The sequence below is a fragment of the Eutrigla gurnardus genome, assembly GCF_963514095.1.
Source record: "Eutrigla gurnardus genome assembly, chromosome: 5".
Lineage (NCBI taxonomy): Eukaryota > Metazoa > Chordata > Actinopteri > Perciformes > Triglidae > Eutrigla > Eutrigla gurnardus.
In genome coordinates, this window is record NC_139919.1 from 7,041,837 (window position 1) to 7,113,925 (window position 72,089).

Genomic DNA, 72,089 nt, shown 5'->3' on the forward strand with positions numbered 1-72,089 from the left:
ATTTCAGATGAAAAGTTTCTTTATTGTATGCTCCTCTGTAGTGATCTGACAGCCACACTGTCAGTGTTGGCAGATCTCTGTTTGGTGTCTTGCCTTTGATGTTTTCACCACTGTCGGATGCCTGGTAACACGTAATGTGTTATAATTCTGTGTTGGCTCCAAGGAAACATTTTACATTTACATTTAGGGCAATTACAATTCATTAAGTACTTTTGTCAAAAGAAAGAAACCACAACATATCATTGCTGATAAAGTAGAAACAAGTGTTCCTCATCTGAGTAAAGTAGTAAAGTAGTAGCTGGAAAGGCTGCAGTGGTTAAGTCGCCGAGGGCGGGAGTCCAGCCAGGAGAGAGTTGCAGTAGTCAAGGCAGGAGATGACCAGTGCTTGGACCAGGAGTTGCGTTGCATCCTTTGTGAGGAAAGACCGGCTCTGCGGATGTTGTAGAGGGACAGTGATGTTGGGGGTGCAGGATAGTTGGTCATTGAGGATTACACCCAGGTTCCTCGCAGTTGACGACGGCAATACTGTGATGCCCTCGACAGTGACCGACAGGTCCATGAGAGGGCAGTCTTTCCCTGGGATGAAGAGGAGTTTGATTCAGGTTAAGCTTGAGGTGATGTGCAGTTGTCCAGACAGAGATGTCAGCCAGACAGTCCGAGATGCGAGTTGCAATGTGAGTGTCGGAGGTGGGGGGAAAAGAGAGGAATAGCTGGGTGTCATCTGTGTAACAATGGTAGGAGAATCCATGTGATGTGATTACAGAGACTAGTGATCCGGTGTTAAATGATCCTAGTACTGATCCTTTAGGGACACCCATGTCCAGAGAACAGGGTTTGGACATAGAGCCAGTCCATGTGACCTGAAAGGTGCGATTAGTCAGGTAATATGTGAACCAGGTTAGAGGAGTCAGTGATGCCAAGTTCAGCCAGGGTGGAGAATAGGATTTGGTGGTTGACTGTGTTGAACGCAGCAGATAGGTCGAGGAGAATGAGAACGGAGGAGTGGGATGAGGCTCTGGCACCAGGTTTTTTCAGGAATGGCTTCCCTGTAGCTGCCTTGAATGCCGCTGGAATGAGACCTGAGGTGAGGGAGGAGTTGATCAGGGTGGTGAGGAATGGCAAGATATCTGTGAGATATCTTGGAGAAGAGAGGAGGGAATCGGGTCAAGGGTGCAGGTGTTGATACGGTTAGACGTAACAAGTGTGTGAACATCTTCAGAGGAGAGTGGCCTTGTAGCACCCTATAATGCAGGCATATTCAATTAAAAGTCACTGAGGTCCAGTTACTTAAATATCCTCCAAGTGAAGGTCCAACTTGTGTCTTATAGCCTTCCCCACATTTCATATGGTTTCAACAATATTTATTGTCCATTTTCAACACTTGTATGGTAATCAATTAGTCCGAAGCAAATTAACTTAAGGCCTTTATTTCAAGTTGAAGAAAACAGAACACAACTTGTCTCTTTGTTACCCCTCAAATAATGTCTCAGCAATGGCGTTCAAGTACTCCTTCACAATTGTCCCATCACTAAATGTTTTTTTTATGTTGCCCCAAAATCCACGATACCTTTAGCGAACTTTCGTTTGCACGTTGCTGGGCTGTAAATGAATGCGTGATGAGTCGGATCTGTCATACTGGCCTTGCAGTTCGGTTATTTTGCGTGCCCTTAGCTCGGACTTCAGTGGATAACTTTACTCAAAATATCTGTGCTTTGTTCTGTAGTGGCGCTTCACATTGCCGCTTTTGATTAATGCCACGTTTTCGGACCATATGAGGCACACAGGTTTGGAACTGCCTGCCGGAAGAATGAACATATATTTCTCTGTCCATTCATCTTGAAACAACAGTTTTCCACATCAAACTTTCTCCATCTTTTGCTCTCTCTGCTGTGCTGAGGGTTAACAAACGCTCAGTAGCTGCGACCACTGTCTATAGCCACGACCGTCAAGAAAAAAAGATAATGATCTATGAAAACGATCTATTCTCATGAATTCATCAGATTGGTCATGGGTCTGGACAGAACCATCAATCGGTCCGCACCCTGACCGAGGTCCGCCATTTGGAGATGCCTGCTATAATGTAATAATTCCTGAAAATGTAATATAATTTTTTATCACATTTTTGATCGAGTAAAGTGCAAATTTGATTACATTTTCAGGCATTATTACATTTCCAGGAAATTATTACAGTATAGCTACAGGGCTGAAGCTGGTAAGGCCAGAGGTGAGAGTTGGGGGAGATGGTTTCTGGGAGGTGTATAGGCGTGAATGAGGAGCTGATGTCATTTACCTTCTTGGTAAAGTAAGTTGCAAAGTCATCAGCAGTGAGGGAGGAAGGAGTGGGAGGGGTATGAGGGGTGAGGGGGACATGGAGAAGAGTTTCCTGGGGTTTGAGGCGGAAGAGTTGATCTTTGACAGCTGCCGATACAGTTAAGGTGAAGTCAGAGAGGAGGTGGTGGTAGTGAGCATCCTGGCCTGATTTCTTCCATTTTCACTCTGCCGCTGGCAACACCGATCTGTTGGTTCTCAGAGGCTCGGACAGTCAGGGAGGGGAGGGAGATGATCGCGCAGGTCATGAGATGGGGGGACAGACAGCGTCCAAAGAGGAGGAGAGTGAGGACATCAGGATGGAGGAGGCGTCCTCAGTAGCCACTAAGGAGAATTGTGGATGGTAGGGAGGAAAGAACAGTTGAGGAGAGAGCGGAGTAGTATTCTCAATATGTAATACATCACCAGCTCTGGACATTGTATAGTCACCATGGAAAATAATCCACATGAACTTTCCATTAACATTGCTCATCATTGCAGTTTTATAATAACACATAATTGATGTAAATAGTTATACCATGACATGTTAGGTTTCTAACATTCAAGACTACAAGACAACAAGAATTTTTGTTTTTTTGGGCCATTTTTTACTTTTATTGAGAGAGTGAGTGAAAGGGGGGGGATGGGGATGACATTGCAGTAAGGGCTAAGCCTCGGTACGTGGGGTGCCAACTCTACCACTGAGCTGTCCTGGTGCCAGTTGTGGGGGGGTTTGCAACCCTACCCCTCTGTGGGTTCACCTTCTATAGATAAGGCCTTACCTCGCCCCTTTTGCTGCTGCATGTTAGCTTCAGGTAAGTTACACTGGTTGGGTTTAAGCTACTTTTAAACAACGTTTTCATGCCAGCTTAAACTTGGTGTGCAGTTTGCTAACATCTTCCTGTGTCATTTCATTTATGAAGGAGCTCAAATTACACTTATTATTTTTCCGGTTTTTATCAGAATAAACAGAGATTTTCTCTTCATCAAAATACAACGCACAATGTTAGACATCACATATTATCTATGATGATGGGGATCTAGTGTGTGAAAGTGAATCTTCACTTAATGTTTCATAAATATGAGAGAAATATGATGGCTCGATGACATGATGACCTTAATTCACATTGTTTCAGGACTTTTAGCCGATGTACAGAGTACATTGGTTCTTTTGTTGGAAGCCCAAGGATAAACCAGAGAACTCTTCAGTTCACAGATATAGTATTTATTCAGGTCACAGGTATGGCAGGCCTGGGCTCAGAATGGCAGAACTCCCACAGGATCTCAGTCAGAACGAGCCCCGTTTCTGGGTGCTGGTCACATTTGATCTTCTTGGGCTGAGACTTTCACGCAACCAAGTCTTACTGGTCAGTTATCTCTGACGTGAACTTACAGAAATGTAATATGAAACATGTATGGGTGTTGTCCTTGAGGCGTGTATCTAGTCTAGCAAACCTAACTGTCAGAACAAAGAGGGCCTTGAAGATTCAACGGGTTCCTGCTTATCAGGTTAACTTGTCACACTGTACTAATGAGCACAACCAGTGATTTATATGAGTTCAGTGAAAAAGTACAAGTCTAAAGTGAACAAAGTAAAAGCTAATTGTAACAAGAGTAACTTCTATATACATATCACCTCCACCATGTTGGTTGTGTATCAGTTTGGTTACCGGTAGTTGGTGTATTTTCAGCAAGAGTGTGGAAAAACTACTGGCCCAAGTTTCATGAAACTTGGTGGAAGGATGCAGTGTGGGCCAAGGAGGAACCACTTCTATTTAGGAGCCGATTGGCCTTGGTGGAGGGCCGTGCTCTCCAAGTGCCCTTCTAGTTATTACTATCTATAATTCACCCACAGTCTCACATCTCTTTATTCTGTCGCTCTACTGCACTCAATGACCTCTGACCCTGTAAAGCGTGTCATAATACAGTCGAGTATTATGGTTGACCATTATGAATACAGGTCTCCCTCCCTCCGTTTGGCCCGTGTTGTTGTTGTTCGTTTATTTCGTCCTCCTGCAGGTGAGAGGGGTCTTCAGCTCGGTCATAAAGCTCTCAGCAGCTGCTCACACAAAGACACTCAGCTTTGATGGACGTCACCTCTGATGAAGGTAAAGCTGCTCTGATGTCTTTAAAGGACATTTCCATCATGATTACATTTACATTTAAAGGGTCAGTTCACCCAAATCACACAGCCTCTATTTTACCACTTACCCGTAGCAGCGTCTTTTCATGCAGGCGGCTGCAGTTTTATGTGCTGAGGCTTTAAATGTCAGCCAGTTCCAATGCTGCCATAATACAATAGAGGAGGGAGAAATATGTCATTAGTACTAATCACAACTGCAGTGTGTCTTCGTTATTCTGGAAAAAATCACGTTTCCAAATTCAATCTTTTGCGATTGACCCGAACGTATCCGGGAGCGTATCACCCGAACCTCAATGTCATTTTGGACATATACCATTGAATGTGTCTTTATTTTTACGTTTTAATAATGAATGGTTGATTGGCTGATTTAAAATACATCTTTATTCAGGCTGCACCAAAATCACAATTTTCCCTTTGAGTCAACGATTTGGGTCATGGATTAGTTGTGGAAAGGAAACACATGACATCACACTTTTGGTTTCTATTTTCTTTTCTGTCTAAAACGTCTTGTTTGTTAAAATGCTCAACATTTGAGTCAGTTACATAGTTTGTAAATCTATGTTTGTAGCCTGTTAACCTGATGCATCTCTCAGTGTCCAACCAAACCCCTCCCCTCAGTGTTCCACGATTCGACGAGGCGGGATGACGAGGAGCAGGGTAGACGAGGGGATTGGATGGAGGATACGAGCCATTGGGAGGCTTGCGGAGCAATGGCTCCTATTGGTCAATTTCTATGCAGGCCTACGGCTGATAGACTGAATGGATTTTTTTTGTTCCAAATCGTAGACCATAACTTTTAAATTAACGGAGCAACTTTGTGTATAAAAAAAACTCTAAATTGGACAGAGGCAGAATGCAACATATCATAATCTGGCAATCAATATACAACCAAGGATTGAAATGCTAATCAAATTGCCTGTAGCTAGTTAGAAATATTAGTTTAGCCCCCTATCTAAGCTGCAGGGATGACATATTCTTGTAGGCCAAACTAGTTATTGTTGCATATTCCCTTAGATTTTTGATTATTACAGAAAATAATCTTGTGGCAAACAAATGTTTATGATCCTTTCACATTTTGTTCAGCAAGATAATCGTCACTAATGAACACCACTTTTATGATTGGTGAAGCGTGGCTGCAATGGGCTGAGATAAAAGCTAAGGCTAGGCTATAAAGGTGGTGTTCCAGCTCACTCAATTAGCCGATTCTTAGCAACCACCTTTTTCAGACAAAATTAAATTATAGTTGTTACCAGTTTTACAAAAGGGCAGGCTGCACTTAAAAAATAAGTGGTAGGTGACTAGATGAATCATCTGTCAATCAAAGCTTCTTACCAAAGCTACACTGTATTGGAAGAAGTATTTGCTCACCTGCCTTGACTCACATATGAACATAAGTGACATCCCATTCTTAATCATAGGGTTTAATATGACGTCGGTCGACACTTTGCAGCTATAACAGCTTCAACTCTTCTGGAAGGTTTTCCACAAGGTTTAGGAGTGTGTTTATGGGACTTTTTGACCATTCTTCCAGAAGAGCATTTGCAAGGCTTAATTTTTTGCAGCCAGAGGCTGTGGCCTGGTCGTCTCTCTCTCACACACACACACACACACACACACACACACACACACACACTGTGAAGGCACGGCCCTAGCTGCCTGTAGTTCCTTACAGGATGATGAGTGGTCCATGCTTTGGCTTATAGTATATTAACTGGAACCGTCAGACAAGGTTCTCATTGCTTCAACTTTGGAACAACGAAGCCTCCTATGAAACAAACCAGAAGAAACGTCATTATCATGTTAATGGCCTCAGATGTGCAGGTTTGGATGAGTGTTGCTGTAAAACGCTCTCTGTATAAGTGGCCTTACAGTGATGGAGAGCAGGACAATAACATCGAACACGAGCAGACACTCTGTTGTGACCTTGTAAATCTCAGTCGGCTCAGCTGGCGTTTCACTGTACGTTTCGACACATCTGCTGTATGTTTGCATGTATCTATGATTCTAGGAGACTTTTGAAGGCCTTCCTGGAGTCCTCTGTTATCTGAATGCAGCATTAATCCCCATGTTTTCTTCGGTAGATCTGCAGGCCGACTCTCTGCCCTCCCTCCCTCCCTCCTTGCCTCCCCCCCAGGGGACCCCTCCTCTGCTGCGTCCAGACTTGTCAGAGCAGATTCTCGTCAAATTACCGATGTCCTGCATTGGGGTAATTGCTTGCCAAACCCACTCCACTGATGCAAATTTAAGGGGTCGCCCGTGATGGAGATAATGCCAAATTGGTTTTGAGATTTTGAGATGTCTACTCAGCATGTCTACTCAGCTTGGATAGATAGATATGTGGGAACTTAAATGGAAAAGAAATGAAATAAGGTTCTGTGTAGAGAATGCTGATTTTGCATTACTCGTCATCTGAGAACAGGGGGAGACTTCTCCCCCCTGCAGCAGAACAAATAATTATAAAGTATATGTGGAGGGCTCATCGTTCCACTGCAGTCAACACCTTCTCTCTTGTCCCGTAATGTCCAATTGCCTCAGTTAAGTAGCCATTAATTGTGGCCGGGCTAATGGCTGGAGGCCTGCTCGGCTGTGGCGTGACCCGACTGTTAATGAGTCAGAAAAAGCGCCTCAAACCAGTGTCTCGGACTCGGTGGCGAGCAGAGCCACTACGGGCCTCTCTGATGCTGATGTCACCTGATGGGAGAGGCTGGCCGGTGCCGTACGAAGCTCTCGGTCGGCTCACCCAGGGGGAGATATCAGAGCTAGCAGCTCATTTCATGAGGATTAAACTCTGGAGGCTTTAAGGAGTTTAGTTCTCAGGGGGAGAATCCTACGTCTCTGGTCATGGAGGGCTTTTAATTTCAGAATTGTGGATGGGGTGTATGGTGGGGTGGGTGGTCATGGGTAAATTGGTAATGACAATTAAAGAGTTGTAATTAAGGGGGTTAGGAGGAGACCACCCTCCAGAGAGGAATAAGAGCAGCAGGCGGCAAGTGAAATAATAATGACCTGCGAGTGTACTGGTCCCATTATTTACCATAATTTCTGTGGTTAAGTTCATTAAGTTAAATCAACACATTAGTTATATGTTTGCACATGGAAACATGTTTTCAGAAGCCTGGATAAGCCTTTTACCAAAAACATAACGGTCCCCAAAATACTGAAAAATCACTGAGCACCAACACTTCAGTTCCACAGATTAGAAGTATGGATAAATATGCAGCCGCTCATTATTGTTCGATGGTCCTTTGCGTTGGGGTCTTGAATCATCCTGAAAGGGTTCATTTTGCAATAATGAACCACTCACTGTATATTATCCTGTTGATTACACAATAATTTGACTGAAAATGATTTTGTTGCTTCTGCTAAATAAAGAAGGAAAAAAAAGAGTCCTGCGTCCATAGCAACGGCCTGTTATGAAGAAAGGCAGTAAAGTGCCATTATTGACAAATGAGAATTGAATATTCAACAAACTCCACCAAAACCAGGGCTCTGTCTGAAATAATTTACTCATTTCTACAGACTATCCAGGGTGGTCGATATATTGTTTTAGTCATGTGATTGTGATGACGTGTTAAGAGGGCGTGATTTCCAAATGGCTGTCCGGTAGTAAAAATGGAGGAAACCGTTCCAGAGAACCGTTCCAGAGAGTCCGTATTGTAGGGATTTAGAGCCAGTTTCTAGAATATGATACAAGCAATTAGTAAGTAAATATGTTGGGCGTGACCCGTACCTCATGAAGATGAGTGGGTTTTCTGGAGAATATAAGGATTTGCCGACTGTGATGGGAATTTTTCATTTAGTAGTTCATTATAGTATAATTAGTAGTTTGAGTAGTTTTAACTCATACTATTCCATGTGTGTCATGAGGTAACCTGTATTCTGCACTTATGTCATGTCATGTGTTACATGAGTTGTGAAATGCATCTTGTGACACCAGCACAGCTGGCAAGTCAATATGGATCTATGGACACTGATGAGTGGTTCAAAGACCACATTCTGGACAAAGTTCTTTGTCTGTTTACAGTCTGTCTGTAGCGACTGCTAGCCTGTTTTGGACTCTTTATAGAATAAATTACTAAAAGAGCTGTTAGGAGTTGTATTCTTATTTCTCATCAGGTGATCATAAACTGATTTCCACCACAAACTTGGCGACGAGGATGGGATTGGACGTGTAATCTGGACTCCGTCGGATGGACAGGAGGCCGTATTCCTCCCCAAGGGGTGAGAAGCTACCCTCCAGCGGAGCCCCGATTGCCGATCCATCCATTTGAAAGGACAACAGAAAACGCGGTGAGAAATTTTAAATTATCTAAAACAGCCTACAGAGTCAGAGCGAAAGATTGTTGAATACGTATTTCTCACAACCAAGGAGAGTTGTTGACAGACGTGTCATAGTTAAACCTGTATTTATTCGTTAGTATACGCCGGTGAATCCTGGTAATTCATTGACGTGCACAGCAGGTAATAATGAGACAGATAACTAGGGATGGGCAACCGTTGTTGTAAGGGGAGACAAGTGCGAAGAATGAAACGGGGAGCCGTGGTTGCAGCGTTGTCTTGGCCTTATAGAGTTCAGACCGGTTGCTGCAAGGGATCCCAGGGGGGAATATAGCGCTAGCGGTAAAGTGTTGAAAACCGCAGGAATGAGAACAGTACTGTAAAGAACAGCAGAGCTCTTGGAGGTACATGAACAGCACGGATTTGTATTCACTGATACCAGTGGATAGAAAACCCTGCGCTGTCCCAGGTTCCTCCTTCACTATGGGCCACTCATAAATATGATGTGGGACTCATGAAAGGCGCCGCACTATTGATAGTGCACCCCAAATTTTATTATAGGCCGTGCCCTAAACAATACCCACTCAAACAAGAAGCCATCGATGGTATAAAAATTATATTGGAATCTTTATTAAAATTAGGCATTATTGTTCCATGTGTGTGCACACCTATTTTCCTAGTTAAAAGATTTGTGACAAAAAACAAATTGACACAGTAGCACTACTTAAAATTTTAGACACAAGGCTAGCCTGAAAAAAACTCCAAATTGTAAAAGAAGTAATCTATTTGGGCCATGTGATCACAAGAGGGGCAAATTCCTCTCTCTCAATTGTATTGCAGCAATTCAATCCATGTTGAAACCAATTGATGACGTCATACTGTAGGTAGTGGATCCCAAAATGACTTAGAAAGAGGTAAAACTCTTAGCGCGCATGACAAACTGACTTGGACTCTCGAAGCTTAAAACGTTTTTGACGGCTTAAACTTTGACTTCTTTATCTCAGGCCGCGACTTTTGGCCTGTCTAGACTAGACTTATCGTTCACTCAGTTGATAGACCAGAAGGACTGTTACATTACATCAATTTTGTGCCAACTGCACAGAAAGGAGAGTGAAAATATGCTGTGATCGTACCATTTATAAATAACTTTGCTTTGCGGTGTAAGTAATAATCAATTAAGATAGTTGAAGGTTCAACTGAGGAGAATGGAGATAACTTGTGCAGCTCAATACACAACTCTGTCCAAGAGAAAGCAGAGAAAGATTGTGCCATTCAGAGCAGACTGGGGGGCATTTGGGATGTGGAAATGTGAGTCAGAGAAGAGAAAAGAGACAGAAAGAGAAAGCATGTGATACATAGTGGATGCAGGAGCAGTCATTACACTGCACCTTGCACGTAAACGTAGGGATAGACAGAGATTTTGAGAAAGTATGGTATGAAGTACAGAAAGAACCAGAAAAGTTATGTTTGAAGCATTTCTATTGGACAGATGAATGTTCTGCGGTGTCAGTGACTCCTCCCCTCTTGTAAAAAGAGAAAGACGGACACGGCACCGCAGTCCGTGTGATGTATTCAATGAGCGTCAGAACTACGATTATTGAATACATGTTGCTGTGTACAACGACGGCCTTGTACGAGCAACTACCGGCTTTTTATCTGCTTCGGGTCGACGTTCTCAGCTAAACTCTGTCTAGTAACGCATCTTCAAAAAGTTGACGTAAATAAACACAAGGTACGGCGCACGCATCTCCCCCTCCCACCTCAACTGAAATGTGATGTGTGTCGGGCCTCGGCTCACTCAGCAGCGGGGCGCACTGGCCAACTCGGACACTCCCAGATCCGTTTATAAATACTCACAATATTAATTTAATCACTTGTCATTATTGTTGCTTATTACTAATGCAAAACAAGTTGCATTTAGTGCCGTGATGCCGTCGGCATAGGTTTCTGATGATTTGAATTTTGCAGAACGTGTTGTTAGGACAAATGCGGTTCAACCGTTTGCATAAATTAAATGGGTTTAGCCACATACACCAAAACCCTACTCAGACGTAACACTTGCTGTTTCCCATATTTTGCATGCTCAGCTTCCTCCCACAGTCCAAAGGCATGCAGGATGGGGATAGGTTAATTGATGACTCTAAATGTCCCGTAGGTGTGAATGTGAGTGTGAATGGTTGTTCGTCTCTACATGTCAGCCCTGTGATAGACTGGCGTCCTGTCCAGGTGTACCCTGCCTTCGCCCAATGACAGCCTGGATCGGCTCCAGCCCGGCGTGATCCTGAATACAGGATAAGCGGTAGACGATGGATGGATGGAGAAAACATCTCGTCAATCTGCTCAAAGATGGCTTGGATATCATACAACGTTGTTGGAAATGGCCTTCATGCACAGGTGAAAGCTGCACTTCGATCACCACCTAGTGCATTCCAGCATCACCTGAAGACTGGGTGATCATCAAAAATCACAGGAGAAAACCCTGGAAGCAAAGACACCACACAGATCCCTTCCAAGTTCTCATGACCACAAAGAGAGCAGTGCATTCAATGCAAACACATTCCAAGTCCGAAGGGAGAAGATCCTGTCACTGGTTCGACTTAGAGGCAAGGATGAAATAACACCTTCCTCCACCAGTAGCATGCCAAGCTCCAACAAGTGACAGCTGTGTCACCACCGACAGTGAGTAATCAATCGCATCACCACAACCTAACACCCCGGTGCGAGGGGAGGAGTGCAGATTGGGTTCTGCCCGCACTCCGAGCTTCAATACACGCCAAGAAGGTGTGACAGTTGTGGTGACGTAGGAGACGTTCTCTGTCCAACAATGAAGCCATGGCACCCTTTCAGGTTGCATGGTTTGGAGTTTGAGAGAAGAAGCATGTGTGTTACTATCACTAACTAGTAATGGCACTTTTCCTCATCTGTGACTTACAGCCTTTGGAAAAGTCCTCCACAACAACAAAATCATCCACGAAGATGGTGACGATGATGTGTTCCCAGAGCTGCCTCAGAGTGGAGAATATCTTGTCAATGGCAGACAAAGGAACACAGGCAAATACAAACAGAGGAGGAGAGATACTGTGAATACAGAAATCAATCGCACGACCAGGAGGTATGGTTATGACATGGAGGAGGAGACCAGCAGTAAGAAGGAGTCTCCGCAGGTCAAGTCTTCATGGTCGGAGTCAATGAACCAGCTGATAGGGAAACTATACCACCTTACACTGCATGAAAAGTCGGATTTTCGTCCCTGTAAACGCCCGAAAATCTCCCTAATTTTCGGGAGTTAACGACAATTTACAGGCTGCGAACGCCGCGTTCGTCTGTGCCGAAAATTGTCGGAAACGAACCACAGCGAAGGCTCTAATTAGCATATGAATAGCGGCGAAACCCCGCCTGGCCAGAGATGGCTTGAATATCCTCACTCAGGATTGGATGAAACCACTATTTTTAAACAAGTATAATCGCTCGTGATTGGTTGGCAGATCTGGTCATTATAAATGTAAAGCCAACCCACGTTGGTAGATCTGTCACTATTGGTCAACCTGATGAGTCATTATAAATGTAAACCCCACCCCCGTTGGCAGATGTGTTACTATTGGTCACACTGGGTCTTTTAAACAAGAATAATCACTAGTGATTGGTTAGCAGATCTATCACTATATATATATATATATACATATATACATACATATATATATATATACACACACACACATATATATATTTATACATATATATACACATTTATTTTTATTTATTTATATATTTATAAATATAAATATGAATGAATTTATTGAGGAAAGGAAAAATTGCCAGGAGGAAGTATTCAAAGAAAGAGCTTTATTGACAACACAACACACAAATGAACTGGCGACATTCTGTCCGAATTTGGTCAATTTTACAGCCGCCTGCGGTGCGTGGCCCTGTACTTGGGAGTCTTCTCTAATCGCGACTGTAGAGTCGCACAGAGCTCGGTGAGCTCCTGGCTACGAGAGGATGGAGGTCGCACAATCCATCCAGACACCTCGCCAACGACGCCGTCCTCCTCATCAGACATCATGTCTGTGGTGGCGCACTTCCAGCGGTCCGCCTCATCGCCAGCAAGCACACTCCGTCTCGCTTCCAGCAGCTGTAAAACAATCAATAAAGACAATCAGTACTGCGCGATGCACTGCGCATGGACACAACACATCTATTAATGCACCTGAAAATAGGTTTAGATAGGTTTGGTCACATTGACCAAAGACGGATCTAATAAATCTAATAAGTCTTACCCTCTTTCTCCTGGAACGACTCCGAGCTGACATCTTCACAGCTTCCGCCTGCGATGCGAGATCAGGCTGTGTGTGTCTGAAGCTCCTGCGTACCGTTTCATAGTATGTCTTACAGGCAGCTGGAAAACAATTAAATGAGTGGTATGAATAAGAAAACTTAAGTCACAGTAAAATTAAAACAAGGAAGAAGAAAACAGTAAAAGTTACTTACACACAATGGCGTCACTATCGGCGTCAGAAATCCGGACTTGCGGACAAAGCTCCGAGCAAGTAAGAGGTCACAGCTTCGTTATGAGGCGAGGTTCGTCTGTGAAAACAAAATGAACAGTTAAGATCGGTATCTACTGTTAACGCATCTATTTCCTTATACAGCAGAATGAAAGCATATTCTTTAAATCGTACCCTTGCTCCGGTTCGTAGCGCCTACAATTCGTCTCCGAGTTTTGAAGACGGCGTACTGCTTCCTGTAAAAGACCAACAACGTACACTTAACAAAGCAACTTAACGTTACGCTGGTTCCTCTCTCTTGTTCTTTTACAAGGCTACTATGCTACTTTTAGCTTGGACTATTAGCTTTTAAGCTACTTTTAGCTTGGGCTTGCTTTGCTAATTTTAGCTTAGCTAGCAGTCACCGAACATATTCTTACCGCAATCATCCTGAGAGTCTCCAGCAGTCCTGGGACATCCTGAGAGTCTCCAGCAGTCCTGGATATAAGAATTATAACATTTAAACCACATTTTCTTAAGTGAAGCCTCTCAGAGCAGCATTCCTGCTGCCGGTGAACGTGAACGTCTCCGCCTCGTTCCCCCCACTGAATGAGGCGCCCGGTGTCTGCATCAGTCCCTTTAACGGACAACGGTGCACGGCGTTATTAATCACCGTTAGTAAATATATAACCACGGTTTAACATAAGCACTATATTATTAGTTAACGTCGGTAAAAACGGCACATTTTCCGCTTCGCTTGCGCTCGCTAACCCCTAAATGGTAAATTAGCGTCAGTAGGCTAGCCGGCTGGAAGGACCTTCGATTCGTAGCGTTAACGTACAATGCCAACAACAATAAAGTAACGTTCATTATCAATACGATTTAAAAGTCAGCTGGAAACATAAAAGTCATGTTACAGTATACTTACATGTGTACGCGGTTTGTGTCGGGCTCCTCGCCAGAATCACCGCAGTCGTCCGCCATTATCCAAAACTTGTGAAGTCAGACGAGCCGCAATGCATTTTGGGAAGTTGAGTAGATTTAGCAAGGTCCGCTGTACTCAGAAATTCTTGCCAATGCAGTATACATCCGGGCATTTCTCGCGTGCACAAATTCACATACTATTGTATGTGAACGCACTACGTACTCAAATTTACGTCACAATTAAGTACGAGTAGGACGTTAGTATGGCATTTCGAACACAGCCGAGATCTATGATCTATGAACCCATCCTTGACCCTCTAGCAGAACTACGACCAGCCATTATAAAGCAGTTTATAGTTGTTAATGTTGTGTCAAAAGGTACTGCATTTAAACATGTTACTGCGCAAGTTTCCTGGCTTCATCCCCATCCGGACAGACATTTTTATGGAAAGCCAATAGAAGTTTGGAGCTTGCAGGGAACAGACACGTCATACCCAGCATCATTTCTGCCTGTTGAGCGCATTGCTGGGAGATGTGTGGTTAACACATCCACTGTGCATTTAAGCACAGAAAGGGTCACTGTAGTCATGCCACTATGCACAGTGGTTGAGCTCTAGGAGACTGTGATGTTGTTTGCATGAATGTACATTTTACCTTTGTGGCAAAGCCTGATTAAAAGTAATTGTTGAAGCAAATTGTTTTGTGTATCTTTGAATGAAGATGAAATTAAGTTATATCTTTGAATGAAGATGAAATGAAGTTAACACCTTTCAGAAAAATGTCACCTGGGGGAAAACTCCCCCTGCTACCCTGATTTGCATTTGTATAGCTCACAGCATTTTCATTTACATGTTAAAGCCTCCCCTAGGATTACGGGGAGGGGGGTCATGGGGGGACAACTGCCAAGCAAGGCCCACGTCAATTCCCGGCAATTTACGTCAGTTTTCGGTTTTTCCTGCAAATTGCCGTTTGCAGTCGTAAACCTGAACTTCCACGTCAATTTACAGGGCCGCTAACTGACGAAAATCCCACTTTTCATGCAGTGTTAATCTAGACATAGAGGGGGCTCTGAGTGCAAACTCCTCCCCCTCCGACACACCCTGCACCCTAGGATGCTTTTTCAAAGTCCACATTACAACAAGCCCTGAATGAGCGAGTTCTCCAAAGACCAGACAGAGGGAATCATTGTCTCCCTGAAGCTCACTGTGGGAACTGGATGAAGACATTCACAAGCTGGAAGCTGTGTGCTTGCAGGAGCCTGGACACTCATTCTCAGCAGAGCACCTGTGGACCCAAGTCCACAGGTTCATGAAGCGGAGGGTCTGTGCCCTATTCTTAATCTGGACTCCAGTCCTCAACTCACTATCCTCGCAACTGTTCCTGATTCTGGGCCGAAAGTCCTGGATCTCCTACGCATGGTGAAGCACAAACCAAGCTCCATCACCTTCTCACACTATAACCGTCCCTCCGCATCTGGTGGACATTCATTTATCAATGAGAGTTCAGATGATGGAGAGTCTTCACTGAAGGAGCCCACAGAAAAGGAGAAGATCAATGTAGAGGATGAGAAGACGGCTGCAAACAAAGCTAAGGATGACAAAGATAGTGATGAGGATTGTTTGTAAGGAATGAAATCATGTGTCTTCTATGAGTTAGAAGGACAGCAAAAGCTCTCTGAGGCTCAGAAGGCGTGCCGCTATCACACGGGCTCGCGTGAATGAACTGGCGTTTATTCCGCGAGACCGGTCTTTTAACTGATAGTAGAGGCTTTCTGAGCTCGCGAATATGGCGGAGGTTAGTCGCAAACACTGTTACAGAAATCAACCCAGCGGCGTGGGTGCACGATCAGCATTCAAATACAGCAGCACATAAACAAACGGACTCGGCGGTCCGCGATCAGAACTTAAAACATGTTAACAAGAATTACAAGCATATCCTGCACTATCACTTATGTCTCTGCCCAGACTGATAGCCTCTTACTGGTGTCGTTGCGTAGGTTGCGAGTCCGTCCTGGCGGTGACGGCGTTCGCGGCTGTAGTTCGTGGGCCCCGGCGTCAGCGGGGGACGTGATGAGTCGGCTTCGTCCAGACGAGAGCGGAGCGGGTTTCCTCTCGTTGATCAAACTCAAATAAAGAAAACAGTTGGTGTTTCCTCCTTCCACGAGCGGCGATATAATCGCGGCTTGGCGATTTAGTCAGCTTACTTCAGACAGCGTCTGGTAGCTGGAAGGCAGGAACGGCTTGGTTCCTCTTGTTGCAGCGGTGCGCTGCAGGAGGGGTCGCCTCCCGTTGCAACGTGAGAGACGCCAGAGTAAGAGTAAGAGAGCGTTCTCCAGGCGGCTTCGGTTTATAAAGCTCATGGCTGCTGCCGGGGACCCCCTGGGGTACCTGCAGTTGTCAGCCAATAGGGCAACAGTTGTGTGACGTTGCACTTTGCACCTGGGTGAGAAGTCAAACTAAAATGGCGGTGTAGTTTTTAATCCCCTTTGTCCTGTTGTCCTGGCCGCATGTGTAGGCTTTTGTAGGCTGCATTGTGTAGTCCTTACAGTGAGGTCCCAACAAAGTGTTGCCATGTATGTCTAGGGCCTTGATTGTGAAAGGTAAAAATGTAAAAATAACAAGTCATGCGTTGCCGTTTGTGTTGTGATGGTGTGCTCACATTGAATGTATTATTGGCATGGATCTGTGTCAATCTGCACTCTCTATGACTTACAGTATATGATGTATTGTGGAATATAATGCTCAGTTAGTGAAATTGATATTGATGACTTTTCACAATGCATCGTGGGTACAACCCAGTATCTCTACAAAAGAACAACTTAACACATATACACCTTGACTCTTAAATGTTCTACGTTGCTGTGATTGTCCAGGACGTTCAGTACTGAGATTTATCCAATGATGTTGGCTTACGGAGCGTCGTCGTGACATTACATTACATTGGAAAACCAATGATATTATGAGTCTCAAGGTTTGTGTTCAGTCATATCACAAGTAACATATTACTTTATGAATGCTGTAAAAAGTTAGCCAGCTTAATTTCCAATGTATGGTTATTAAATGCAAAATGTATTTTCCATTGTACGTGAAAAACAGGAGAAAGCAAAGTAGAAATGAGTTGCAGAGGAGAATTTTTAACGGCTTTCAACCATAAACGTTGGCTTTTAGCTTCAAAGGGTGTCTTCAATGACTATTCTATAAATAGAATTCCTATTCTGACATCCCGCAGGACCGTTTCTACTGTTTGTCTCTCACCACTACTACAGTGATGTAAACACGATGTCCACTCCAAAGAGGTCTGTTTGCATTGAGCCTATAGGTGCAGGATTAACCTTCATTTTTCTAATTCACCCACACTGTATTTCATACAGGGAGCATCACAGTCACACAAAGCCTGTAGATATTCTTTTTTCCCATTTTTATGGGAAAACCTGAAATTCATGAATATCATTTGAAAACAAAAACCCATTTGTGTAGCAGCGACAATAACAATCTGATGTTCTTATTGCAGAACATTTCAATGAGTGCTGGTAGTGTTTTTGCAGAAATGAACCAACGGTTGCTGAGAAGAAAAAAATGGGAGACTCAAAAGCTTTAGCTCAGCAGTAAGTTAGTGAGATCTTTAGTTAAACAAAACAGCTGCGTGATCCTTCATTAACAGCTGGGATTTTCTAATTATCTGAAGATTTGTCCTGCAGATGAGAGCGGAGACAAGGTCCGCGGCCTCGGTCAAACCTCACACCGTGGACAAGCGGTGAGCTCCGGGTGTTTCGAGTGAGCCAACATTTCAGAGGCTAATGAAATATTTTGTCATCCTGCGTCATCCCCCTGGTCTTCCCTTCATACCTTTTGTCACTACACTTCCTTTTCCTTCACAGCGAATGCTCAACGCTGCCGCTGCGGGACTTAACAAGCCTGGAAAATAATTAAAATTCAACCAAATGATGAAACACTTGCAGCAAAACGTCCTTGAAGGGTCGACAGGGCCCGCTCTGAAAGCGGCGAGGAGAGAAGGGGAAAAAAAGAGAGCAGCGCTTTTTTTTTTTCCCTCTTTCTCTTCACAGAGAATAATGTTAAGCTGCTGCTCCCAGCTTAAGGGCCTCTTAAATTGGAAAGGCACTGGCCTATAGAGACATGTACCTGTCAAACAAATACCACACGCCTCTGATTCTCTCTCCTCTCTTTCTCTTCGGCCTCGTTTTAAACTCTCAGATGGTATTCGAGTCAGACGCGGGGTGCCATGGAGATTGTTGGGTTTGAGAACAGAGACGGGGATTCGCCTCTTAGAGGTATCACAGCGACGCCGCTGTCGGAGGAATTAAGAGGCGAGCTCAGCAGCCCTCCAGTGATCCGCTCAGAAGATGTTTCTCACGGCTCGAGGAGGGGGGGGTGGGTGGCTAGCGTGTGGATATGAACATGTTAAGAGATGGAATGGTGAGGAGAACATTAAAGTATTGGAGTTTTGGAGTTCATTCTTAAAAGTCACATTGGACATAAGAGGAAGGAAAACAGATTCAGACAGTTCTTCACAGTATAAATCATCAATAAAGTGATTTAATTCACAGGAGGATTGAGGAGGGCCGGCCCTGACCAATTTGGTGCACTAGGCAGGACTTAAGCTGCGTGTATGTCTCGAAAAATCGAGTGACATAGAGTAAATTACTAATAAAATAGAAATATGGTATTGCACAAAATAAGATATTAAAGAAACTAGTGAAGGCATTAACCTGTTAAGCATAATCGGCCAGTCGAACAATACAGCCATGTTAATCTGCTAAAAAAACAAAATGGGACAATGTTGTTTCTTTTCAACTGTTGCTCAAAGTTTAGACCCTAATAGAATAAGACAGAACGTGTATTTTAATGGAAATATTAATGATTAGAAAAGGGTTTTACGTTTTTTGGGGCTCATTCAAAGTGTGGGACAAGAAGAAATAAATGATTTATCATCGTAAATCCATGAAAGTGGAGAAGTTATTCTGTCGAATGATACCAAACATCTTATGGAACACAAAACCCAGCTGACTGAAAACCCATGCGTAGGCATCGTCATCATGTTGCAGGAAGCTTTTACTCAGAGCGCAGGGGAGCCGAACAGGCAGCGCCGCATTGGACGACAAAGAAGTTTTACAAAGTTGTATTTGACACCGTGTCTTTTACCACCAGCTTGTGTATTAAGAAACCCACCTTATGCTCTAAAGTGACGCCTCAACCCTAATTTAATATCTTATGGTAAAAGAGACATCTCAAATAATTATAACTGTCTACGGTACTCTCATCAATAACTGTTCAGAGGCTATAGGGAATACACTCCGACCTGTAAACTATGATGTCATGCAGAACGCAATACTTCAAAGAAAAAAAACACAATGCAATAATACAAACACAGGATATACATTTTAGAAAATGTATTCAATAAGTATGCAGGAGAAACACATTCACCATTAAGAAAACAAAAAAAATAGAAACCCCGGGTAGTGATAGTTTTACCCTCAGACTATCTAATTTTGAGTGCACTCTTAGTTTAGTTTCGTTGGCGCGCTTTAGTTGGAGCTCATGATGGAAACCTTTTATAACGGTACCTCCGTGTGTCGGTGAAATCAGCGGGACCCGGCCGCAGCTGATGAATGGCACCTTCGGCAGCAGCGAAGCAGCCTTCGTCAGCGATACTCTCCTCTACTACCGGGCGAAGCTCCTTCCGTCCGCGCAGACGATGTCTCCTTTCGACAATGACCGTGCCGTTAGCCTAGCTCCTGCTAGCTAACTTAGCCGAACTTGCTTCGTGTCCTCCAAACACAAACGCTGCAGGGAAAAGTCCAACTCAAACACACGACACTGACGACACACCGTCCAACACCAAAACAGTCCAATACTAACTACTCGACACCATTTCACGTTGCTCCCTCTTCTTCTTCCCTCCTTGTCTTTCCGTCTACCCTGGAGGATTGAAAAAAACTCTGAGGTCATGAACTCACACCCGTAACAAACATAATAATAATAATTACTTTTTAACTTCTTTTTAAAGCATTCAAACCCATGAAATGATATTTTTAATATCACCCATTTTAAACATAAATCATTTATACCTTTTAATATGTTATTTATAACAAATCATGATTTATGTAACTTTTAACTTCACCATTACGACTGCTGTTTTATCTGTAACTTATTCCCATAGAAAAAATGAAATAAATACATCTGATATTTATCAGAGTATAACATGTTTTTACACCATGGCAAGGAACATTTATAACGCCAAAAAGGACATGGCAGAGATTTCTGCGGAGATACAGAGGTGGTCATTATTATTTTTTTATTGCACATTGTTTTTTTTTTTTATTACTTACGCAACGGTAGAAGTTAATGAAGCAAGGTACATTTCATATCCAAAAGCTCAAATTGATGACAATAGACTCATGTAATGGACATAGCTGTATTTTCCATTTGGAAGTGTAAAGTAACCCATTTGGCACAATTTTGTGCAAAAGTGTGCCAAATTGAGTTTCTGCCTGGTGGTATCCTTTCTAAAACCTTTGTGGAGGCTTTCTGTCTAATTTGGTACATTTGTAATCAAGGAGTTGCTGAAGTTGATCAATTGCATCTTTGTGTCTGGAATCATTGTTAGGATGGTGTTATCCTCTGTCAAATAGGGGAAAACAATAGTGCAGCAGTGCCTGCATCACTGGGCTGAGAGGGAGAAGGGGTCTGTAGGTGAAGGAGTTGCAAGAGTGGGGTTCAAATATTTAAAGGGTGCATCTGAAGAAATGAACAGATGCATGGTGTTGGCTATACTATTATGATTTATGGTCATAACAATGACATGCTGTCTCTAACCAGAGTGCAAAGAAGCAGTAAAGTGAAGGATATGAGGAAGGGTATGGAGTATTAACAGTTATAATGTGCACTTTATCACTGATGTAAACTTGAACAAACACACCTGTATTAACTGTAACACAATAAACCAAAGGCTTACATCCATTACTCATAGAGCAGAGGGCAAATAAATCACATTTTAATTTATTATTAAAAGCAGGGTAAACGTTGTCCAAGCAGTGTAAACAGGTAGACAGACAGCCAACAGGTGAAAAAAACACATGAAGAGGCCAATGTAAGCTTTCCTAATGTCCCGGATGTATTTAACTTTAGCTTTCCTAATGTCCTGGATGTATTTAACCCTCTTTGGTATAGTGTTGCCTCCAGGCAACATAGGATATTTTTAGTGATGTCCAAATGAAGCTTCGTGAAGCATTTTCTTTATTTTCTGAGCCCAATAGATGGCGCTCTCTGTTCAACAAAGGGTTGAAAGCAATGGAAATATATCGGCCTTCAACCCTTTGTTGAACAGAGAGCGCCATCTATTGGGATCAGAAAATAAAAAAATGCTTCACGAAGCTTCATTTGGACATCACTAGATATTTTAGCTTTCGTAAAAAAAAAAATGACACACCCATTTAACTGGTCAATGCTATATCATGGGATGGACTCAAATACTAACCAATGAAAATGAAAGAAAGTGGTCCCATTTTGCGTCCTCTTTCCGCACATATGCATGGGTCACATTTCCTCTCATAAAAAGTGCATTTTCACTCATTTTCGTCCAGATAATCACCAACAGAAAACAACTTGACCTTCACTGGTAAGTAAAGAAGACTTTTCAATAACTTTATATGACATATCAACAAATGTTTCAGAGCAAATTACAAAAAACTGCCCTGAGGCAACATTGTACTGTATGGAACCACATAAGGCATTACCAGCCTATAGGTTGGAATACAAGTACATTTTAAGGGAAAGAGTTAGTATTCTAAATGTATTTGCCATGAATAACATTTTGGAGTGCATCTACAGAATATGTAATTCATGATATTCAAGATGTATGTGCACATATGATTTAATGCAGGAGATCCTGCTGAATACTACAGAAGCCTTCTCACAAGCAGCTATATCGATAGTATACTGGAGCAATCCAACCTCTATGCTGTGCCAAATGTACTGGCAGTCGTCAACTAGGGTTGACAGCGTTGCAAACACCATGGCCTTGCATCGCTGGGAGGCTGTCAAGCACAACCTACACTTTGCTGACAACTTTAAGCAAGCTCCTTTTGATCCAGGTTATGACAAGCTGTACAAGGTGTGCCCACTGCTGACATCCCTCTTGGAGAAGTTTCAAGCGATCCCAATGGATGAAATTATTGCCGTGGATGAACAAATTGTCCCATTCAACAGGAAAAACTCCAAGAAACAGTACAATCCCAGGAAACCAAAATGGTGGGGATACAAAATCTTTGTTCTCGCATATAGCAGAGGCATGGTCTACAACCTTGAAGTGTACACTGGGTGTATCTCCCCCTGACATAGGAGCAATTGGCAACATAGTGCTTACACTTTCAAACATCATACCAAATAACACCTCCCACAAGTTGTTCTGGTTCACCAGCGTTGACCTGCAGATGCTGTTGGAAAAGAGGAAGATCCACTGCCTTGGCAAAAGTCATTTATAACGGGGTTCCTCTCAGAGCTGTGAAGGGGCATGATAATCGCGTAGTCACTCTCCTCTTCACCTTCGCCTCAGCAAATCCAACAACCACTGTGATGAGATGGGACACAAAAAAAGAAGACAGACAGAGGTGTCATTAACGTTACTGCATCTCTGTCTTCTGTCTGTTGTTCTTTCTCTTCCATCTTTCTTTTCCTTCTCTGGGTGCCAGAGAGCTGTATCCGTTTTGACATGAGAACGCTATTATCGGCATCTTTTCCCAGGTCATGTCACGTCAGATTCAGATACCTCGCCCAGAAAAAAGGCCTCTTCATTATTTAATAGGGTTTGCAATGCACTTATGTTGTGGGCTTATGTAATATTTGGATAAAATAGTAGTAATAGAATTCCCCACTTGTGGTGCCCCCTATGGATGATGCCGCTCCCATGTAGCCTACTCCAAAGGGATTGTGGAACACTACACTAAGGCCCTATTAATAAGTTTAGTTAATTAATTGTAATTGAGAATTGGATCTTATGCAGCCTTGTAAAAAGATATGCCTGCAGTGAGACATGCAAACAATTTGTATGCACAAAAAGCACCACATCCCACACACATAAAGTGGTGTTTATATTAAACAGACTTCATGCATATTTTAGATCCGTATACACCCAGTTTCCTCTAGAGAGGCGGATGTGATAAAGGGATGCAAAAATAAAACATAAGTGAGGGCCAGGATGTAATAATAATGAGGATCTATTTGTGTTCACACTGTTGGTTCATTTGAAGGAGGCATCGGTTGTGTCTCTGGTCCACTTCAGTTCTCTTTCCTGTTCACACTATAGTTCCTTCCTTCATGGTTGCGTTTCTTCCACACAGAAAGAACACTGACCTTTTTTCCTTTCACTCCCTCTAAAATACTTAATTTTATATTCATGTGAAAACATCGCCTTCAAACAACTGGATTTAAGTTAATTAAAGTTTCTCTCCAGAAAAAAAAATCACTTTACAAGATTACATTTTCAACACATCATGATAACGTTATAATTGTCTCCCAATACTATTTGTTACTGAATAGATGAGTTCAGCCTCGCGTTGCTGTTCGCAGCAGATTGGAGACTAGAAATGCACGTTTTTATCTGCCGATAATGATCAGCAGATCAGGCGGGGCATCACTGAGGGAGGCCCAGGGGAGCGTGTTGTTTTCACAATACGAAAATGCAACGTGAACTTGAAGTGATACTACCTTCTGAGGAGGTCTGAGGACGGATGTCAGAAGGTCTGAGGTCTTTTGGAGTGTTCACATATGCGAAGCAAAATGCTGACTTCTGGATCCAACTTTGAAAACAACCTCACACTAACTCCAAATTAATAACTTAAACTCTTTTACAGTGCTAATGTACATACAGCTCCATACATGACATGTGACCTCTGCATTCAGCCCGTCCTCAACATTGCTGCAGTAGTGCCGGGAGACTTTTGGAATATTTTCATTTTTTTGTGTTCATATGATCTTTTCATTTTAAAGCACTATATAACCAGCATAATCATGTCATATTATTTACCTTCCCGGTGTTGGAATAATTACGTGTGAGACATTCCTGCCGATGATGATTTTCAGGTAATGTGCCAATACAGACGCCTTAAACAGCCTCAGCCGTGCATGATTGTGATGTGTAATGACGTCTTCTCCACCCGTTCAAATCAATGTCGTATGTCCCGTTGCCATGACGGCTACGTACGGAGAGTGGTGGAGATATAGTAATGACTGGAACGTTGCGTGGAGTAAACGAGTCAAATGAAACAACTTAATGCTTCATCCACACGCTCTTGTCGCAGCGTAGGTAAGATCATTGCTATCAACCAGATGGCAACTTTGTTCAGCTCATGTTCTGCGACCGGTGGAGCATTAAAGCATGGTGGGATTAGCAGTGTAGCTAGCAACTGGAGGACAGCTGGCTTGTTAGCTAGCTTGCCAATCCCACCATGATTTAATGCTCCACACAAATGAGCTGAGCAGCAGGCCGGTGCAGCAACAGTGCTGAGTCTACATGTCTCACCATCTCACTCCCCTACCGCTCCAAAGGACAAGCTAACTAGCCAGACACCCGTCTCTCTCTTCCTGGTGAGCTGTGACATCACTTTACAGCCCAACTAACATGTTGTCACCATGACAACTAATAACAATCATCATTTTCCAACCGGTTCACATTCACACGGCGTCAAATACAACCACGCCCCTCAGCATTTCACATAAGTACAATGGAAACACATTAGCGTCTTTATTGGACACAGAGAAAATGCTCCAGGAGTGTGATTACGTGGCATAAAGACCGAAAACCCCAACAAACTAAATTCTTATCTTTTTTATTTCCTATCTCTTATATGCCATGTCCTGTGATGGCTGTGCCATGATTGGAGGGGTTGGTGAGTTTGTAGAAGCCATTTACCACCACATTTTTTTATTTACTTATTTTCTGTTTTGTTCTGTGTTTTGTGTCCCTGAAATCTGAAAATGTCAATAAAAATATGAGTTACAAAAAAACGCCTAACAAACACTTTCAAGCAGGAGACAGGTGTTGTTGTACAAACATGTTGTTGAGTTATTTTTGGTGTTTTCCATACTTAATTTGACATTGTTTACATTTGACTTAGTTTAGGTACTTAATTAAAGCCAAACCATGAAGTGTTCCCTCAAACTCACGCTATCCCCCCACTGACTGACCGTAGTGGGAAGTGGCCTTGACAGTGTGTCAGTATGTGACCAGTTGTGGTGGGAATGTTTAACATTTTCTTTTGTACTAATCATATGACAGTTCAGTGTCTGTTCTAGTCCTATCCTATTTCTATGGTATTAATCCACAGCCGAAAGTAGGAAATAAAATCACACTACTGTGTGAGCTGATTTACATCTTCAGTAGGACTGGGAGCTGAGAGCCACATGCAGGAAGTCAGACCATATTGAGAGATGGAGTAACAAATTGTTGCTTTGGCTTCTTTTTATGGGATTTTCTGACAAATATCACACATAACACCAGAGTTCTCCTTTAAATTACCCAGGTGGGTCTGTCAAAAATGGGAAAATGTGTGAAGATAATAACAAAGCAAAATAAATGAGGTGCGGCAGACGGCAGCTTTGTATCAGCTACAACCAGTTATCAGTTCAGACACGGAAATTACCTCCACCCTTTCATTGTTTCTCCTTTCTATTTCCATTTCTCTTTCTTTTATACATTATGCAGCTTTTGTTTTGTGAGCAGAATTTCTATAATCGATGTGTATCTGAACTCATCCTGTAGTGGAGCCGCGTGTCTCCATCCCTCTGCCGGCTGTCAGTCTATCACGGCGTCACACTCGGTGCTGGCTCCCCTCGCTCCGCCGGGGGAATTGATCTGTGCGGTCCCCTGACACTCCCTGTTAGCATTGATTAACTGGCGAGTCACGCTACCTCTGTAAAGACAACGTTTGAAGCTTTCATTTTTCCCTTAATTATTTAGAGTCACAGCGAGGTGCACACTCATCCCTGCCTCATACATCATGCAAAATACTCCGACTGACAGCCACACCGCTTTTTCTTTTTTTTTTCTCAGTAAAGCTGGAGTGTTTGTTTTAGTCGCGAGCTGTGGGGCAGGAGGTGCAGTTAGTGTGTGCTGTGATGGGAAGCTGAGAGCTGAATTACCGCTAATGGCTACGGCTGAGAGGAGTGAGGGATGATTTTATGGATGAAGTCATGTATTTTCCCTCAGATTTAAAGGTCTCTCCGAGAGGCCCGTTAGCGCTCACCGCTGCATTCACTGGGTCGTTGTGTTCGCCTCGTTCTACTCCGGCTCAGTCTATTTGCGTGGTGATAAAAACAGTAGAGTGATTAAAATGGTGCAATAAAAGCAGCGAGAACAAGAATGCTGCAGCAGCGGATGTTTATACGACTATAGAGAGTGTCAGAGTAGATGAGAGTTATTAATGGCTCCGGCTAAACTTTTATTCTCAAACGTTCCACAGATGTCAGAGCCGTATTAATCAACCATGTTTGACGTGAACGTTGAATCAAATTCCTCTTTTGGAGACTTTTCACCATGTGAACAAAGTTTGGACTCTAACTACAAAGACGCACACAAAAACAAAGGTTTAGGTTGGAGGAAGGAGAGATGAGATGCTGTTTTATAGCACTGGAGGGGCAATTTGTCCTGAAAGTGGCACCACAGGAAAGCTCAAGCACTCTGCACGGTGGCCTTGTTATGCACCATTGTACTGAGAGGATTGGAAGACGGAAATACCGGCATGCAAAGGATTCCACCATCAGGTCATCTCAGTCAGGCTGAACACTGACGTGGTTGGCATGGCGACATTGTCTCGCAAAAGAGGAGAAGAAAATGAAAGCTTTCCCAAAATGAGGAAACTGTAACAACAAATAAAAGATTTCCGAGAGGATTTAAAAGAAAGCATACTTTTGGATGTAAAGAATGGAACTTTTTCTTGGTGAATTAAATATGTAAAAGCAGAAGACAAACCAAAAGTGACAGTAATCTCCTATGAGCTAATTTATGACATCTAAAAAGCTTGTCAGGCTTAACTCAGCTTTCATTAGACTCTTGCCCTAAGTGGAAAAAAAAGGTTAAAAAAAAATTCATTGCGTCAAGGTAATGAGGCAACGCAGCAGTGGTTCCTCTGCAGAGAGCTCCAGCTAGTCCCGCCCAACTTTTACTCTGCAGCGAATCAAATAAATGCAAGAACGCATTCCATCATGACCAAAGTTCAAATAGTCACTGTGGACTTTCTCAGACATTACATGACAGCTGTGTATTAAATACGGTTTTTACATGGCAGCATGCTGATTTAAATGTATTTCCTTTTACTTAATAGACATATTTTGAGGATTTAACAAATCCTAAAGAATACATTTTATTGTAAAAAGAAAAATAGAAGTTTAATGTCAACTGTGATCATTATTCATGTCGTTGTGAGTTTCATATCTCTGCATGTGGACTTATCATATCCGGCAAGTTCCTGGCAGGAAGGAAATCAATCCAAAGAGTTGGAGTTGAGTTTGGGGACACAGTCAGGGGTACATTAAGGTCAAACACATTAGAGGAACCTTCCATCGACTTGTTAGTTACAGAGCAGGAACCACACACAGATGACAACCGACAGATGAAAGCTGGCTACGTCTTGTGGAAGTGAAGGTGTGAAATATAATCCATCGTTATGAAGCTTGGTGAAGTCACACGGTTCGTCTCAGACATATTGTTTGTATGCACCAATTAGGCTTGGGAACCCTTCTGACTGAGAAACTGTCCTGAGTTGCGAGAGGCCCCTCGACGCCTCTTGTCTTGGAGCCTCGCTCCCCTTCCAGCCGAGCCGAGCTTTCATGTGAAGCCTTGGGGACGGAGCCGGAGCACGAGACACTCCGTCTTTTAATTGGCACCTCTACGTGCTCGTTAGTTCACAACACTATAATTTGGCGGTGGCGTTAAGGGCCCCCTTCTGTACAAGACGGGAACTTAATAATGCTTGTCAGTAACTAATTAGAGGTGATTGCATCTGTCAGGAAATAGCATACAGGAGCAATTAAAAATGATGCACTATTAGTTTTCGCCAAAACCTTGCTGACCCACTTAGCGGGACGGTCAAGGTGGGCGGGGCCACGCCAGGAGCGCTTTGAGGGTATTTTGGGGCCGATCTTCCTGCTTTCACGTTATGTTTGATGTTTCTATTTCTCCTCCTGCTCAGACGTATCATTTGGCAGGGACGCATGCAGCATGACACACACACACACACACACACACACACAGGCCAACCTCCACCACTGTGTGCTGTCAGGAGCTCCGGTTGTGCCGACTCCCTGCGAGCTGCTGCTACCAGCGCCTCCACAGATAATAAATGTCAGAGTTTTAAGGTTCCTGTCCACCTGCTGCAGGTTGTTTATACACACAGCACAAGAAGGCAGGAAGTCAGTAAAACAACCCCCAGAGGAACACAGCATTCACACCCCACAAACCGCTCACTGTCCTGGAAACGGGAAGGACAAATTAATACCAAAGAGGCAACAACGGAAACATTCCGATGCATTCGGATGGAGATGTGAGTCGGTCCGTCTGGAGAGTATCAGTCCTAATGATGATGTTTCTGGAGCACCATCATGAAGTCAAAGTGTCCACTTGCACACAGAAATTCTGGATCTGGATCCCTCAGCACATTTAGCCTCTGTTATGACCCTGGGTCATTATTGGTGTGATGCTGCTCTGTCCCTCCTCCTAGTGTGTGTGTGTGTGTGTGTGTGTGTGTGTGTGTGTGATTGGTAACAGGTTGGACCTGCTGATTGGCGTGAGCCACCTGATTGTTGCTCCAGGATTGGTCAGAGGCGGAGGAGCCTTTTAGAAGCACCGGCTGACTGCAGTCTTCTCCACATCCAACTTGGACTGGTGTCGAGCTTGGTTTGTGTTTAGTGTTCGATACCAGTTCACCGTACAATCTGAGCCTTTTTGTCATTTGTTAGATAAGATTACTGTGTGGTAGCCCAGTAGGAGGGAGAAGCCTTTTCTTTAACCCCCAACTCTCCTGGTTTTCCTGATTTAGGAGTTGTTGATGTTTGTGATATGCATGAGGAGGGTAGGGAGATAGATTATTTTGTTTTGTTTTGTGTTGAGGTGACACTGGCCTTCATGTTGTTTCTGAGTCCCCTAGACCAGGGGCGTAACACCTCCATGATCCGTTTGTATGACACCCTGACCTCGTTATAGTGACACCCTCAAATTTGTGTATGACGTAACCAGTGATGACAAATAAAAAACACAATCATGTTGAATTGTATTAAATATTAATATGTATATATGCATAATCATAAATGTTGTCATGAGTGACTTGAATGCTGTCTGCTCACTGTCATGGTAGAGACGTGAAAAAAGAAAAAACACATTTATTAAATGTATCTCTCGTATAGACATGATCATTTTATTGAAGGTCATTTGACTGTTTTTCAATAAAAAAGGATGTTCACTGTGTTTTATTAGTGACACAATAAAAATATTACATTCTTAACTAAATTTAAAGTGATTCCAGTATGCATTTAGTGCCTTTTTAAGACTTTTAAACATATTTTGATATTTTAACATTGTCTTATCGTCACATCCCTTACTTAGTCCTCAGGGAACAAAGTTTTTTTAATGTCATTTCATGATCACGCTGAAACCTTCTCATCCAGCACAGTCAGGTCAAACCTGATAGTTTCTTTACTTTTGGTATTCTTTATGTATTCATAATTATTTTCCTTAATGGCCAAATGTACAACTCTACAAATAGAATTGTGTTTAAAAAAATGCATAAACTTGATTGTTTTTTGCACTCGATGCCACCGTATTACTGAAGAAAACTAAATTCAAAAACCATAGTTGTTAAATTTATCCATAAATATATTATAACAATCACATACAGTACAATGTAGCCAATCCTGACCGTGCATTCAACACGTCCTCAGCATCAGGACCAGCATCAGGGGTCAGTGTCTCATTCAAGGACTTGAGTAATAAATGAAGTGCACAGCAGCATTTGAACGTTTGCTACTGAGGTGCACCTTGACTTCTTGTAGTTTTGACTTTTTTTTAACCCAAATGTTGTTCAGAGTTGTGCATTCCTTTCATGTTACTGCTGCATCGTTTCTGATAACATAAATGTTCATTTTACATTACACAAGTAAAACACTGCTGTGTGTCTGCATTCTTTACTCTTGTTGTTTGATTACCAGAGACTTGCCTTGTGTTGACTTCATGCTTGTCGCTGTTTAGTTCTGTGATTCTTCCTCTGGTGACAGCCGTCTCTCCTCCACGCCTACTCCCTTCACTCCCTTCACTCCTGTCACTCCCTTCACTTCATCCACTCGCATGTTCTTTTGTTTGTTTGTTTGTTTGTTTGCTAATTACAGCCTTTTTTTGACACCTGTGCCAACACTGTGGTGGTGTGAAACGTACAGCTCTCGGCACACACTCGCACACACACACACACACACACACACACTCTGTGTATTATTTGCACTCCATCGTTAATATAGACACGCACACACTCTTCCCCTTGTGTGCAATTACCTCTTCTTCACTACTTACCTCACTGTGCACGCTAGCTGTTTTTGAAGTGTTGCAGGTAAACAAAACACACACACTCATACACACACACTCAAATCCCTGCTGCAGGACGGCGGAGCGTCGTAGACAGACCAGCTGAAGGTCCATCATGTGACCCTGCGTGCCGTCCCAACACAAAGCCGACTTCTTCTCAACCACGCAGCGTGTCGGGGAGGAAAAATCGCCTTTTGTGAGAAACGCCAGGTGGAGTCACATGACAGCAGCAGAGGGGTTCAACGTGCCTTTTGATGGGTGGAAGGAAACTAAAAAGAAAGAGAGAATTCCCAGAAGGCTTCTCTTCTGCCGCCATGCAGCCAACTGAGTGACGCGCTCGGCGTTGCCACAGATGGAGGCGTGCACAAGAGCGTCCTACGGGGAACACGTGGCATGCCGAGGAGGGACGGCTTCAGAGTTTGGAAAGCTGCATCTCGGCATCGCGGTGCCTTCAGGGAGCGTCGATCCTCCTGGACGGGAAAACGCATCATCATCTGGGACTCTAAGGACACTAGTGGCGACAGGTGTTGTAGTGTTGAGCACAGACGTGATGTTGTGCTGATTTATGTCGACTGTAACCGTTTGTGATGGTTATGTGCTGTGAAAAGAGCGTCCTCAGAACGTCAGTGTCACCAAAAAAAAGGTTTTATAAAGAAGGAAATAGCTTTAAGGATACATTCAATTTAATGAGAAGCACTTAATTAACAATGAAAACTCCACTGGACATAATTGGTGACTCTAAATTGTCCGTAGGTGTGAATGTGAGAGTGAATGGTTGTCTGTCTCTACATGTCGGCCCAGCGATAGACTGGCGTCCTGTCCAGGGTGTACCCCGCCTTCGTCCAATGACAGCTGGGATCGGCTCCAGCCCCCCCGTGACCCTGAATACAGGATAAGTGGTAGACAATGGATGGATGGATGGAACTCCACTGGACATAATTCTAATGAAAATGCAGCAGAATTAATAGCTGAATAATGTGTGAAAAAATGTCAGATTGCTCTTGAAAATGAAATAATACGAGATAAACCTTTAGACTGAAGTTAAGAACAGTTCCGTATTCATATCAGTTTTCAGGCCTCACTTTTGAAGAATTGATCTTTAGAACTAAATAGTTCAATTGAAGTTGAATTTAGTTGTGGCTCTGACCTCAAACTGTATTAACCTGATTATAAAACGATCCTCCTTTACAGGGAAACGTGCTTAGACTGTTTGCTCACTGTTTCTGGGGATTTAAATATTCAAATCAATCACAATGCTCTCACTCCAGCCTTGTTTTACCTTGCCTGGCCCAAAATATGCAAATTCGATTAAATAAACTGGTGGATGTGTTGATGAACATGACGTGTCCCATGTCGTGTTGAGGGAAGTCTTGTGACTGCATGAAGTCTAATAATTACCATCCATTAACATGATATTCTTCATCCAAGTAAGAAATCCATTCACAGATCACATGTTAATAGCAGATGGAATACTTAGTACTTACTTACTCATAGTATAAAATAATGCAACTTCACTGTAAATGAAAAATCCTGATTAACTTTCCATTGTTTTAGTGCTAAGAGACACACAAAAAATTGACAATCTGTGTCTCTGAACACGAAACCAATTGATTGCATTTGGTGCCTATTTCCCAACCTGCCGTGTGACTGAGTCCTTGTGATAAAAGGACGACCCCGTCCACCCACTCAGCCACCGTGGCTGCATGCTTCTGTACTTTGTTGGAAAAAAAGTCAAACATGTCAAAATTCACAACAAGGTGGCCTGACTGCACTCAGCAGCAGCGTTCTGAGGTCAGCCGTCGCCATGAAGACCAAAGAATGATATGCAAAGCAGGGCGAAGAACAGAAAGCATGCATTAACGCACAGAGACATGAAAACAAATATGGACTACAATGGGAATATGACCCTTCAGAGAGACTGCGGCGCTGAGACTTTGCTGCCACTGAGGCCACTGATAACCTCCGGGCCACGAAAGGAAGTTGTTTGGAGGGAAGCAAAGCGAGGGGGGGGGGAACAAGATGGAGTGGCCTGGGGACAGAGAGGAAGAGAAAGAGAGATGAAGGGAGGGCGAGGGAGATACATTTATATTATGTGATTAAAGGGGAAGGGGAGGCTGCTTGGCCACTGACAGACGGAGTGATGTAGTGGGAGTCGAGCGGTGGCTCTATACTCTCTAATTGACCCCGGTTAGGATCCACACAGCCTTTCCCCGGCACACAAAGAGCACCTAATTGCTGCAGCTGATTAGGTCCAGATAGAATTACGGCTGTCAGTGAAGGTCATTAGGCTCAGATTCATCTTCCATCTCGGGGACGAGCAAAGCCGCCCTCCTTATTCCACAAGCTGTCTTAACGAGCTCGCCATGAGCTCTTTTGTCAAAGAAGATCCCAGATAAAGCAAGAAGCCGCCCGGCTCGCAACCGTGTGTGTGTGTGTGTGTGTTTGGGCGTGTTGTCTGCCTGCAATCCCGGATACACAAATCAATATGTGTGCGAGTGAACAACTTTCTCTCCCCCGAAGGCGGAGCGATGCGGAGCGAAGCGGAGCAGCGACGGAGGCTGTAATCTGGGAGGTCAAGCCGAAAGCTTCCTGCAGGCCGCTACGCTGTGGGTGAACAGGAAGCGGACCTCTCAGATAGACGGCGTCATGTCTAACCCCTGAGGTTCCTCCTTCTGTGAACATCAGATATGTGCTATGAGAGCGTTTTTGCAGCACTTTAACACAGAAACGCCTCGGCAAAGGCAGGATGACTACACAAGAGTGCAGTGAGTAAAGAGAGCTGGACTGAAATATTAAAAGGGTAGGTCAGCTGTAACACAATAATGCATGTTGTACTCAAACAGTCCCCATTGCCTGAGAGGGTGTTCCCGGTCTGCGGAGGAAAAGCGTACAACTGTGTTCCCTATGAGGGATCACATGGTACGTGCTACTTTGCATATTTGATTCCCATAATTCAACCTTTTTACGGTATTTACCTTTCAACACCCTTCTCGTCTTTGTAAAAAAGAAATACCTTTACTAATGCTATGCTAGCTGAGAGCTATGGTTATGGTACTGCATGTTGTTCCTACACCGATGCAACCACTGAGGTCATGGACATGGCCCATGATGCAGCCCAGGGAATAAAATAATTACATTTGGATCACAGATTCTACTTTGGAGATGTCTTGGGTAGGTGCGGTTCACGGGGATCAGGGTTGATTCGATTCCTGACCACCCTTGTGGCCACAGTATCCATCCTGCTCCTACTTAGTTCATGTTCGCTAATGAAGGTGAAGATGTTTGTCCTCAAAACAAGAAAAATTCAGCTCGGATGGTGTTGGAGGATCCAAAGGAGGAGGTGGGTATAAAGTACTTGTGATGGCACACACGATGGAGACTGATACAAGATAATAAATGAGTTAAATAGATAGATAGGTATAGATTTTGACTACCTCAAAGATTTAGTAAATAGTTAACAGAACCTTCAGAACTACAGGCATGGCATACACAGAAACTGTGATATACACATCTTCCTCATCATGGATAACCTCAGAACTCCATTACAATAGCGTATGATTTATATTTTAGAATGATGGTAAATGTGGAGTAGTGTCCTGTAACCGTGTTCATGTGGCGAATGGTGCTCATTTCCTTTGGCATTTAGATTTTGGTTTCCGTTTAGTTTTCAAACACTGGAAATAATACATTGTTAAATCAAGGTCCACTCACTAGCTATCAGCCATTTCTCACTCAGTTTTATTTTTTATCTCATTTTTTATTTCAATACAATTTGTTTTCCTCTTATTTTTACTGCTGTGGTTATTGTATGCATCTTATGTACCGATGTGCGATATGTGCATGCTACAATTATGGGTATTGATCAGTGGTTGGTAGATTTGCAATTTTCCAGTGTAGGGACCTCACCAGTGAGACTACACAATGCGGCCTACACAGAGACCAAGAGCCTTCACATGCGGTCAGAACAAAGGGAAAAAGGGGATAAAGAACTACAACCGCCATTTTGGTTTCACTTCTCACCGAGGTGTGAAGTGCAACGTCACACAACTGGTGCCCTATTGGCTGACAAACACAGGTACCCCAGGGGGTCCCCGGGAGCAGCCGTGAGGTATAAAACCCGGCGCCGCCTTAAGAACTTTATCTTTCCACCGTGGCACACCGCTACAACAGGAGGGGAACTTTTAACGTCTGGAGCGTTTCCTTTGTCTTAGGCCACAGTCTTTTCCCCAAACTCGCTGGACGAGCAACAGATTGTTTTCCCCCTTTTCCGCGACTCGGCCCTTTTCTTTTACTCGTTTTTTTTGGATCCTGAGATCGTCACAACCGCGCAATTCTTTGATTCTTGAACCTCTGAGCCCCGCTCCTGTCTGAAGTCAGCTGACTAAATCGCCAAGCCGATAGATGGCGCTCTCTGTTCAACAAAGTGTTGAAAGCAATGGAAATATATCGGCCTTCAACCCTTTCTTGAACAGAGAGCGCCATCTATTAGGCTCAGAAAATAAAGAAAATGCTTCACGAAACTTCATTTGGACACCACTACCAAAAACAAAGATGGCATGTGGTCGAATAGTCAAAATTTGGTCCTAACTCCTATTCCTAACGCCTTTTCCTTGACCTCGGGGTGGAACATCACAGGGTTAAGGAAAGTTGGGAAGAGAACTCAAAAGGATTTAGGAGAAGACGACCGGATTTTCACTAAGCTGTCATTATAATGACCGCTGATGATTGACAGCTGATGATCCACACCAGCAATTGGTTTTATAAACAGCTGGTTCACTGACCGGCTTCAGGTCCAGCAGCTCCTTCCTGTTTGACCGTTTGTTGCATTTACATTTGTGGTTTTAGTTTCGTTTCTGTCAAACATTGTAACATGATTTAAAAAAAATAAAAATACCATTAAATTATCACTTATTATCCACACACATTTAACATAATTCCAATTACTATTATGTCTGCATGAAAGTCATTGATATGCAAATACACATCGTTTGTGTTCATGAAAAGGAAGGTCTGTTGCAGCCTATGCTAAAGTAGATCTGAAAGGAAGCAAGAAGTGGACGTACTTAAACGCTCCGACATAAAACTACCCTGTCCAATCAAAAAAAAAAAAAAAAGTCAGGCCGGAGAAAATAATTGGACCGTCAATGCTTACTTCCTGATTGCACTCTGCCGATCTCGAGCACTCGTTTGGCGTTATGGGGGAGCCGCTTTCAACAGATGTCTGAACGGAAGGGGCAGGACTTTTCAGTTCGGCGTTACTTTAAAAGTTAGTAGTTTTTCCAAATTACCAACTCAACCCAGTTAAACTGAGCAAAACATATCCCTACGTTATTAGTCTCGATAGGTAGCTCGCCGTTTAAAATGGTTGGCAACTCCTGATGTAACCAGTAATGATTCCAACCTCTACCCCTATCATACAGTTGGCAAACGTGCCATGACGATTAATCAGAGCACAAACTCCTGAAATCCAAGAAAATCTTTACCACTAAAAAGTTCAACTACAATATATCGGGTGACCCCACGAGTTACATCACTTGCAGCCCGTCAGACAAAGGCTCACTCAGTTCTGCGCCCGTCAGCATCAAAGTAATCAGCGTGGACAAACTGCGGCATATCACAATGTTTATAACTCCGGAAAACCTTTAAGTTGCGCACGCACACATGCTGTGCAGCCATAATGCACCGATTTATAGTTTACCACAGTAGCCCTCATTAACAAGTTTAGTGAGGCAGCTTGTCAAGATATTTCAAAACACAGCCTGAGATTTGAACGTGGGACTTTGATGCTGGGGCCTGGTTTAATAGCATTACTATTCAACTGGAGGAAAACCCGATCTCATCTAGGGTAATCCTCAATATTTGCTACCATCTGTATTGGTCAAAGATTGACACCTTGACACCACATTATTGAAAGTTCTTTATTGACTCCTGAAAGCTTGGGCTACACTGTTGGGACTCACATTATGCAGCCTGCAAAACTGGGAAAGATGAGGATAAGTTACAATAGATCAGAATTGTGCAAATATGTTACCACTGGCTTGATTGCCAACTAGCTGTCTGAAGCCTCCATGGTGAGCAGCAGGTAGACCAGCTTGTGCACCACCTTGGAAAGCAGTGGGCAGACCAGCTTGTGCGCTTCCTTGGTAAGCAGCAGGTAGACCAGCTTGTCCATAATGAGCCGCACCAACCAGTGTCGTGGGACCCTTATTGCTCTGGGGGACTGCAAAGTCAGTGGAGGTGCCCTTCTGCGGTACAGAGCCAGAGTTGTAGGGAACGCTGTCAACCACATAATGAGTGTCTTGCCAGCGGTCTGCGCCCTGCTCGTAGCTGCTGCTGGCATGACTGTACGTGCCTGGAGGATACTGGCCGGTCAGGAACGTGACGTCGTAAGGATAAGGAAGCCTGCCCCAACCGAAATTAAAGCCTGGCTGAGGTTGGCTGGTGAAGGCAGGTCCAGCAGACACCATAAACGGGGGAGGGAGCCAGCCTTGTTCCTCGGTCTCCCTCTCAGTGTTACCATGCTCAAAGTCTCTCTCAAAACGAGACAAATCTCCTCCCTGGTACATTGGTCCAGGTGGTGGGAGGGCTTGACCCACATATCCCGTTTGACTGAAGACACCACTAGGGACAGACATTCCATCACCTCCAGAGACACGATTAAGAGGTGCAACAGCCCAGTTGACATCTGAGAACAGGAAGGTTTTTAGTAGTAGGAAGGTCAGGATTTTAAAAATGTCTGTTCAAGACTCAACTCCACATTTGCTAGTGATGGTAGCCATGGACCTTTAATTCAGTTACCAATTACAGAACCACAACACATTTCAACATCAGATTCTCACCTTGCGAGCCAGGTTGAAAAGCAGCTCCTGGTTGTGCAGCGTTGGCAGGGTTATTCCACACTGAAGAGTCCCTGTATCCTGAGGAGGCAGTTCCAGAAGAAGAACTATAGCCAACCGAGGGCACTGGCCCTCTGTTGGCTGTAGGCTGAGGGAAACTGGACCCTAGCTGTGCTGCAGCTTGGCGAGATAGTGTGGAGGTACCTTTAGAGGGAGCATTGTTTGGCAAAACAGCTCCATGTGAAGACTGGCCAGCAAGTATATTGCTGTAACTGCTGCCATAAGCACCCGGATTACTGCCTGGGTACAGAGAACACAGGTTAGTCAAGCAAAATCACCACTAACATGTTTAACTAGAGTGGATGATACTTTACCTTTCTGAAGAGGAAGGCAGCAGATGTCTACAATCAGCAGAGCAAAGATGGAAGCCCTGAAACAATTTAAAACAAGACAATAGCATCAACAAGTGTTCCCCAGAAAGCAGTCAACTTAAAGGACGGCCACGTCTTACCCTGAGACAAATTGTGCAGTCATCATGGTGACGGCCAACACTGGAGAACCTGGAAAATGTAGTGGGTTATAAGAGTTGCCAGAGATCAGCACTGACCAATCAGAGCTTAACGAGTTAACGACAGACAGCTGCTGGTGAATGACTCATTAGATGCATCAATCCTCACCAGTTAGTTTAGGGGTCAATATCAATGTGTCAAAAACACATTTTTGAGGCTGTATTTTTTTAAGATTCCAATGGGGATTTGTAGTCGTTAGTTAGTTAGTTAGTTAGTTAGTTTCATTTATTGTCCACGGTGTGGAAATTAGTTTTTGGTTTGGTACTTGGTTGAAATTTCCGATCAGGTGCCTGTCACCCCACATAAAGCCAGATACTTGTATCATGTATAATGTGACTCAGAAATGGACATTTATAGACTGCATTTGAACAGTTTTATTTGACATTAAGTCTGGGTCGTTACATCTTGGGTCTATTTCCTGGTCAGTCTCCGTATGCTACAGGCAAATATTGTATTACTCTTCAATGGAACATATCAACACAACAGGACCTATTCAATGGATAATACTCATTAGTTAAAGGTTGAGTAGGTCATTCTATTTAGAAACACTTGAAATCCTCATAACAAACCTATAATGAATACATTAAATGCTCTTACAAAACAACTTAAAAAATGTCATGTGGCCGTGGCATTATTGTAACAACCCTGTACAATCAAAAAGTCAGGCCGGGGTAAATAATTAGACGTCCTTCCTCTCTGTCAATGCTTACTTCCTGATTGCACACACTGCTGGGGTAAGTTCCAGAAAGCAGGTTTTCCTGAAACTCTGAGTTAGTTAACCCTGAGAAGAGGGATTCTCTGAGTTTTCCATTACAGAAAGAGAGTTAACTCAACCTTTAGGTCAGTTACCATAGTAACTGACTCTGTGAACCTAACCTGCTCGCTGGCAGGTTTGCGTCAACAAACCCTGAGTTTCTCCCTCCATGTCTCCACCTTTTTCCAGACTCTGAAAGAAAATTGTCGTCCTTTCCTCGTCATCCTGAACGATATGGAAATAAAAGTGATTCTAGCAGCTTTACGTTGGGAGAGGATTTTGATTACTTAGTATAAAATTACCGTTTTTCCTACCGATCACATATCTAAACAATATTCTCCGACATTTTCAACATTTCATATCGCGGACATAATCCGCGACCAAATTCTTTTCAGAGCTGTTAAGATTTTTTGCGAATGGGTTTGAAATGTTTAAGGACATTTCTGTGTTGAAATAACACTTATATTTAATGTTTAATATGTGAAATATTAAAATATGCCTTAGTCCACATATTTGTGCAATATAGTTTTGCTTAATTTCCAGCTGCAGACACTTTTTTTGTGCCTGTGGGGATTACAACTATATGAAAATGATTATTTGTTCATTCCAGTACTTGGTTTATTTGTTTATTTGTTTATTAAGATCCCCATTAGCTGCAGCAAAGCCACAGCTATTCTTCCTGGGGTCCAACAGTATCAAATATACAGTTGAAAACACAAAACATAAACATTATACAAATTTAAAACAAAAAAACAAGTGAGCGATATGCTTAACCTAACAAAACAAAAACAGAATAAGTGTTTACATTTCTTAACTGTGCTTCATTCATTCTTCGTTATATTAATTGTTCACATACTAATCCTATTACCCACATTTTTACATATCATATATGTATACATCATTACACATCACACATCATACTTGTATATACATTAATTCTACAGAATATACATTATAATAACACATATCATATATCCATCGAAATATACTCCATATATAAATATACCATGTTGTCTTACTTTGATAAATGCTGTTTTATTAATATTTTGAATTTCTTTGTGTTCGTGGTGAGTTTGATATTTTTCGGCAGTGAATTCCATTCTTTCATACCTCTATACAAAACCGTACGCTTGATGGCGTTAGATCTTGCTTTAGGTAATGTAAAGTTTCCTACAGCTGCATGTCTGGTGATATATTTATGACTCTCTGCACTAAAAGCGAGGTTTTTAAACAAGATAACAGGTGTTTTTAGGACAGATATATTTCTAATAACCACAAACAGTGAGTACAATAGTCTGTCTTTGACCAGTAACCAGTTAAGTTTCTTGTGCATAGAAATTATCCTTGTCCTGTAGTCACACTTCAGTATTGTGCGGGCAGCTCTATTCTGTATACATTGTAGTTTATTTAACATGTCTCCAGTGGCATTTGACCAAACTGCTGGGCAATACTCGAGATGTGATAATATTATCGATTGGATTGCTGTTTTCAAGATGTTTATATTTATAAAAGTTGCATGTCTTCTTAGAATTGATATACCTCTACCCATCTTTGCAATCATATTATTAATGTGTTTTTTCCATGATAATTTGTTGTCAACTGTCACTCCCAGCAATTTGGTCTCATGTACCTGGTCTATAGTGATATCTTTGATTTTAATATTTAATACAGGATTTCTATCAATATTATGATTTGAGCCTACAATCATGCACTTGGTTTTAGATATGTTCAGGACCAGCTTGTTTTCTTTAACCCATTCAGCCACACTTTCTAGTTCCTTATTCATAATAGTTTCTAATACATTATTAGTAGCTGCTGATGTATATATGGTTGCGTCATCCGCATACATAACTGTGTTAGCTTTCTCTAATACATACGGTAAATCATTTGTGAAAATACTGAATAATAAAGGACCAAGGCAGCTCCCTTGAGGTACTCCACATGTCGTGGTTTTGGTTTCTGAGTAGCTGCCGTTAAAAAATACTGTTTGTGTCCTGTTTGATAGATAGCTATAAGACCAATTAAGTGCAGATTGCTCAAAGCCATAGCAGGACAGTTTTGTTAGTAGTAAGTGATGATCAATTACATCAAAAGCAGCTGAGAAATCCAGAAATACAACACCAACCATATTTTTGTTATCAATTGCTCTAAGCCAATCATCAGACATGCTAGTCAGCGCCGTTGCCGTGGAGTGAGCCCTTCTGTAAGCATGTTGAGAGTTACAGATAATGTTATTCGCAGATAAATAATTATTAATTTGTTCAAATACAATCGTTTCCATTATTTTTCCTAATACTGGTAATAAACTTATAGGACGGCTATTTGAGCTGGAAAAGGGCATTCTCTTGTTTTTTGGCAGTGAGATTATTTTCGCCTGCTTCCATGCTTGTGGACATGTACCACACATAAAACTTAAATTGATTATATGGGTTAATGCAGGAGCTATCTGATCAACAGCTATTTTGAGAAGCCTGCTGTCAAGGCCATCAACACCCGATGGTTTGTCTTTGCAATTTTTTAGGAAATCCTTTACCTTGTTAGTACTTATATTCTCCAGTTTAAACTTGGGGTTTTTTCCATTCATGATTTTATTTCTTATTAATAGGTGAGATATATCATTACTTAGATTACCATGTTTCCTCTTATTTTTTCTAGTTTGCTAATAAAATAATCATTTAAATAGTTTGCAATTTCATTGGGCTTGGTGATGAACTTGCCATTTGCCTCCATAAAGGATGGATTCGTTTTGTTTTTTCTCCCCGTCAGATCATTTAAAATGTTCCATAGTTTTTTACTATCATTTCCTACCTCGTTAACTCGTTTTTCAAAGTAAATTTTCTTTTTTTTCCTGTTAAGTTTGGTAACAGAGTTTCTCATTTTCTTATAGAGGTCCCAGTCACATATATTTCCTGTTATACTTGCAGTTTTTTTCATTTGATCTCTCATTCTCATAGCATCTTTAATTTCTTTATCTAACCAGGGTGTTTTGGCATTCCTGACAGTAGACTTCTGTAGTGGTGCATGTTTCTCCACTAGAGGCAAAAATAAATTGTTAAACTTCAATAGAGCAATTTCAGGATTATTGGCTTCTAAGACTTCAGACCAACAGATTTCTTTCACATCATTAACAAATACATCTTGATTGAACCGTTTATATGACCTTTTAAAAATAATTTTGGGTCCAGGATTACTTACTTTAATGTTTCTTCCAACTATGACCAGGTTGTGATCACTGCTGCCGATGGGCACAGACAATATATTATTACACAGGTCTGGACAATTTGTAAAAATATGGTCTATGCACGTTGATGTTTTAGTGCCATCCTGCTTTACACATATTCTCGTAGGTTTATTTATAACTTGAGTAAGTCCACATGTATTTGTGGCAGTTTGCATCTTGTTCTTCAAAGGGCAGTTATTAGCAAACCAGTCAATGTTAAAATCTCCTATGAAGTTTATATCCTGACCCACAACAGCATTATTATCTAACATATCACAGATTGTATCAAGATATTCACTCTTAGCGCTGGGTGGTCTGTAGCAGCATCCTAACAGTATAGGCTTTCGATGAGGTAGATATGTTTCACTTGGTGAAACACAGGAGTTGAACTCCTGTTGTCTGCACCGTAGGCAGTGTTGCTAACCGTTGCGCCGAAGTGTTGCTCTGCGAGGCTGAAAAAAAAAAAAAGCATACCTTTAGCTCAATCGACTGTTTTCAGTTATAGACATTGAGTCGGGCAGTAATTGTCTGCCACACCAACTGTCTCTACTTTGAAGCAGTTACGTGGCTCAGCTTTCCAAGGATGAGCTCATTTTCTACATAAACACTCAGTAATATCCAATAACTCTCTCCCGGTTGCCATGGTGAATTGCATCGGAGCTCCATTCATGATGGCTTTGTAGAGTCGGCAGGCACACGCGTAACTCAGGGATTACATACTCGGTTGAACTAATTCAGAACTGTTCTGGAACTGAAAACTCAAGAGTTGCCCATCTCAGAGTTGGCTGACTCAGAGTTGGCAGGGCCTGCTTTCTGGAACACCCCCCTGATCTCAAGCACTCCATTGATTTTCTGGGAGAGCGCCTTTCAACAGGAGGTCTAAACAAAGGGGGCAGGACTTTCAGTTCAGCGATACAAAATTTGCGTTTCTTTCAAATCACCGAGCAAAGGTACTTCAGAAGATTAGTTGACAAATAGTGCCACATTACTCGACAGGTAGCGCAGTGTCAAAATGGTTGGCGACTCCCGCTGTAACCAGTAATGATTCTGACCTCAACCCCCATCAAATACAGTTGGCATGCATCACGCATTCCTCAAGACTTGGAAACCGTTAAACTGAGCATAAACTCTTGAAATCTAAGAAAATCCTCACCACGAAAAATTGTTTAACTACAATATAGGATCAGGGGAAGTCGTGAGTTCCTGCAGTATCCCGTCTGTTATAGACCCACTCAGTTATGCGGCCATCAGCATCAAAGTAATCAGCCTGGACAAACTGCGGCATATGGAAATCCCAAGGTTTATAACTCAGGAAAACCTTTAAGTTCCACACAAGATACGTGCAGCGATAACGCAAATTGATCAGAATCCAAATGTACCGATTAAGTTTACCACAGTTACTTATGCTACCCATGATTGAATACAAGGCTATGTCGACTAGCCATCATTACTATGAGTTTAGTTTGACAGCTCCTGAACTGAAACTGGCATTTCAAGTTTTCAAAAACAGCCTTAGATGTGAAAGTGGGTCTTTAAGGCAGGGACCTGGTTTAATAGCATTACTATTCAACTGGAGGAAAACCCGATCTTGTCTAGGGTAATCCTCAATATTTGCTACCATCTGTATTGGTTAAAGAGCGACACTTTGAAACTACAGTATTGAAAATTCTTTATTGACTCCTGAAAGCTTGGGCTACACTGTTGGGATCCACATTATGCAACCTGCAAAACAGGAAAAGATGAGGATAAGTTACAATAGATGAGAACTGCGCAAATATGTTGTCAATGTACCTGGCCCAGGCTGTAGCCCCTGGCTTGATTGCCAACTAGCCGTCTGAAGCCTCCATGGTGAGCAGCAGGTAGACCAGCTTGTGCGCCACCTTGAAAAGCAGCAGGTAGACCAGCTTGTGCGCCACCTCGTCCATAATGAGATGCTCCCACAGGTGTCTTGGGACCGTTATTGCTCTGAGGGGCTGCAAAGTCAGTGGAGGTGCCCTTCTGTGGTACAGGGCCAGAGTTGTAGAGACCACCATCTACCACATAATGAGTGTCTTGCCAGCGGTCTGTGCCCTGCTCGTAGCTGCTGCTGGCATGACTGTACGTGCCTGGAGGATACTGGCCGGTCAGGAACGCAACATCGTAAGGATAAGGAAGCCTGCCCCAACCGAAATTAAAGCCTGGCTGAGGTTGGCTGGTGAAGGCAGGTCCAGCAGATGCCATAAACAGGGGAGGAGGGAGCCAGCCTTGTTCCTCGGTCTCCCTCTCAGTGTTACCATGCTCAAAGTTTCTCTCAAAACGAGACAAATCTCCTCCCTGGTACATTGGTCCAAGTGGTGGGAGGGCTTGACCCACATATCCTGTTTGACTGAAGACACCACTAGGGCCAGACATTCCATCACCTCCAGAGACACGATTAAGAGGTGCAACAGCCCAGTTGACATCTGAGAACACGAAGGTTTTAGTATTGGAAGGTCAGGATTTTAAAAATGTCTGTTCAAGACTCAACTCCACATTTGCTAGTGATGGTAGCCATGGACCTTTAATTCAGTTACCAATTACAGAACCACAACACATTTCAACGCGAGTGTCTCACCTTGCGAGCCAGGTTGAAAAGCAGCTCCTGGTTGTGCAGCGTTGGCAGGGTTATTCCACACTGAAGAGTCCCTGTATCCTGAGGAGGCAGGTCCAGAAGAAGAACTATAGCCAACCGAGGGCACTGGCCCTCGGTGAGTCGTAGGCTGAGGGAAACTGGACCCTAGCTGTGCTGCAGCTTGGTGAGATAGTGTGGAGGTACCTTTAGAGGGAGCATTGTTTGGCAAAACAGCACCATGTGAAGACTGGCCAGCGGGTGCTCCCTGGTACGAGTCAAAGTTAGGAGCAACATTGCTGTAACTGCTGCCATAAGCACCCAGATTTGTGCCTGGGTACAGAGAACACAGGTTAGTCAAGCAAAATCACCAGTAACATGTTTAACTAGAGTGGATGATACTTTACCTTTCTGAAGAGGAAGGCAGCAGATGTCTACAATCAGCAGAGCAAAAATGGAAGCCCTGAAACAATTTAAAACAAGACAATAGCATCAACAAGTGTTCCCCAGAGAGCAGTCAACTTAAAGGACGGCCGCTTCTTACCCTGAGACAAATTGTGCAGTCATCATGGTGACGGCCAACACTGGAGAACCTGGAAAATGTAGTGGGTTATAAGAGTTGCCAGAAATCAGCACTGACCAATCAGAGCTTAACAAGTTAACGACAGACAGCTGCTGGTGAATGACTCATTAGATGCATCAATCCTCACCAGTTAGTTTAGGGGTCAATATCAATGTGTCAAAAATACATTTTTGAGGCTGTATTTTTTCAGGGTTCCAATAGGGACTGAGGGTTGTTTTTACAATATCAGATTTGTAGTACTTGGTTAGAATTTTCCCAATATATCTATCTGTATTGATCATATGCCTGTCACCCCACATAAAGCCACAGACACCTGTATCCATGTATAATGTGACTCAGAAGGGACATTCATAGACTGCATCTGAATGTTTTTATTTAACATTACGTCTGGGTCATTCGTCCTTGGGTCTATTTCTTGGACAGTCTTTGTATGCTACAGGCAAAATATTGTATTGCTCTTCAATGGAACAAATCAACACAACAGGACCTATTCAATGGATAATATTCATTAGTTAAAGGTTGAGTAGGTCATTCTATTTAGAAACACTTGAAATCCTCATAACATACTGATAGCAATGAATACATTAATGCTCTGACATAAAACAACTAAAAAAATGTTATCTGTGGCTGTGGCAGTATTGTAAAAACCCTGTCCAATCAAAAAAGAAATAATCGGATGGCCTTCCTGTCTGTCAATGCTTACTTCCCGATTCCATGTACTCTGCCGATCTCAAGCCCTCGTTTGGTTTTCTGGGGAAGTGGCTTTGAACAGAGGTCTGAACAAAAGAGGCGGGACCATTTTGGTTCGGAGATACGTTCAAAGTTTGTGGTTTTTCTAAATGACCTCCTCAACCTTTAAAGTTAAACTGAGCAAAGGTTTTATCTGAGAAGATTAGGTGACGAATAGTGCTACATTACTTGATAGGTAGCTCAGTGTCAAAACGGTTGGTGACTCCTGATGTAACCAGCAATGATTGAGTCGTGCACATACATGCGCGTGCACACACCACACGTCTGCCAGACTTAGAAATGAAAAAATCCTTTGCAGCCCGTCAGTGATAGGCTCACTCATTTTTTTTACGCCCATCAGCATCAAACTAATCAGCGTGGACTAACTGCTGCATATGGTAACACAATGTTTATAACTCAGGAAAACCTTGAAGTTGCACAAGCAAGAGCTGTGCAGTACTGTTGTCACGATACCAACATTTTGGTACCGGTACCGGTACCAACATGTGTTTCGGTACTTTTCTGTACTTTTCGATACTTTTTCAAATAAAAAGTGAACGCAAAAAATGTCATTACTGACTTTATTTTAATAGAAAATCTTAGAACAATAACATATTAATCAGCAAATAAAATAAAATACCACAAAGACAAGCTTTTCTAATGCACACAATTTTAAAAATGTTAAAATATAAATACAATAATATAATATATAATAATATAAATGAACCAGCTCTTTTTTTTTTCTTCCAGAGCTACTTTTGTTAAGAGTGAAGGGCGGTGGTGGCGCTTGCTTTAATCACCGAATGTGGCTTTTTTTCCTGAGTAAATGACCTGTCGTTCCCTGAGCTCAGTGTGGTGGTCTGGGTGCTGGTCCTTTAAAGTGTAAGTTTGGCGGAAATTGAAAATAAAGCTATTTTCTGAATGAAAATACATCAACTAAGCCGTGGAGGAAGTAATTATCGCTCATCACGCAGTTCAGAGCTAGCACGGGTCGGAGCTAGAGTCCAAAATCGCAAACAGTGGGTTAGCATGGGGCAGACAGCCACACGCTTTCAAAATCGCATTTTTAAACCACTAACATTGCTCAAAACAGCGCCAAACCTCGTCAGCAGCTTGCTCTGGGTGTCTACACATAAAACGAAGCACCAACAACTCAGTTCATGAACCCGAAGTTTATAACAGAAGACAGTTAAGAACACTCACCAATTCTACCCCTGCCAGCTCCTCGCGAAGGATAGTCCGTAAGTGTCGATTACCGAACGCAATGCAAAAGTGAAAGTGAAACTGAAGATTTCGCCCAGAATAAAATGAGTATACTTTTAAATTAGTGGCAGTTTGGCCAAATATAAGTTAATAACGGTGGGTAAAAACGTCGGGATAGTTTGTATACACTTCCAATCAGTTCAAGACAGCAGCCTTATCTGAAGCACATACATGTCACGCGAGATCTCACACGGGAACTCGTTCGGTAATCGACACTTACGGACTATCCTTCGCGAGGAGCTGGCAGGGGTAGAATTGGTGAGTGTTCTTAACTGTCTTCTGTTATAAACTTCGGGTTCATGAACTGAGTTGTTGATGCTTCGTTTTATGTGTAGACACCCAGAGCAAGCTGCTGACGAGGTTTGGCGCTGTTTTGAGCAATGTTAGTGGTTTAAAAATGCGATTTTGAAAGCGTGTGGCTGTCTGCCCCATGCTAACCCACTGTTTGCGATTTTGGACTCTAGCTCCGACCCGTGCTAGCTCTGAACTGCGTGATGAGCGATAATTACTTCCTCCACGGCTTAGTTGATGTATTTTCATTCAGAAAATAGCTTTATTTTCAATTTCCGCCAAACTTACACTTTAAGTGTTTGGATAAGTCGGAGGTTTTTCCGCCGTTAGCCATGCATGTTTTAAACACCGTTTACACAGTGGTGCATCGGCGTTAACTGCCTCGCCTTGCGCATTTGTTTTAAGCTAAAGTACGGCCATATCGCACTTCGCGGCGCTGGTTTGTCCGCAAGTTGCGGCGTGGTGACGGTTGCAGCAGCCATTCTCCTCTCCGTGCTTCTCTCGCTCTTTCTCTCTCTCGCGCTCTCGCTCTTTCTCTCTCTCGCGCTCTCGCTCGCTCTCTCGCGCTCTCTCGCGCTCTCGCTCGCTCTCTCTCCAAGCTTTCGTCCTGCTCCGTTTGTTGCTCCAGTCCACGCTGCTCGCTAACTTGCTAGCGGTTTCCTCCGGCTTGCTTGCTTTTTCCTTTTATCTCCCCAAGCTGCGGCTCGCTCCTCGTCCTCTCAGCTGTAGTTACAACGCGGTGACGTCATGTGGCGAGTTCGCCGCGCTGTTGCGGGCGCTGCCGGCGCCGCTGCAATTACCGGTCCCGTCCAAATGCAATATAGTACCGTTTTAAATGCCAAAGTACCCCGGTACCAAATTAGTACCGGTATACCGTGCAACCCTACTGTGCAGTCATAATGCATATTGATCAGTATGGAAAAGGTAATGTACCAATTAAGTTTACCAGTTACTTATGCTACCCAGTGTTGCAATACAAGGCTATGTAGACTAGCCCTGGCTATTATGAGTTTAGTGCGACAGCTCCCAAACGGCAACTTTTTAAGGATGTCGAGTTCTTTCAAAACACAGCCTTAGATGTGTAAGTGGTACTTGAATCTGGGGCCTGGTTTAAGACTCACATGTCGAGCATTTTTTTGGTGTTTAAACCCAAAGCCTCCCACTGCTGTCCTCTAGGTGGCCGAGTGTTTATCCTCACACAGTTTGGTTCTTATGTTGTCCGTCAGATACTCTTGACAAGACAAAGGCTGATAACAGGACGGCTGAAAACCTGCTGATCCCTCACAGCTCCGAACGATGTCGGACAATCCGCCTCAGTTTGTGTGCGGAGGAGGACAAATAAAACACAACGAAACACAGAGAGAGGAGAATACAATGTATGACGGATTTAGTTCCTCGCTGGAGAGACGGAACATCGCTGATGTCCGCTGTCTTTGCCGTGTCCGCTCGCCGGCGATTTTCAGGACGTCCTGTTTGAAAGTCTGATGCAGAGAAAGAGAGAGAGAAAGTTAGAGAGTGAGAGAGAGAGAGAGAGAGAGAGAGAGAGAGAGAGAGATTTTTTTTTATTTTTACAAAAACACTTTATTTACAATATTCATATATACAGACAATATTCATCAATATCTCAACAGAGAAATGCAATGCATCAATAAGGTGCTATTTGTGCATAAGGTTAAAAAAGAGGAGTTTATCCGATAAAAAACTGTACAAATACTAAATCATCATTTTTGACAGAACAGATAAAATCACAGAAGCACCACCGCCGTTTAAAATTTTCCACGTCCCCAATGGTCTTATAAAACTTAAACTCTAAACACATTCTCGACTTAATGTTACAGAGAAATACTGGAAGGGCCTCATGCCCCGCTCTTTCTTCTACCTTGTTTCTCCGACTGATGTAGACTGCCATTTTTGCTTCTCCTAGTAGGAAGTTTATCAGCTGCCATTTGACACAATCTGTCTTTTTGTATCCTGCACCAAAAATAAAAACTCTCTCTGAAAAAAACACATTAAAAGAGCTAAAAACCAGCGTTAAAAAAGAAAAAAAGCTTGTGAGTCTCAGGCATTCAGTAAAAACATGGAAAACTGTCTCTCTTAGGCCACAGAAAGGACATTGGTTTGAAACAGCAGGATTTAAAACTGAGACAAAGGCATTTGAGGCGATGGCACCATGAAGTACCCTCCACTGGAGGCCAGCTGTCCGTTTTTTAAGGGGAGGCTTGTATAAAACCCTCCACTGCGGGCAGGCCCCGTCCCGCCCCACTCTGTTGCTCCAAGCTGTGGGGGGCCTACTTTTCAGTCCTTTCCTGTTGACTGATTTGACAATGTTGGTATACAGCGTTGCCTTGTCGGCTCTGTGCAGGCTGAGCTTGCCCGGGCTAGTGATAGTTAACAGGGGTCCAGTCTCTTCTCCAAACTCTGGGCTCAGGTAGATCTCAGGGAAAGGGTCCGTGGGGTCTGGCATGACCTCTCCCTGACCAAACAGTATGAGGAAGTTCCTCTCCATCCCACAGAGTTTGTGCCTCCAGAGCTCCAGCAGCTTCTGGGCCACCCTGACAGAGTGGATGCCCAGGATGTGGCCCAGGGCCCCGGCCCCTGTCAGCTCCGGCCCTGCAGCCTCCACCAGCTGCTGCAGGCTCACAGTCTTTGAGTTGGAAAGCCTTGTCACCAGCCCGGGCGTCAAGCTACAGATGTCCAGCCTGCTCCCGTGTATCAGAGGCTCCTTTAATAACCAGTGCAGAGAGTTAGTATTTTCACACATTTTACGATTAAAAAGGGCCCATGACTTAAAAACGCCCTGATAAAAAGGAGGAAACCCATTTAGTTTTAAATTCTTAGAATCAGTTAAAAACAGAGCAGTATCCAGCCACAGTTTACTCACATGTCTGAGGATACAGCTGGTCACATTCCTCCATACCAAATCGGATGGCCCTGTCAGAAACCTTTGTATGAATTGAAGCCTGAAAGTGGCCGTTCTGCTGGCCAGGTGGATGAGGCCCTGTCCCCCCTCCTCTCTTGGTAAATATAGCACCCCCTGTGGCACCCAGTGCAGACCCCCCCAAAAGAAATCAACTATTTTTTTTCTGTATTTCAGCAAGTAGGCCAGAGGGGGGGTCTATACACAACAGACGATGCCACAGGAGGGATGCAACAAGATTATTTAAGATTAAAACTCTACCTCTGTATGACATTTGAGGGAGCAGCCATTTCCATTTTTTTATTTTACTCTCTACTCTTTCTAGGACGGTCTCCCAGTTTCTCCGCACCACAGCCTCATTCCCGAGAAACACCCCAAGATATTTCAGCCCGTCTTTTTTCCAGGCAAGGCTCTGGGGGAGAACCGGGAGACCGTCAGCCCATTCACCAACAGCGAGGGCTTCGCTCTTTTTCCAGTTCACCCTCGCTGCTGATAAAATAGTAAAATTGTTTACAATGTTTTCTAAAATGTCCATCTCACCCTGATTTTTAATAAAAACAATGAGGTCATCAGCGTAGGCTGATAAAACCATGCTTCCATTAAAACCAGGTAAAATTAGACCTTCGATATTAAAACGTATTTTGTTGAGGAGGGGTTCCAGGGAGAGCGCGTAGAGCATGCCAGACAGAGCACAGCCCTGCCGAACGCCTCTACATGCTCTAAAAGGAGCACACAGACTACCGTTTATCTTCAGCACACTCTCAACCCCACTGTACAACACCTTGATCTTAGCTATGAAACCAGCGCTGAACCAAAACTTCTCCATAACTTTCCAGAGAAAATTGTGTTCAACGCGGTCAAAAGCCTTTTCCTGGTCTAGATAAATCAGACCAGTGTTACTGCCCAATGAGCTGGAGACGTCCAAAACATCCCGAATGAGGTGGACATTGTCCACCATGGACCTGCCGGGCACACAGTAGGTCTGGTCCCGATGGATGACCTGCTCCATAGCTTTCCCCAGCCTGGAGGCAAAGAGTTTGGACAGAAGTTTGTAATCCACACACAACAAAGACACAGGGCGCCAGTTTTTGATTTCTTGCAGGTTACCTTTTTTTGGTAGGAGAGTGATAACTGCTCTGCGGCAGGAAGTGGGCATGGAGCCAGAGGCCAGACTTTCATTAAAAATTTGCAAAGATGTCCCAGAAGGCATTATAAAACTCGACTGTGAGGCCGTCGATGCCGGGAGCCCGCCGCCCTTGCATGCCCTGCAGGGCAGCGTGTAGCTCCTGCATCTGCAGCGGCCCCTCGAGACAGGTGTTGGTTTCCTCAGAGACCTGAGGCAGTCCACCAGTGAACCCCTCCAGTAGTGTCCTGCTCCTCATATTCGCTCGTGTAGAGGGAGGTATAAAACTCCACCGCACGCCTTCGGATCTGGCTTGGCTCCACAATCTCATGCCCTGTGTCTGAAAGCAGTGTGTGGATTACTCGCCCCTGCCCATTCTTTCTCTCCAGACCGAAGAAATAACTAGAGGGGACATCCATCTCTTCGATGGCTTGAAACCGGGACCTGACCAGTGCGCCCTGTGCTCTACTTTCCAGCAGGTCAGCTAAAGCTAGCTTTTTGACTTTGAGGACTTCAATATGTTCTCGATCTCCTGTGGATTCACTTAAATTCTCAAGTTCCACTATATCTATCTCCAGGTCCTTCACAGATCTAGTGATGTCTCTGGTGACGTTGAGTGTGTGCTGTTGACACAAAAGTTTGATTTAAATCTTACCATGGTCCCACCACTGCCTAAGACTGCTAAAATCATCCTTTCTCTGTCTAAAAACATCCCAGAAATAAATAAGTGCCTCTCTAAACTTTCTGTCAAAAGTTAAAACTGAGTTAAAATGCCAGTAAGCGCTTTTAGGCTTTACATTTCTAATAAAAACATTACATAAAACCCAAGAATGATCAGTAAAAATAGCTGGGGTAATTGTGCATGATTTATAAATATTAAAGTGATGCTTAAAACAATAAAAACGGGCACGCAGTTGGCGGAGTGATTAGAGCGCATGCCATGTATGAACGTACATACGCAGCCGACCCCGGTTCGAATCCCGGCCGGAGGTCCTTTGCTGCATGTCACATCCCCTCTCTCTCTCCTCAAGTTTCCGATCTATCCACTGCTAATAAAAGGCGTCTGTGCCTCAAAAAAATCTTAAAAAAAACAAAAAAAAAACAATAAAAATGATCTAGTCTGGCTGAGGAGATCCTGCTCTCTCTAAGGTGGGACCATGTGTACTGTCGGCAGTCTGCGTGCATCCTCCTCCACACATCCACCAGGCCATGAGCAGAGACCAACCGCCTCAGAGCATGCTGGGATGCTGGATGTGGCTCTGCATGGTTTCGGTCTAAAACCTCATTTTCAGTACAATTAAAATCCCCACCCAAGAATAAAAAATCCTCCGTGGCACAGCCGTTTAAAACATCACTAACTTTTTCTAAAAAAACCTTCCTCTCTGCACCGATTGTTGGAGCATACACATTAATAAAAACAGCTGTAAAATTGTCAAATCGAGCTTTGACTAAAAGTAGCCTCCCCTCGATAAAATGCTCAACCTCCAGTGAGACTGGAGTAAAAGCCTTGGAGAAGAGGAAGCATACTCCTCCACTCAGAGAAGTGCCATGACTCAAAATGGCTTCCCCTTCCCACTCTCTCCTCCAGTCTGCCTCATTGCCTTTGTCGCTGTGTGTTTCTTGTAAAAATAAAACGTCTATTAGTTTCATTTTTGCTGTTTCATAAATACTCTTTTTTTGTAATTAAAACACACATTAGAGCATTTTCCATCACTGTTAATTTGTTTTTTTACCTTGACTACAAATTTCTTTAGTCTATAGACTTCTTGGTTGGTAAAACCGGACAACTCTTGCTGGCTAATATGGAGCCGGGCCGAGGAGCAAAACAAAGTTAGATCCGGAAAGAAATCCTCTATTTTTACCCCATGTTGGTTTTTTGTTCTTCTTAAGAAATTCCGGATTTTTTCTGGAGTGTATTGTGATTTTTTTTGGCTGTTGCTGAGGCTAGGAGCTTCACTGCCGTCGGACACATATTCGTCACTGCTTTCGTCTGTGTTGACCCTCTTATCCGTCTGCCCATTTTTTTCACTGGCTTTACTCGTTTTAGCATCACTTGTTGTGTTTTTTGTTTTTCTTCTACGTTTTATATTAGGTTTTTCTCTAACAACCTCTGCTGCAGCCTCCTCTTTCTCCATCACATCCTCTTCTCCCAGATCACTCCATCTTGTACTACCTTGCCCAATCTCTTCATTTATTTTTCCTTCATTAACCTCATCTGCCTGCCCTTCACCTGTTTCCCCTGCCTGTCCCTTTTCACTGATCTCACCCTGTTCCACACCTGCATTTTCACTCGTTTTTTCCTCCTTTTCTCCCACCGCTACACTTCCCACCGTTTCACCCACTGCTTCATTCTCACCCTCTCTCACATCATTCACACACACACCCTGTGTATTAACAGAACTCACCCGGTGCGCCGGTACAGAACGCGGTGCGGCCGTCGGCCGCTCGGACACGGTGACAGCGGGGGTTCCCCCGGCCGGGGGGGCCACGGGAGCCGATCGCCAGGCAGCGGACCCCCGCCGCCCCGGTACACCGGCAGGCGGGGCTGATGGCCCTGCCCCGGCACCAGCGGTCTCCTCCGGGCCAGTCGGATTCGGATCGCTTTGTCTCGGGCAGGCCTTCACCGTGTGTCCCTCCTCTCCACACCCGAAACATTTCATGCCCGATGAGGTTGCAAAAATCACGTAATCATAATCATCTACTTTAACAATGAAACGGAGGTTCAGCTCCTCATTTCGATTGTTCAGTATCATATACAGTTGCCTGTGGTGAGACACTACGTGTTTCAATTGAGATTTACATCCAGACATGATCTTTTTAACTGGGGAAACAATCTTCCCGTGTCTGGACAGTTCTCTGCTGAGAAAGTCATCGGTAATGAACGGAGGGACGTTTGACAGGACTACCTTGGTGGCAGGTTGTGACAGCGGCAGCACCTGAACAAACATTTCATTCACGGTGATGCCTGCCTCGATGACTTTGTTCACCGTCTCCACCTGGTCCAGAAAGATCACCGTGGCGCCGTTCATCCGAGCGGCCGACTTAATTCTGCCATACCCGACCTTTTCACCCACGGCCAAACTAATGTCCTCCACGCTACACAGAAAGCCCGGACAGATTTTAATACCGTGCTTTCTGGTTAGCGTGGAGAGGCCGTCTCCATTTACCATGGCGGCCGCGCACGCCGACCGGCGAGACGCCGGCAGGAGACAAAGAAAAAACACCCAAATAAACTCTAACTAAACTTTATGTGATCCACTACCAATAAACTATAAAGAAATAAACGTGATTACTCAAAAGAAAGCTGAAAAGAAAGTTTGAAAAACACAAACGCTCCACAGCTCACTCGCACACGCTCTCAGCACTCACTCACTCAGAGAGAGAGAGAGAAAGAGAGAGAGAGAGAGAGAGAGAGGAAGAGGCCTGCAGGGACACAATGAGTCAACCAGCAGCTCTCAGTCTGTCACTCCACAGCTGAGCTGTCAGGGCCACAACCACAAAGCTTATTCACGTCTGCATTTCATGGCGGATCCTGCGAAAGGCAAAGACTCACTTTTATTCCATTCTGAATGTGGCTCGCTGTCTTATCGAGTGCTGCTGCAGACAGAGCATTTACACCAAAGTTATGTTACAGAATTAAGAACATTTTATTCCAAATCACCGAAAAAGTAGCGAATACATAAGTGGTCATTCATGCCCGGCTCTTCTGCTTTAACTGTGTCTTTACAAATGTATGTTCCCACACAATTAAACTGCACTCTAAATTAAATTTCCAGGGGACCACGGAATGGTCGCAGTTTGAAACTACGACGATGTATTAGGGCCACTGTAGGAAAAAAAAAAACTGTATATACTATATATATATGTGTGTGTGTATATAACGGATCCGAGAAAGGTGGGCAGTATTCCGAGAAAAAAACACACAAATTTGCTAACTTCCCATGAATGTACGCATTTAGTTTTCTAATTAATACATCACAACGTGTGACAATGGCTTGTTAAGGTGCTTCTATATAAGGCCAAATTGTCATCTTATGGGTGTTTATTGATCAGGCAGTTGGGCTAAGATGGTAGCGGTAGCTTTCACTTGTCATACAGGAAATAAACAAGTTGCTTGACCGGATGTTTGCCATTGCTATGACAACAAGATGTTGTTAGCATCGTAATAAATATGTAAATTTGTGATTTTTTTCCCCCCAGAATATTGCCCCCCTCTCTCAGCTCTGTTTTTTTTTATTTTTCTTACAGTGGCCCTAAAATGCCATTGTATGAAACATGCAGTTAACAAAAAGATCTAAATCAAAAAAGCTAAACTACTTGGTTCCATAAAAGACATCATGGTTTGGCTTGGAATTATTATGAAACTGAGACAAATCAAACCTTCTTGGTTCTAACGGGACACTCACATCAGTTCCTTGGTGAAAGTCCTGTGTTTTCTGACCCGTCCTCCACCCAGACCTCCTCCCTACAGGGACATCTGTGAACTTGTTTGAAACATATTTCTGACACTTTAAGAACAAATGTAAGCCACAACAAACTATGTGTACTTTGAAATGTAATTCACAACGTAGATTCATTGCGTGGGAATGAAATCTTTAGGAAACTGTCTGGTTCGTGGCTCGTTCCAGTTCATCCTATAAGTGTTGGATGGGGTTGAGGTCAGGTATCTGGCAAGTTCACACTGCAGAGACATTTTCTCTGTGGAGCTGGCTTGGTCACATTTAAACAGAAAAGATCTAAAATGTGACTGGATTCTGCAGCGTTAAAGTCTCTGACTTCCGTATGGTGACGTGTGCAGTGAAACAGCACAGGAAGCGGGAGGAATCTGATTTGATGGTTGAAAAGATGAACTCACAACCTTCTCAACCTGCTTGGGAGCTAGCAATCCAAAATAGTTGATTGTGATGCAAAAATATGAAGAAACTCATTTATACATTTCTTCAGCATATATTATTAAACCAGTGCACAATAGGATCAAGCATGTGCTCTAAAAGGGTTGAAAGGCTTTTTTTTCTTTCCAAACCCGATCAGCCCCAGATCCAACGTACACTAAAGTGTGTGGAAGGGAATGCCAAATATACTATTAGTGTAATAAATGTGTGGCTTTGTCTGGCAATGTTCTTTGATTTTTGTCATGTCAGATTTTAATCAAGTAATAGTAGCTGCGTTCTGTTCACTTATTTCATGCATTTGTAGAAAATGTTTTATCAGCCTGAATTATTTTCATTCTTTTTTTCTTTTGACATTTTCCACAGATTTTATTCAGATGTTCAGTTTTATTTACCTTATATAACAGTTTTTTCAGAACATCTTTCTTGTTGGACTGGAATGGCCTAAACAAGGGATCATTGTGGGAGATGTATTTGTTTTCCAAGGTGAATGTGAGTATAAATGGCTGCTGTTGCTCTGCTGTGTCGCTGTGGAGGAGATGAGGGCCGGAGCTGCCGGCTGCCCGACGCCCTTCACTACATGAAAGCCCTCCAGCCATCTATTAGTGCACCTCTGTCATGTTTTAGAGCTGGAGGTGGGAGTTGCACATTGGCTGAAAGCTAACACAAATAATATAGATGTGCAGAATTTAACCTTTGCCCTCTGTTAGCGCGCCCACGCTGCCCGGTGGAGCCCGCGCCCGCTAACGCGCTGGGAGAGAACACGGAGTAATCAAAACAAATGAGTCAGTGAGCGGAGAGGGAACTGGCGCCGTGAGCAGATTTCTAATGACGACTAATATTAACATAACCTAATACGCTTGTTGATCAAGGGTAAACTTTTGGGGGAGGACGTGTTAGATGCAGAATAAACAAAAGCAGCTGCCGCCAAGGCTCCGACAGCCTTTAGAGGGAGGAGGAAGACGACGAGGCACTTCTTAATGTGGGCCGAGTCCGCTGCATGAATATGAGGCAATCTGTCGGCTCGACACACGCTCATCCACTCCACTTTTATTCCTGCGCCGTTCTCAGAGGCTGCAATTAAATTAAAGGAAAGGGAGCAGTTTGAACAATTGCATTAATATATTTATTTCTCTTCCTTTCTTAAGAAAGGAAACATTTCCGGTCCTCCTGCCAGTTTTCCCTCCCGTCAGTTAATTGCACGAAACTCCTCAGTGCTTTCAGTTACAAGCCGCTGCCGACCTGCCACGCTTGTCCTTTAAATATTATATGAAGACCTAAGTAACAATTGTTGTTCTTTTCCCCATCAACTATTCATGTTCTCTAAGTGAGGTGCACCATGGGAAAGAAGTGCGGGATGCGATGCATTTTCTGGGGGAAGTAAAAGCAAACACTGCAAAAATAAATGGTTCATTTGAATTCCGACATGTATTCTTCGGCCTCCGAACCAGTGTCTTCATCAGACCAGTGAGGAGTTTTACAAAGTCTTTGTTCAAAGCCACAGAACTTGAAATTACAACGGAGGTCCTCAAAAAAGTTGTGTCAGGCTGTATTTACATGAATACGTGGAGTCTTGGGTTTGAATATCACAAATCGCTTCAATGTAGAGCTGGAACAACATTTTTTTCCAGGTGATTAATTTGCACTCGACGAAGGATGGATGGATTAATTTGAACAGCATTTCCTTTTTTTTCATTGTCATTTTTTTCATGAATGCTTTCAGAGCTTTTGCAGCATTAATAAAGGCATCAACCAATCAGGATGTGGAATCCAAATGCCTGTAAAACTGTATTGCTCTCAACATTGACAAAGGCAGCACAGACCAGATCCACACCTTCTGTTCTTACCTTTCACAATGAAAGCCCAATCTAAGATATTCAAAGACGAGTATTTAGAATTTGTGACGTTTTATTTGTCAGGCCCTTGGTGTATCAAGGCCTTTAGATTGTCATGCATCAGGGACTTTTCCCTCATAATGGCACGATCAGTTACAATTATACAATAACATTATGTAAAATTACAATTTTAACAGAACAGTTTGCGTACTAAATCAATAATTTTAGTAATTAGAAACTCAGATTTTTGCATCTGCATGAAACATTTGTTTATTTCAATGATGTGAAACAAAGTTACTGTAAGAAGGTAAGCTGCAGGGTTTGTATGTATGATCATAAGACTCCAGATATTTGGTCAATTTGGAGATTTTTTTTATTGAGTCAATGCAACAACCACAAGCACTCTCTGTCAGTATAAAGCACACACACACACACACACACACAAATACTCGGTGAACCCCATTGGAGCCTCAGAGAGTCTAATAAGTCAAACTGCAGGCCAAGCAGGCAGCGCATGAATACCAAACGCAGCCTAATTGATTACCTAATTTATGCAATAACCAGTACTTTTTAATTATAGTTATTTATTGCCCAAATGTTTACGAGGCCCGGCTGATTCATGGGCGGCGTGTTGAGCTACGGGTCAGACTCGGTGGACCCTGTTTATAACGCTGACAGCAAAATTATCACAGCTCCACTTCATCATCACTGCTGTTGCTGCTGGAATCTGGAAAGTTGCTCGCAGACGCACAAGATGTAGAGGATGAATGTGAAGATCACAAAATCACAGATAGTTTTGTCTTACATCGTACGTACAGAGTTCTGCTAAAGAAAACGCAGCACACCGTCTTTAAAAGTCATCATCGACGTCACGTGTTTTTGTTTTAATTTAAGTCCAGCATGAGACTGCAGTGGTTTGGAACCTGATGCGGACGGCTGATCCATCACAGTGAAGGCTAGTTATTTATCACAGTGATCTTATCAGTGTGCTAATCCAGCTGATGTGTGAATCATTTAACAAAGTCTATCTGCTCTCACTGTTTGACACGATGAAACAATTCTGTAAAATCCCCCTGTCTTAAAAAAAGAAAATAAATGAATGGATGAACCAATCAACTTGCTTGACATTGTGCCTGACGACTTGTTGAGATTAAGGAGGTGTGAAATGCTGGCCCCTCTGGAACCTGCGGTTACCTATAATCAGTTTAAGTGCAGCTGCAGTAGGCTGCCTCATCTTAGTAGCTAACTGCATTGGTAGAGACCTGTCAATCACAAGGTAGCCCCGCCCTAAAGCATCCCCTGCTTTCTGGTCTATTTGACTCTATATGGATCATAATTGACTAAATGAACATCATGCTGGATTGAGGAAGACTTGAAACAAGAGATTGAGACCATAAACTCACTCCACACAGGATGTCCTGGACCATGTGAAAGATCCACCCAACATCCCCAGGTCTTTGGCCTGTCCCATCTGGATCAGCAAGGACCAGCGGAGCTGAGGGAGCTCCAACTGCAGGTCGAAGGCAGCAGTGAAGCCAGATCTGGATCTGCCCACGGTGGGCGGGTCACTGCTAGAGGCCCTGCTGAAGCCTGAGCTAGAGATTCTGGTGATCATGCATGCTTTTGTCTGATTTCACCAGAATGCACTCTGGTGACAGGCATTAAAAGGAACTGAACAGAATCACCCTACTTCCACTTTCGCTCCTCGGAGACTGCAGTCATCATCCTCTTGGTTTGCATTAGAAACAACTTTCTAGAAAAGAAAGAAAAAAGACTTCAAAGACTAAATTACAGACACAAAATGACTACATAATGGAGATTTTTACGGTGTTGAAACACAAACAGTTGTCTGTATCAACAACTCCGGGTCCAGAAACAAACAGTGGCATCTGAACAGGCCTGGGTGGTGGGGGATGTTTACTTCAGCCAAACTGGTGTCACAGCGGGCTGCCAAACGCTGTAAATGCACAACTCTTGTACCGGCATTAAACATGTAGCGACGCAGGCGAGTGACAGTGAGGCGCTGGTTGAGCTGGAGATTGACTCTACACGACAGGAAGTTATCTAAATCCCGCCGGGACTTGCGGATAATGAGCTGAATCTCTTAAAGGCAGGAGGAATACACGGAAAGCATGCAGAGAGAATCCCATCGGAGGAGTCGTGGCACTGCATTGACGTCGCCTTCGCACACTCGTGGTTCAGCTTTGAGAATAACCTCGAGGAGGAGAAGACCTGCAGACGCTGGTGACCTCTGACCTCCTGTTGAGAGAAACAGCTCTGGAGTTCAGCCACGGCTGCCACTTTCAATTTGAAGCCTCCCTTCTCTCTTGCCCTGTCCTCCCAGAATGCTGTTCTGCATGTTGATGCAGCTGCCAGAGCTGCCTACCAGCCAAGCTGTCTGTCTGTCCTTCTTACTGTCTGTCTGCAGCAGTTTGAATACCGGCGGCTGCAGCTGATCAGCACTGACAGGCCGTTTGACGAAGGCAACTGCTGGATCTCTGCAGCTTTTTTCATCCATACGTTGGATGGAAATCAAAAGCAGGAAAATGCTTTTTAATTAAAGTACATTGAAGGTCAAACTGAAGAAACATAGGCTATCATCTCTTTTTGTTTTTGATACTTGTTTAACTACTATCAGGGGAATCAGATCAGAAATGCTTCTTCAGCATCTGAGCTTATAGGGCAGTCAACTTTTCAAAAAACCTTGGAGTGAGAGTTGGTGGGGCCAACCAAAATGTTGCCGCATACGCTGCAATTTTTTGTTTGGCCTATTCAGCATCATTCCCATACAGCAAAAAACATTTCAATACCGTTTATCAGTGGTTTCCAATGTATTTGCCTCACTCAGAGTGTGCAAATAGAGCCAATTGAGCCAACAGTAAGATGACTTCCTTTGGGATTCTAATTACACCATATATTCATGCTAACATTACACTGGTGACTAGCTAACGTTAGCTTGCTAATTACACCAAATATGCATGCTAACATTACACTGGTGACTAGCTAATGTTAGCTTGCTAATTACACCATATATTCATGCTAACATTACACTGGTGACTAGCTAATGTTAGCTTGCTAATTACACCAAATATGCATGCTAACATTACACTGGTAACTAGCTAATGTTAGCTTGCTAATTACACCAAATATGCATGCTAACATTACACTGGTAACTAGCTAATGTTAGCCTGCTAATTACACCAAATATGCATGCTAACATTACACAGGTTACTAGCACATGTTATTTTACTAATTACACATTTTCTTTTCATGCCAATGTTACACTGGTTCCAGAAAAGTATGTATAATGATGATTAAACTTAACACATACATTATATTTGACATATGCCAAAAGAGAAAATGTGAAGAGCTGCAGAGTTTGTGTGAAACCGAAGGCCTGTACTACACAGCGAGTTCAACATACCAGGGTATCTTTCTGTTATCCAGCTTAAGTAACCCTAACAAAGGCAATCAGAGATAAACGGTCACACGATGCTGGTTATCAACTCGTAAGTCAACCCAGGGTTTCCCCTTTCAGCTATGAGCGCATGCACATACAAGACGGGGGCGGGATTTGCAGCATTTGACCAATAGCAAATATTAATCTACAGGCAGCGGCTAAGGTAGGTTAAGGTAAAGTTTTATACAAGGTAAAGTAAACATATTTATTCTCAATGTCTCAAAGTCCAAAAGTTTACATCCACGGTCAGACCGTGGTTGCAGTTGAATAGTCAAAAAATAAGGTCCTAACTCCTATTCCTTGACCTCTGGGGAAAACGTCACGGGGTCAAGGAAAGGCGATAGGAGAACTCAAAAGGATTTAGGAAAAGACGACCGCGGTGCTCAGAGAATCCGACCGGACTTTCACTAAGCTACGTCATTATAACGCGGCCACTGATGATTGACAGCTGATGATCGGCACTGGCGATTGACGTGCGTCTCCGCTGGAGAAACTACATAATGGCTACAAAAAACGCGTCGTCCACTTCTCCACATGTTGGTTTTATAAACAGCTGATTCACTGACCGGCTTCAGGTCCAGCAGCTCCTCCTTCCTGTTTGACCGCTTGCTGTATTTACATTTCATTTGTGGTTTTAGTTTCGTTTTTGTCAAGTTTGTAGCATGATTGAAAAAAAAAAAAAAAATACCATTCAATTATTATCACTGTCCACACACATTTATCATCACTATTCCAATTACTATATGTCTGCATGAAAGTCATTGTTAAATATGCAAATAGGCATATCGTTTGTTTTCATGAACGGCCGAGGTGTGCGGCACTTTAAATATTGCTCTCGCAAAGAATTGTGGGTCGGTGTAATCTCCTTTCCTTTCGCATAGGAAGGTCCGTTGCATCCTATGCTAAAGGAGCTCTGAAAGGAAGCATTGGAGAACCTTTCCTTTGCATTTAGAGAATTCGAACAGCTCTTATCATGGCGGCCACTTGTTTACTTGCGGGTCACTTCTTCAGTTAGGAACCTTCCTAAGCAAAAAAGGCTATTCGACTGCAAGCCGTGTGTCTCCCCAGCTAGCTCTCTGAATTCTCACTATTTGTTTTTACAGCAGAAAAAGCAGCAAAATAAACAAGCAGCGCCCTCTACAGGAAATATGGCACAATTATCGAAACAGAATAAATCACTCTATTATTACAGGCAAAACAATGCAAAAAAAATAGTTATTAACTCAATGTCCATATGCCTATTGACTTAAATACTTATTACTCAAAATAACCATATTATAATAATAATGGAAAATAAATAATAAGATATTTCTAAGTATCTGTTTTTGGGACAAAAAAATCCATCCATCCATTGTCTACCGCTTATCCTGTATTCAGGGTCGCGGGAGGGCTGGAGCCGATCCCAGCTGTCATTGGGTGAAGGCGGGGTACACCCTGGACAGGTCGCCAGTCTATACAAAAAAATCCAATATTGGAAATTGGCACTCATTTTGTCCTTTACTGAGTAACATAATGTTATGCCTTGTTAATTTGCATCAAGGACCAGAGTCTGCTGATATCATCATTTCATGTGCTTATTGAAAGAAAATATGTGTATCAGCACTTCTGTATTATCCAACATACTGTAGAGTTTAATAGTATCTGCAAAGATTCAGACTTAAGTAAACACTCCCTTGGCAGTCATACACTTGTGTTTGCTGGTAGGTATGCAGATCTGCTGATCATCCTCTTTCCCTAATAAGCTGGCGGTGACTTCAGACCTGGATGACCAGCTCATTCAAAGAGGCGCCAAGCGGTGATGACTGAGTCGTGCATCCTTTTACTTTTGATTGCCGGGCCCTGAATTCTGACGTCTGTACACGCTCCCTTTTGCCAGTTTGACTGTGAACCAAGACGACTCTGATTCAAATAACACCACAGACAAATGGAGAAGAGTCAAAAAGGAAAACGGGGAAAAAGCAGAAAACAGCTTTCTGGACAGCTTCCTGTTGGCGTGTGGGTCTGGCCTACGTTCCCATGCATCAGCATCAGGTAGTTGGAGTTCATAATGAAAAAGAAAAGCTTGTATTTAATTTGGGTGATCTGACATGTTTGATGAATGAAGAGACAATGCATTTCTCTGCTCAATAAAACAAAAAGCTGGAGGTATGTGTGCCAGCGTCAGCTTGCCTTCTGTTCTCCTCTGAGGGCTGAGCGACACCAATTAACTCCCAAACAGTGGTAATCAGGGGACCTGTAAGATACCACACAAATTAAATTAAACCATCCCTAACCATATGCCAATACGTGTCGTCTTCAAAGTCTCTTTTCAATGCTGCAAGAGTTTGCGACTCAGCGGCACCGTGCACTGAAACAAAAAGCAAAATAAATTAATCAATAACAAACACACAACAAAAGAAAAAAAACACTCATGTTTAATCTCAAATATCCTCAGGGAGTTCATTTTGGATTTTAAGATACAAGATTACAAGCAACTCCTGAATTGACTGACACATTTTTTTAATATGAGGGACATCGCATTTCATCCTGCTTTGGGCCCTGAAAAGTCTCTGTGTGGCCCCCACGAATAAATCAGTGAGTGAAATAAGATGGTGACTCCTACTAATTGCTCTGGTTTGTCATCATCAAACACGCACGCTGCTGACAGGAGGAGCCAAAGGGCAGCGCGGGAAATGTACACGACAAACCGCGACCCCGAGAGCAGAGTGGTGCCACTCAGGCCGCCCACCTGCTGTGAGGCCGAAGAGTTCAACCAATCAGATTAGGTTGAAGGTGATCACCTCGTGTCCCTCGTCTCTCTGCGCCAGCTGTTGTTCTTAATAGGCACTCTGGAGACTTTCATAGGAGGGAGAGTATAAAAGTTTTGTGTGTCAAACACAGATCACCTCTGAGCTTCATTGTCGTGTCGAGTCCAGAGTCGAGAAGAAACTGAAACTGAACTTTTTGAGGTGCACAAGACTTTTTGTCAGTTACTTTCGGTCAATACATGGCTTCATGTGACTGCTTGCTTAGTCCTAGAAGTGCAGATCTGCAGTACCTTCACGCATTTGCAATTAGACAAACCAGTCTAGGAAATGAAGACCAGTCCCATCATTAAATCCCAGGGTTCTTAGCAGCTTCATCTTGTGTTTCTCAGTAACTTGTGAGCTCATGCTAATAGCCCTGGCAAGGATGGACTTTCTAATTTGCTAATGGCTTCTTCTTCCTGTGGGCCATTAGATAAGCAGCAGCAGCAACCAGCACTCTTTACAGCGGCGTGATGTAAACCCCACTGATCACTATCGGCCTGCTAATGGCCTCTGAGAGGGAGAAAACACATTCAATCACATTTACTCACACCGAAAGATATGGCGGCGTGTAATACTAACCGGAGCGGATCCATTGTGTCACGGCGCTTTGATTTAGTGTTCGATACCCTGTTAGTACCACTCTGTGTTTTTCTGGATGTGTCGGCCGATCGGGATTAATCATTAGCGCAGGAAGGTCCGGGCTGCATTGATTGAGATGAGCGCTCGACCCCATCAGTGCAGCTCATCCTAAACAAAGACAAACAGCCAACAGGACATCAAGCCCTCACATGGCTCCACAGGTGCTGCTGGACACGGGCACAGAGACTGGGCTCGTGGTTTTGAAGGGATCGGCTAGTAGCCAGGCAGGACTGTGTGTTTTAAAGCAACGATTTCATTTCTAGTACGTACGTAACAAGATGCTTCCATACAGGTACAGAAAATGATGAGATTTATGTTCTACAGAAACCAAATCATCCTAAATATGATGATCATTAATAATACAGTCTTCATGGATTAATAAAGGATACATTATATAAAAAAAAATCAGGCTCTATTTTTCTACCATGATAGCAAGCGAGACAGCTTTTTCAAATCATTTGTGACAACATTTTTATTTTGCAACGAAATTCACAGCAAGTGAGTGAGTGTAGTTTTTTTTTCTTAAAATCCCAAGTGAAATCCTATGTTGTCCCAGCTCCAGACTGGAGAAGCAACGATACCAATATTGGATTTCAGTCCGATACTGACTCAAATAGCTGGATCAGGCTTTGGATACCATTACTTTGAAAAATAAGTTTATATATATGAATTAATTGGCTAGATTTTGCTTGACAATGTTAGGAAAGCAATGTGGCCTGATGTTGCATTTCACATAAAAAAAGTATTGCAGTGTCTTCCACACAGTGAGACATATCGATAAGTAAACACTGGGATCAAATCGGTACTCGGCATCGGCCAAATCCCACGGCCCAGTTATCAGTATGACTGAAAAAGCCAGACCGATACATTTCTAGTCGGGACCAAAGTCTGAATTAAGTCAAATTTATCCCCCATGAAGACCCTGGTTGGGAGGTAGTGATTTATGAAAGTACAGGAACTCCCATGTTGACTCTCATCTCTCATCTTGACTACTCCCGGGAGTCTGGCTATGCTTTCTGGTCCAGCAGAGTCCGCTGAGGTCCTGACCGATGCAGACTGCTAATTGGCCTGATGCTGGAAACACCATATTGTAGCTCCACCTGCTGCTGTGTGACTGCTCAACTACTCCTGCTTTCTGGTCTACGGCGACGTGGTTGGGATGGATCCATCTCATCGTGGCTGTGCCTGCTGCCATGGACTACTACTGTTAATACTACCACTAATGCTAATGCTACTACTTTCTGCCTAAAAGCCTATTAAGGCAGTTTTTTCTCACCACTGTCGCTGTAACACTTGTCACTGGGTGATGTTGGGACTTTGAAATTGTATTGACTCTGAAAATCATGAGCGTATTCTAGTCCTGCTCAATGTGTTAAGTGTCCTGAGATGACTTCACTATAAATAAAATTGAGTTGAATGTTGAGGTTTGCAGCCTGAACATTGCTGCCACCGCAACTCATGAATCGCTTCACTCATAAAACAAGAAAGTACTCTCAGACCATTTTAGGATGAGGGGAGAGCATTACTCTGTGTTTAATAGTTTGTTTGAAGTAAAGATTGTCGGCTTCCCCACACAGAGAGATCACATGTTATGGGAGAAAGAAACAAGGTATTCTCTGATTAATTCACAGCACGAATTAATAACCATCAAACAGTCGGCAGACGCTCTCATTTTTCCTCCTTGCCAAGAGACTTTTTGTTGAGGGTGTGTTTGTGGTCAGCCAGCGACCTCCTGCAGCCGTCATCATCATGTCATTTTGCCATTTCATTCTTCAGTAGAATAATTCACCAAATCTTTGCAAGTCTTCAGACCGATATTGAAACACAGATGTTACACTTATAAGAACGAGGTGCCGCTCACTCTTGCAATAACATTTATTTCCTGTTGAAATATGAAAACACAGGTCAGACGAGGATCTCTCTCTGTAACGTCCACACATAACTGACTTCCACTTCTGCTCTACTGGCGTCAGCTGCTGTTTGTACCATTCACAATGTTACGTCCAATGTTACAAATACATGTTTCCTTACTCCTTATAGGGACTACAGGCATTAGCAAATGACACTAGCTATGAAAATACTGTTGTTTTCCTCCCGACTGAACACCCTCCTTTCACCTCCATGAGTAGGAGGTAATATGCTCCGCTATGGCGTTAGCATTAAACAGGGATTAGCATTAGCTTAGCCTGCTAAACAATACAAACAGTTAAATGGTCCTCATTTATATAGCGTTTTTATCCAAAGCACTTTACAGGAATGACTGACATTCACCCATTCACTCACACATTCACACGCCGACAGCGGAGTCAGCCACACAGGGCGACAGCCAGCTCGTCAAGAACAATTAGGGTAAGGTGTCTTGGTCAGGGACACCAGGCACTCAGCTAGGGGGAGCCGGGGATCGAACCGGCAACCTTGCGGTTGCCAGACAAACTGCTCTATCTCCTGAGCTAAACCCCCCTGAATGTGTTTCACTACTTTAACCTCACACAGAAATTCACTAGCTTGTCGTTAGCGACAGGAGTCATTACTACGTCGTCCGCCATCTTAGCCACACACGAAGCAGCACACACACACACACACACACACACACAGGTAACACAGTGAAATCCAATGTCACAGTTGCAAACTGAAGCCCTAATCAAACACACTACCGTTATCTATGACACATAACTCGCACATCACATACTCTACTTCAGCAATACTGGCGTCAGCAACTGATCCGCAGTCAGCTTAGAGCACCCTCTGCTGATGAGGCTGAGTTTAACAGGAATAATACCCCTCAAATAAAACACATTCCTTCAGAGTACCATGTGGTATAATATTGTAAGCAGTAGTAACAGTAGTTTGTTTTTAAGCTTTAGCTACATTCAGTTCAATAGTTGTCTGTCTTTTAAAACACACATGCCACACAGACAACAACGTCCTGAAGGAAAAGTAGCCCCAAGACTTAAAATACCACGACTTCTGGCCTTTAGACATGTATTTAAGACTTCTGGCCCAATGTAAGATGTATGTTGTTTTAGGTTGTTTTATCTTCTTGATGAGCCAATGTACTATTCTTATGCACAGAAAAATATAGTAACACAACAAGAATAATTTGAATTGAATTCTATTCTGTTTTATATTTCACAGAACATTGCTCCTTTGACTCCAGACTGCATCTCCATTGCAGAAAAGTGGACTGTGTGACAGCGAACATGATGGCTTCCTCCAGCCCTCTCTGTAAAAGTTCATCAGTTTCCCGGTGCCCTCGTAGCTTAGCGGTTAAATTGCCGTCCGTGAACCACACTGTCCTTGTTCCAGGAGATTCAATTACCTCTACGGCTGCAGCAGATACTAACAACATAACCTGAATGTCCCGGTTATCAATCAGCAAGGAAAAGGATGCAGGTGAGATCTCCGTCATCGCTACAGTCGTCCCCCGCCGTGTCCCCCGGTCAGGTCCCATCAGGTCCCATCAGGTCTTCTTCTGACAGCTCCACGTGGGTTTCAATTGACTTCAGTTTCAGGCATAGACAACTAAACCAATCTGCTTGAGGGATGGAAATGATTGTTTTCATTCCACATTGCCCGTCATGCTCTCAATGAAAAGACACCTTTTCACATGCAGCACATCCCTCGAATGCTTCTATATATGCTCTCCTTTGTCTCTCCGGTGTCTGTCCTCTGACCTGTGGATGTACTTATATGACTTTTATTTTATGACAAATTAATTCAGAAAACGATGAAATTCAAAGACGTTCACATACTTTTTCTTGACACTGTATTTCTCAATAACAGACGACATTTGTGTAGCACCTTTTTACCTTCCTGCACAATTTGTCTTCCATTCACACACACACACACACACACACGCATTCAAACATTGTGTTAGAGTTGCCATGCAAGGAGGTGGTCCACCTATCGGGAGCAACTTGAGGTTGAGTGTGTCCTGACAAGGACATACAGACATGCAGACAGGATGAAGAGGAGGAGGAGGACGGTCAACCTTGTGATGAAAGAAGGAGCCGTTCTTCATCCTGAGCCCAATGTTACCCTTTCAGCAAGAAAAAACCTATCCAGCTCCTTTTGTAAATAACTTCTGTGAAGTTCATATCAAAGCTTAGTGTCACTAAAGGCTCGGACTAAAATCAATCACAATTTCTATGCCAGAAAAGCAAACTTTCAGTTCAAACGCATTAGAAATATTACTAATAACTCCACATAGAGGAACAGGTTGATTGAATCTAAACATCTGGATGCTTCAGGATACCCAAATAACGGGTCGAAAGATTTGGTACATACCTCGGTTTACGGGTCACGGGTCGGTACTGTAATTTGGTTTTTCAATAGGGAAAACAAAGGAAATGCAGAAAATAACTTTTTGTTAATGTATCTGAAAATTATAGAAAAAAAATCCACAATTCTTACTTTAACAGGAACTAAAATACTGTCATATTGTTAATCGATACTCTGACCTATAATTCCTGAATTGGGCTCAATTTATACTCATTGCTTCAGCAAAATAGACTGACTAAATGGCTATGTGAAGGCGCAAACTATCAACTCAAAGATGTTATGCTGTATGCTTTGATTAGGTATTGTCTTTGATCGAGTGTAGTCATATATACGCATCGACATTGACACTAGAACATAAGGTATTACTCTGGTTCAGAGTGAATCTGCAGTGGGAGGCTGCCATGTGGCAATCTTAGTTCTGAAAAGCAAAGCCAAAGATGAAATGCCTTAAACTTGCATTTTCTCTGCTGTCCATCAGGGGGCGACTCCTCTTGTTGTAAAAAGAAGTCTGATTGTATAGAAGTCTATGAGAAAATGACCATGATGTATTATCTCAGTAAACATAGTAAACATGAGTTTATGGTCTCAATCTCTAGTTTCAAGTCTTCTTCAATCCAGCATGATGTTCATTTAGTACATTATGGTCTATTCAGTGTTAAAGTGACCAAAAAGCAGGGGATGCTTTAGGGCGGGGCTACCTTGTGTACATACTAATGATTATAATAACTTATTTTTTTAAGTTTTCTTTGTTTACTCTGGCTCTGGAAGGAGCTGTGTCTTCTGTTTGTGTCTTTGCTCTTTATCCACAAAAATATTTCCCACCATTTATTGTTGAGAGCAAATCGACTTACTCCTTTAATACTCAGTATTTGCAGCTGGAACGTTGCTGCGGTTGATCCTCAGCGTCTCCCTGACATCCGGGCTGACAGGAGTGCTGACTCAGCAGTTCACCTTCAGTCCTTAGACTGTTCATTCGCTGCCTCCTTTGTGCTTCAGTCACTCTGCTGTCGTTTAGCGGCGAGGCTGCCATCCAACGGCGTTTCACTCGCGGCCTGTCGTTAGCTCCTCGCTGTACCAGAACTATGTAATGGTGTTGCAAAAGGCCTAATTAGTTCTAAATTAGCGTCACTTTCTTGACTCAACATTATGGATGGAGGAAGAGGGACTAATTACGCTGCTATTAATGCAATGAGAGGTTAATGGCGGGGGAGGTTGTCACCACAACAGAACGAGGAGGGACGTGATGAGACGCTCTTTCTGCTGAGGTGAGCTGTTTGTGAGCCGGCCACACTCCCACTCAGCCTGTGATCAATGCACACTTTGTAGGTGGTAAACAAATAATAAGTCAGGTTTACAGGCAGTCGGCGGCTCCGTAGATTAAAGCGTAACTGCGGTGAGCCTCAGGACACGCGGACGTGACACACTCGCCTGTAATTACGTGTGGAACAAATCATCGTCCGCCTGAACTTCACATTACAGCCGTGCACAGGTGGGGCTGTTAGTACCATCACAATGCTCCATTATACTGTGTGACGTGAGAGAGTTATGCATGAAAGGCGACAACGCATGAAAAGCGGAGGCATCTGTTCATCAATTGTCGACTGAAATACACCGTAAAAAAAAACTGAGAAGGACACCAGGCTGCTGCAGAGACCTCCGCACACATCAGACTGGTCTCTTATTAACTCTGGTATGTGAGACCTTATACTGGCAGGAGAATGGAATAATCACTACACCTTCTACTCCACATTCACCTTCATCCAGCCCCTACATGAACCAGAATAGAAGGTGCAGATGGAGACGGCAGCGCGGTAGCTGCAGCGACCACCTCATGTTCTGCATTTATTATTCAAACAGAGATAAGGCTGCAAAATATTAAAGTTGAAAAAATTCCTTTTTTTAAAACCCTTTTAGAGCACATCCTGATAGTATCGTGCACCTATTTAAGTATATAGTCCAGAACTCAATTTCTTTCATGATAAATGCTATATCGACCAGCATTTATATAGTGCTTTACCAGTCTTTCAGTCAGCATTCACATTCACAACCTCTACCTCTGACCCACAGCCGCTCATTTACATCCATATAAGATGATGATGTGTCCCAACGCTAACTTTTGATTAAAACTATAGACTACAGAAACATAAGGCATTTGGGTAAATCTGGTTCTTTCTGTGTCCCGGTGTGCTTCAGATAATGGATGAATATGATTCATTGCATTTGTGTTTGCTGTGTAATTTAAACTTGACAGATGCATCACTGAAACCTTTTGTGTAGTTATTTATTTAGAACAATTTGACAGCTGCAGTTTTTGTATCGTGAGTGAAGTGAAACATTTGAGAAAACACCAGAGTTTAGAGGTTGACTTTTAACGGAGAATATCATTATTAAATGATGTGTAACTACTAATTTATGTTACTCCATATGTTTTATTTGCCAAATAAATCAACTTTTGGAAGAACGTATTGAAAAGAAAGAATGGAGGTGAAGTTTGTCCACAGTTGGATCTTCGGATGTGTGACTGATGGGAGCTGAGGAAGCAGACGCCACTCAACCGGAGCTCCTCACCAGTTTCCCCTTTTCGACGACTTTTAATGCGACTCCAGA